Source organism: Lygodium microphyllum, chromosome 23 (assembly GCF_053477565.2).
Source record: "Lygodium microphyllum isolate KBCC chromosome 23, Lygodium_microphyllum_v1.1.10, whole genome shotgun sequence".
NCBI lineage: Eukaryota > Viridiplantae > Streptophyta > Polypodiopsida > Schizaeales > Lygodiaceae > Lygodium > Lygodium microphyllum.
Genome location: NC_141157.1, coordinates 85,977,996 through 86,050,084, shown reverse-complemented (window position 1 = coordinate 86,050,084; position 72,089 = coordinate 85,977,996). Strand labels below are relative to the sequence as shown.

Genomic DNA, 72,089 nt, shown 5'->3' with positions numbered 1-72,089 from the left:
TTCATCTTTTGTGTGTGGTAGGAAGGTGGCAGATACCTCCCTCGCACAACTTCCTTAAGCTTCTCCCAAGTGACTATCCCCTCCAAGATCACTTGGTCTATGCACCACTATTTCCACCAAAGTCTCGCTTTCCCTGTAAGCTTAAGTTTGGCAAGCATGGCTTGGTTAGTAGGTGCAGTTCTTGCTGCCTCAAAATAGTCCTCCATGGACTCCAGATCTTGGCATTAGCTTGAACAATCCTTCCCTTGCCATCAAACTCGGGTGGCTTAATTTGTTTGAGAAGGAACTTCTTCTCTTGAATCACAACTGTACTTAGTGCAGGAGTCGGACTTGGAACCTGTGCTTGGGGTTGCGTCTAGACAATAAGATTCTTTATGTTAACATCTTATCAAATGTTTTCCCATATTACATTAATATGACTAGCACAGCTTTTAGCCAAGTGGCTTAATCACTTAACACATTTGCTAACATTTACAATCAAGATAGACAATAGTAAAAAGTCTTATTTATTCATGAGGGCATAACCCTTTGTGTACATTTATTTTGGATAAGTAGGACAAGCTGATTGATACATCAGTTTGGGGAAAATAGAATTGTGTTGCAATCGGCTACAGGGATTGAGTAATAATATGGAGTGGGGTCATGGATTTTCAGGAAACGATAAGTCATAGGAAGCTTGGGGTATCCCTTCCTTTGATGCCTATTCTTCTCATAGTGCCCTAACACTTTGACCCTGTCGGCAGAGATCACCCGGGTCACTTCTTCATAGACATACTTGTTCTGCTTGACCTGTCGATCGCCAACATGCAAAGTTGCATTTGCGTGAGCTTCGACAAAGATGAACAACTTCACGATCTTTAAATCCTCCATCCACTTGATTCTCTTCAAGTTGGTTTGAAGGTACGCGAGTCGGTGGGCTGCTATGTAGTATATTCTTGATTCTCCCGTCCATCTCCGTTCCGCATACTGGGGTGAAGGATTATAGATGCGGTCCAGAATATTCATCATGCCTAGCCTCTCATGATAATCCGAAGCATGCATTGCAGTCATGAACGTGACCTGGAACACCAAGAACTTGCTCCATGCTCCGTGACTCTGCAACCCAACATCCATAAGTAAGTAAAGAAATGTTTTCAACAGAAAGCATTGCTCTATTCCACTCACCTTCCCCTGACTATCCCGTTATTCCCTTTATTAAGTTCCCTTGTAATCTTAGATCCCATTGGTTCTCGCTCTGATACCAACTGTAACGTGTCCACTCGTTCACTTGTTGGACATGTCTTAGCAACCCATCGGGAGGAGGGGAGGGTCTAGAAGGCTCCGCTTGGCACTCACAAGGAATGACACAGAGTTTGCAATCTAGGTCTTCCCAAGTCTACCCCAAGCGGAAGTGTCCGGCCATCCCCACTTAGGATCGACCTGAGGTCAGGGTTCCTTTCCTATCAGCAAAGTCTCTAGGAAGAAACTAGCATCGAGCTCCAGATGAACCACTTTGCGTAGAAACAATAGAGTCGAAGCACATTCATGCTGCACTTGGTTCATGGAGAATGGGAAACGAGAGGGACGCGAAGTTCAACCTCCCTGCCATAAGGCCTAGTCCCATTCCTTTCCCCTAAAACGGCATAAATCGGGACTCTAACCCTACTGATACTAGGTCTTCATAGTCTCATTATCTCGTCTTTTGAGAAAAGTTCCTAGCTAACTGGGACCACCCTTCCATAGGATGGACCTAAGTCACGTCCACCACACTTTCCTCAATTTGCTTTAGTTATCTAATTACCTACCACATTACATTTGACATGCAAAATCAGCTTCCTTAATTAATCAAATTAATCACGGGTTTCTTCACGTAACTTAGGCACTGACACAAAAACAATGTCAAGCAAGTTCCTTTATCTCCAATATCTGTTCTTTATTTATCATAATCCTAGAGTACATCCAATATCATGCCCGAAGGCTATCCCAGCAATCTACAGGATTGCTGCTCCAAGTTCCGCCCGTAGACTAGTACACATGCCTCGAGATCCCATCTCGAGTCACATTGGCCTCTTGTGCGAGATTCGGAGGCAAGGGATTTACAGCCAGAACCTCCCCTGGCACCCAAAACGTCCTCCCACTCCAAGTGGCACCCACAGAGAGACCTCTTGCAGTGGGTTAGGTCCATATACCCAGCGCGGCTAACAACCCCCTTGGATAAGGCCATGTAGACAGTCCGAGGTAACTGTTCATGCCTCTCTCTCTAGGATTTTAACCTGAAGCATTAAGTGTTTTTCCCTGAATTAGTTCCTTGAACAAAGAGATCAATTAATGTACCTAAGTGTACAATCACAAACACTTCGGAGGTCGTTTGTACGACCAACTGCTAAGGTGTGATTCTTTTATCCCGAATGCTCCCAACATCCGATCCTGGGTCTTTTTCCCGGGTGCTCCTAGCATTCAATCCTGGATTGTTTGCGACATCACATGGCGACATCCCAATAGTCCCTAACAAGATCATGCAAGCAACTGTTCTTGGTAAGCTAACTTATTTTGACTTGCTCTTTCCCTTAGTTTTATCTTATGGTTTCTTAACCCTAACTCAAGCATTAGCTGGTCAATCAAGGCAACGGATATGCCTTATTCACAACCCAACCAAGGGTCTTTTAATCTTCGAGTTCCAACCAAGTTCAGCTAACACACTTAGCAACACAGGACTCTTCATTTAGGCCTTCAAGATACAGCCTAGACGCATGCGTTCCTTCCATTTCTCTTAGTGCGGTTCTATGCAGAATTTTCCAATCAACCTTATCCATCATGCACATGGTGCATCTAGTATAGTTGTACATCCTAAACAACCTTTATCTCTCTTCATTCCTGGCAACGAATACTTATTCCTAATGCACCGGATCACATGTGACTTGCGTATATGAAAGTCTAGGTTTCTTTCCAACGGTTCAAATGTATCTTACGAACGAAAACTAACATTTCATGTGTTTCTTTTAATCTTGATTGCGAAACATGAATTCTAAATGACTATTCATGCACTGAACTAGTTTAAAAGCTATTATTTTATGTGAAATAATGTGAAAACCTTATCATTTTGTGTATAAAAGCTATCATTTCATGCATATAAACTTATGCGAACTCCATACTCTACCATTTCACGCATACAACCTAGCTCTTAGAGTAAACAAAAATCCTACGACTCGTCCTTGTTCCATGCACGTAGCTAACCCCTTCATTTCTTCCACGAGAAATAATACATAATTAATTATAAAGCTTAAAGAACCTAGGTTTGATTCGTGTTCATAGGGGCGTTTATTGCGTTGGTCACTCTGCTCGGCTCTCTTGCATTACCGGTACCAACATTAGCTTTGGCACCTACGCTTCCCGTGACTTTCTTCTTAGAAGCCATTTGCCACCCGGAGATTGGACAGTCTGGACCTCGACGGCTTTCAAGTCGTTAGATGGGGGTCCTTCGCCAAAAGGATGGCTTCACGAACGCGACTCCTCGAGGCTACACACCAACTCTCTCTCTCTCTCTCTCTCTCTCTCTCTCTCTCTCTCTCTCTCTCTCTCTCTCTCTCTCTCTCTCTCTCTCTCTCTCTCTCTCTCTCTCCCCTTTTCCTCTTCTTCTCTCTCTCTCTCTCCTCTTCCTCTTCTACTTCTTCCTCTCTTCTTCTCTTCTTCTTCTCCTTCTCTCTCACTTCTTCTCTTCTTCTTCTTTTCTCTTCTTCTCTTCCTCTACTCCCTTTGATTTTTAATTTAATTTTTTTAAAAATAAAAAATATTAAAATTGCTTATAGATTACTTTAAAATTGCTATTTTGAAAATTTGATAAAAGTTTTGATTGAATATTTATCAAGTTTGATATTTTTTTAATAAAATTATGCTATGCAAAGTTTGTTAAGTTTTTTTAAGACTTTTTTGATAAGGTTTATGATTTTTAAATTTAAAAAATCATCATTTTGAGTGAGAATAAAGGTTTTGATTGGTAGAAAATTATATATACCCATCAAAAAATTATGGTAATTTGCAAAGAAGTTAAGAATATCATGTTCAAATTTAGTAAATTTTTTGAGATTTTAGCAAAATGAAAATATATTTGAATTTATTTTCTTTAAAAAATATTTATATGAGAACATTTTGTTTCCAATCATATGTAAAATGAAATTTTATATGTTATGCCAATTTGTGACACATGGGAATAAGGGAAGTGCATGACAATTTCTTATTAGTATTAGAATTTATGATTTTTTTAATTATTCATGATAATAAATAATATGAATAAATAACAATTTTAAAATCAAATGCAAATATTTCACGAACAAAACCTGAGTTCATATTTAATCGATGTGATGGTATGAAAGGAAGCATTAGCATCAATTATGAATTTCCATATTTTATTTATATAAACATCAATGTGATTGATTGGGTAAGTGAAGGGAGGAGAGTCATGAGCATAATTTATTAATTAAGGGGGGAGGAGGTAAATTATAGGTTCTAAAATGAACTATGTATGTGTATGTGCAAGAGTGAGAAAGGAAATTGGTTTTATCTTGTTTGTTATTTAGTGCAAAGAAAGGCAAGAAGGATGTCTGTATAGAAAATGAAAATAAAACAATTATTTAAACATTAAAGAGCAACGAAGCAAAGTGCATTTTATCGAGAGGGGTTACATTATTTTAAAAAGAAAATTAAAATTTATGGATTTTTGGGACATTAGTTGATTTCTTTGAATGTTTGTTGTTTTAAAAAAATTAATTATATAAAATGTAGAGAAAGAAAATAATTGAAAATGAACTTAAACAAAAGTATACTGATAGGTTTACTAGATCTATATTTTGAAACCAACTTCTCAAAGTTGAATAAATAAATCATTGGATAAATTGCCACTAGTTTTTAGCAAGGAGTAGATTATGAGGAGCTGCCTCTACAAGATGGGGGGAAACCATAGCTAGCTTAGGATAGAATTCTAGTGCCTAATCTAGAGACCTAGTCGTGAGTCATTATAAAAAGGAAACAAAAAGAACTAAGTGGGCTTACTTAGTTCATGGACGTTGTGCGTTATTAGTTGGACTACGATAGCAAAAGAGTGTAATAAATATTTGGAAGACTTAGTCAAATTATAGAAATTAGCGATAGATCATACCAATCGAGTGCAGCAATTGATATGCGTTGGCTTGGAAACCTAGCTAAAAGTCGCTTGGTCTTTGGCCGGTTAATCCTTTTACTCTTGGCCATTATTGCCTCCTTCTCCTCTCTGTCATAGTTCATAATCATGCGGTCCCATGGCTCCAACCTCCACCTCATATGCTCGACCTTTATCCTCCCTCTTGCATTGCTTTTGCTCATGCTCTACCTCGCCTCCTCTATCTTCAACCTGCAACCCCCTCTCCTTATTCAAAAGCCTACTATGGCCCACACTCATGCATTCAATATCAAACCGCTAACTTCTAACCATGCCTACTATGATGCTCCATCATAACTTCATAGCCCCTATAGCCTTTTCCTCCAACACCTTGCAAATACATTGCCTAAAGACCACATGGTCATGGGTCTTGACTCTTGTAAATACAACCACCTTGTATAACACCTTACAACCCAAGGTTTGTACTCTCACCACACGTTATCTTCTTACTTTTGTAGTAGTTCAATAACCTATGTCTAGCAGTTCTTCTCACCATGGATGCCAACAAGGTAAAATGATCTATTAGTTGACATGGATAACAACTAGGTGAGCTTCTGACACCTGCAATATGCATTAGAAGTTTTAGTTCTCACCTATTTCTTTTGTATGGATGTAGTTACCAAGCTTCACCTTTGCTTATATTGCACTTTACTTTTTGGGTCTACAATTTGTAACATGCTAGAAAATGCTACCTTTTTATAACCAAAAATTTTTTAATAGAAGAAACTTCTCTTTGTTATGTTGAACATAGTACTGGCTCATTGTTTACAGATTCTTCAAATGTGATAAATTAGAATTTATGCAATGTTAGCTCTTTAAGTTTTTTAAAAGTATTTTCTATTTGGTAACACACACACACACACACACACACACATGGTTGTCTTCTTTGCAACTCAACCATCCATGAACCTTCTTGCCACATGAAATGCGCATTAGGACATGAAGTTCCCTAACTATTATTGACACCAATGCTTCGAATCCCAATGTGAAGCACCAAAAGAACACTGGTGCAAATGGAATTTGAGTGCAAAGGCCTAGTAAAAGCATTACAAAAGCACATTTAACTAGATCATGATTATAAAATAGGTTGACACATGCAACCAAGTTTAGATTCTGTGATTTTGTTTATTAGACAATTTGAGGTGGGTATTGGTAATTTGGCCTGCTTTTTTGCACGTCCTTATCAAAGAGAGAGAAATTAAGTAGCGTGATTGGGGATTTCGAAATGACAACCTCGCCAATGTATTTAGTAATCTCTTGCAAATATTTTTTCATAGGTATGTAAGTCACTATCTAGTTTTGTTTTTAATCCTCCGTATGGGCATCCACAATGACTTGTTGGCTCCTTCTCCATCTATCTACCCAAAGGTAGATGATGATACACATCATGAGAAAAAGGTAAGTATACCCTGTTACTTGGATAGACATAGGTGTGCAATAGTGCGACCTATGGCTCCTAAGAGACCCACTTAGGTGGAACCATACACCCTTGGGTAGCCCAATTTGGAGATGCACTTTGTAGTGAAGTGATAATAGTATATAAGGGGTCATTCTCTTATTCTGTGCTCATTCCATCTAAAATAGTAGGGATATGGCCTTCGCCTAACCTATTTTAAGTAGGATTTACTATTGGGTATGCTAATTGAGTGGTAGGAGTGAAATAGGGTTCCTCCTCTTGTTATATCCTCTCATTCATTTTAGGGAACCCTCTTCTACAATATTTGTTATAGAATGTTTAATTGGTTCATTTTTTAATTATTCATAGAGAACCCTCTTCTATAATGTTTGTTTTACATTTTTCTCTCGGGGGTAGCATCTCCTCACATTCAAAAGAGAGAGGCACCCCTCCTTGAGAACTCAATGTGTTTTTTAAAAATTAATTGATATTAATCCTATTGAATTGAATTTGTTTTTGCCCATATGTAAGCAAAATGAAACTTCTCTTTTAAAGTATGAAATAGATGAACAAGACTCACAAGTTTTTGAAGCTAATCGAATTTGACCAAAGACTTATCATATGACATGAGATGTCGTGTTGATAAAGCATACCTTGCAAAACATGAAACTAAAAATCAAAAAGATACTTGGTTAAATTCCAAGATGTGGTGCCTTTCACATTTGACTAAAATTATTAGTTAAGAATTAGCTTATTAATTTGTAAAAGCACAACATTAAAATGAAAAAACCACATAAACATGCTATACAAGCAGCATACCAAAAAGCTAGCATAGGTCTCTTTGTTATTTTATAATTATGGGTGAATGTGCAATTTCCTCATGTTTCAAGAAGATATGCACTTTTCTTTGCTTTTCTTTATTTCCCTTTATTATTGATCATGATAATAAGGGAAACGCGTAGATTCCAACCTTATAAATTATTGTTTATATCTAAATTACAATTGCTTTTGCTAAGGTCAACCTTGCAATGATGAGACATAATTGAATGAGGAAAGTACATACAAGTCTTAGTGCAAATACAATGTTGAATTAGTTATATTAATATACCAAGTGATTGCAACACAATACATGAACTAAGTAACTAAATATACTTAATTAATTAATACACTAATACAATCGATAAATAGTTAATACACTATAATACACTAACATTAATAATTAAGTTAGTAATATGTAATGAACTCAAAAAAACTTTAGCATTGAGATTAGGCTTGAAATAGACTTGACTCTAGTAGTAGTAGTAGTAGTAGTAGTAGTAGGAGAGAGAGAGAGAGAGAGAGAGAGAGAGAGAGAGAGAGAGAGAGAGAGAGAGAGAGAGAGAGAGAGAGAGAGACTACTCTCAATAGATGCCGTGAAGTGTCAAATCCTGAGAGTTGTGTATCGCCCTCTTGATATGACTATGTGCATGTGTCCCACAAAAGTAAATCCTACTTCTCTTCTTCTCTCTTCTCCTTCTTTTCTCCACATTATGATTCCTCCTTCCTCCCCTTTTTCTTTGCTTCTTCCTTCTCCTTCTCTTCCTTGTTGTGTCTAGCCCATAGGAGGCTCTAACCCTACTAACCTTTAAAAAGTTGGTGACCTTAAAATTTCCCCCCAAAAAATTACATGACTTAAAAAATAGTGTTCATTTTCATCTTTTCCAAATTTTATCAAAGAACTATAGTTTAGTTAATAATTGATAGCTATGGGTATATAGTGTACTAACAGTATTATAAAACTACATGTTTACTAATGGCATTATAGAATTATAGAACTATAGAGCTAAACTATGTAACTATATAGCTTATTAATGGCATCAATAAAACTATAATTTACTAATGCCATCGTGGAACACGAATAATAAACATGTGTGGCTTATGGCTTATTGAGCCAAATTACACAAGTGGAAGGTCATTGATGAAGGCTCATACTACTCACCGCTCTCCTACATTGTCTTGTCTTTGAACAACTCTCTCTCTCTCTCTCTCTCGCATATGCAATCCAATGTCTTTCTATCTCTCTCGTCATAATCTCTTGAACATCGTAAGTGTTGAAATATTAGAGTGACATCATGAGAAGGTGTGCTCAAGAGGGAGAGCAAGCTCAAGTACGATAAGAAGATCTTGCTTAATGAGTTGTTCACGACTACAATTGGCACACTCTCTCTACCTTTGAGAGTGACCCTCAGGCTGTTTATATAGCCTCATTGTGGGCTAGGGTTAGGGTTTTCCTTGCCCTACAACTCATTCACACCTTATCTTCCCTCGTACACCCTTGCTTACTCAAGGTTCCTATGCTACACTTCTAACACCCCCCCCCCCTCAATGTCAGGGTGGCATTGGATTACATAGCATGAAAAGGGTTCCCCCCCTCAATGAATAAATGGGATGCCTTCATAAAATAGGCTACAAGGATGTTTATGGAAAGATGGTACAATGGAAACTAGAAAAGTTGATTATCAAGTGTTTTGGAGACACAATTGGCCTCCAATTCTTTAGGAGCTTCAAAAGAGTTGGGACATTTACATGTGATATGCCTTGTTTATTTACATTTGTTACACTTCATCTTATTGGGATATTTTTTCCAGTAGTTGCTTACAATATGTCCATTTTTATTGCAAAAAGAACATTTAATAGTCATAGTATGGTGGACTAAGAGTTGGTTTGTCAAGGTAGATGCTCGGATGGTATTGCCTTTCATTTGGTTTCTTTTCTCCTCATCCAAAACAAGACTGAATGACACTTTCAAGTGTAGGATTTGGTACATTTGTCAGGGTAATGACAAAAGTTGAAAAGACTTTCCTTACGACTTTCAAAAGTATTGCAATGGCATCTTCTTCAGCAACAACAATCAGAGCTTGGACTAAAGCTAATTGAGAAATTAGACCTTTTATGTAGGAAATAAACTTTCCCATGTCTTCTCCTCGCTTGTATTCCAAGCCGAAGAATTCTATTTTGAGGAAGATTTTGGAAATCTTCCCTCTTGCACCATATAGTTTCTCAAGCTCATCCCATTTCTCTTTTGCAGTTGCAAGTTGGTCAATATGGTGAATTAAAGATTCATCTAGGTGCAACATTATTATGGCTTGGGCTCTTTCATCATCTTTAACATCCATAGGATTGGATGGATCAATGGATTTTGTCCCTTTGACGAATGGCTAGTAGGCCTGCTCCATCATTTTGTACTTTACTAATACTTGCCATGGATGAAAGTCTTTTCCATCAAACTTATGGATTTGAGGTCTAACATCAGCATAGTCCATGGCCATGGTAGGAAGGTCTTACCGATTGCACCAAGCAATGGTAGTGTCTAATCCTTCACACAATTGTCAATGACTATAGAAGAAAATGAAATGATACTTACATTAATAAGTAGCATGCTCAAATATGATGTTCTAGAAGATGAGATAAGAGATGATGGCAATGGTTTATGTGCTTATAACTAACACGTATCCTTACAATGGTCAATGGGATGATGGTATTTTAGCACTTATTGAATCATGCTTAAGGTCTAAAACTTTTCAAAATTGTGGAAATGATCTATAGGAAGTGATAGACAAATTTATTATTAGTGTTAAGAAGCATTCATTGCCAAGCATATGTGATGAAGCTCTTAACATTAACCCAATTGTAATCAGCTTGAGGAGTCACCTTTGGTTGAAGATGCTTCGAGTTTAGAGCTTTCAAGTCTACAATAAAATCCATATAATCTTAATTAGTGATTAAAATCATTGTTAGTGACATTAGTGAGTAGAAAACTTAAATTATTTATAATTAAAAAAAGTTTTGAAGCCTTGCCTATGGGTGCCATAAATAGCACAGTTAGGGTTTTGCTTGGTATGAGCAATAGAGAAGGAATTTCTTTAAATCCCTTTAGGTGTAGATGGCCCTCTTAGGGGGCTATGAAAGCCCCATGAAAACTCAAGGGATAGCATCCTATGTTGCCTGCACTGCAGGTCAAAGTGGGTTGCTATTCTCCAGACTATGCCAAATTTGGGAAAAACACAATGCTGAGCTACTGTGACCCCAATGCCGAGTTGCAACATGATGAGATTCTGTGCCTTGACTTGATGAACAAGTCTCTAGAAGGAATCAGGAGTAGATATGGTCTCCTTTGCTCACACCAGCTCCTCCAATGGAGATAGGTTTGAGCTGGCTATGGTGGAAAGAAGGAAAGGTTGAAGAAATGGAAGTCTCTTGTGCACTTAAGCCAGCTCAATGGAGATAGAAATCAGGAGTAGATATGGTCTCCTTTGCTCACACTAGCTCCTCCAATGGAGATAGGTTTGAGCTGGCTATGGTGGAAAGAAGGATAGGTTGAAGAAATGGAAATCTCTTGTGCACTTAAGCCAAGATGTGATTGTGGGAAGCTCAACGGATTAGAGATGGCTCTGATACCATGTTGCAATATCAGAGTGACAACATGAGAAGGTGTGCATAAGAGGGAAAGAGAGCTCAAGTATAAGAAGAAGATCTTAATTAATGAGTTGTTCACAAGTACAACTTGTACACTCTCTTTACCTTTGAGAGTGACCCTCAAGTTGTTTATATAGCCTCATTGTGGGCTAGGGTTAGGGTTTCCCTTGCCCTATAGCTCATTCACATCTTACCTTCTCTCATACAACCTTGCTTACTCAAGGTTCCGACGCTACAACTCTAATAGTAAGAAGGCAAAATAAAAACATAGACACGACACATGTCAAAATAAAAAAGTTTAAAGAGTAGCAATGCTTTGTCACCCCGATAGAAGGTTTAAAATTTTATATATTTAAAAAAATCAAAGTAAGAAAAAAACATAATGGAAGAAGAATAATATAAATTAAAAATGATCTCCTTTTGCTACACATGTAAATCTATACTATCTATTGTTTTGTGATACACCAAACTTGACATGGTCCTATGTGGCACCCATTCAAATCTTAGAGCAAAAAAGAGATTTCATTAAAAAAAATTTGTCTCTCTACTTAACGTTTCACTTTCTCTCTTCGGAGTGCTCCAAATAAAGTCTATTGTTAAAACATCGAATCCACTGATCGCCACACTTATCATCAATTTCCCTTGACATGGCAAGGTGATTGATAATGGTGTTTTGAGTTAGTGCTAACCTCTCCTCTCCACTTTCTCCAAATATGTTTTTCTCTTTTCCTTGAAGCACTTGATCTTTTTGTATGTGTGTGTATCAACATGTTATTGTGTGTTGGGAGTTAAGAAGTATGGCCTTACCATGCATATGTTGTATAGATGGGTTGTGTTTAGGCTTTTGCAATAAGGGAGAAGATAGAGGGATGAAAGGTGAGTGCCAAATATAAGACCATGTGCTATTGCTATTGGTGCTTTGATGGCTCGTGGTGCTTTTAGCAAGAGAGATATAGCAACGATCTTTGTGTGTGTTGGCATGTGTTTTTGAATTACTTCATGTTTTGTGGTAGTTAATGGTGCTTTGGTCAAAATAGCTCAACAAGAGTGCTTTCACACACAACATCAAAGTATATTTCTTTAGAGCAAGTGGCATGTAATGCAAATGCATAATTACAAGTTTTTTGTATATAAGCTTATGGTACAGGTTAAATACGTCTACTATGAAGGATTACACCAATGCCATATGAGTCAGACACAAGTGTGTGAGTTATGTATATCATGATGAAGGCATACATGTGTATGTCAATACGTGATAATCATTCTAACAAGCATATGAAAGAGACACACACATGTATGTACACATTTATACAATTATTTGTCTAATTGATGAACTTTGAATGACCACATTCATTTATATGCAAGACACGCTTGCAGATTTATTTGACTTTATGAGTATATGCGAGAGAGAGAGAGAGAGAGAGAGAGAGAGAGAGAGAGAGAGAGAGAGAGAGAGAGAGAGAGAGAGAGAGAGAGAGAGAGAGAGAGAGAGAGAGAGAGAGAGAGAGAGATCACAAACTACATTGGATTTGAATACACATTTTAACACCCACACTTGGCATGGGAGTGCTATCCACCCTATATAGGCACAAATGTCGCTTGCGCTTGAAGAGGTCTAGCACGTGTGCTTACTATAAGAAGTAAGTTGCAAAATTGGATCAACATTGTAAGATAAAGTTAATGGAGAATATATTGAGAGAGAGATTTGGGGGGAGTTACAAGAGGTCTAGCATGTGTACTTACTATAAGAAGTAAGTTGCAAAATTGGATCAAAATTGTAAGATAAAGTTAGTAGAGAATATATTGAGAGAGAGAGATTTTGGGGAAGCTACATATCCTCGATAGACAAGGAAGGTGACACCTGTGCTTGTGCAAGTCTTGCATGGATGTAGGAATCTTAATATGAAACTAGCGTTCCGTGCGTGTTTCGCGTGCACGGAATGCTAGGCCGCTTCACGGCAGCTTCGCTGTCTCAAAGCGGCAAGCGAAGTTTTGCTCAACAATCCATTTCTTATCTTTCTCTCAAAAAATATTTAAATTTTAAAAAGAATTTTCTATTTTCTATTTTTTCCCATCTCTCTTCCTCTTTTTCTCTTTATTATTATTATTATTATTCTCTCTCTCTCTCTCCCCTCCCCTCTCATTTTCTTCTCTCTCCTCTTTTTTCCTTTTTTATTCTCTCTTTAAATTTTTTTCTTTTCTATTTCTTTTAAATTTTATCTTTACTCTCTTTATAATTCTCTATGTGTTCAAATTCTCTCTCTTCTTCTTCTTATTTTCTTTCTCTCATTTTCTTCTCTCTGTCTCTATCCCCCCTCTCTCTTCTCTTTTCCTTTTTTCTTTTTTTCTCTCTCTTTCTCTTTTAAATTTTATATTTTCTCTCTATAATTCTCTTTTTCTTTGTTCCCTCTCTCTTTCTCTCTCTCTCCCTCCCTTTTCTCTTTTTTTTTGCAATTTGTATATTTCTCTCTCTCTCTCTCTCTCTCCTTATTTTAATTAAAAAGAAAGTTTCTTCTTTTCTCTTTCTTTTAAATTTTATATTTTCTTTCTCTATATTTCTTCTTCTTATTTTCTCTCTCTGTCTCTCTCCTCTCTTTTCCTTTTTTCTTTTATTCTCTCTCGCTCTTAAATTTTATATTTACTCTCTCTATTTCTTTTAAATTTTATCTTTCTACTCTCTATAATTCTCTCACTGTGTTCAAATTCTTTCTCTTCTTATTTTCTCTCTCTCATTTTATTCTCTCTGTCTCTCTCTCTCCTCTCTTTTTCTTTTTTCTTTTCCTCTCTCTCTCTCTCTTAAAATTTATATTTTCTCTCTCTATAATTCTCTTTCTCTCAGTTCCCCCTCTCCCTCTCCTCTTTTTTTTTGCTCTTTATCTCTCCTTATTTTAATTAAACAAAACATTTACATTAAAAAGTTTAATCACAGAGAGAGAGAGAGAGAGAGAGAGAGAGAGAGAGAGAGAGAGAGAGAGAGAGAGAGAGAGAGAGAGAGAGAGAGAGAGCCTAAGCCCTATGCATGAGAGAGAGGGGGGAGGGGGAGAAAAAAAATGTTTAATTAAAAAAGACCATTCTCTTTTCTCTTTCTCCCCCTTCTCTCGTCGTCTTCTTCTTTTTATCCTTCTTTTTCTTCTTCTTCTTCTTCTTCTTCTTCTTCTCTCTCTCTCTCTCTCTCTCTCTCTCTCTCTCTCTTCTCTTTTATTCTATCTCCTTCTCAAAGTGTGTGAAAAACTATGTTTGAATTTTTTTAAATTAAAAAATATTTAATTAAAAAATTTTAAATTAAAAAGTTTAATCTAACACAGAGAGAGAGAGAGAGAGAGAGAGAGAGAGAGAGAGGGGGAGAGGGAAGAATTTAATTAAAAAGGAGATGGGGGAAAGAAAGAGAGAGATTATAAGTGAGAGAGAGGGAAATGGGTTTTAATTAAAAAAAGGGAGGTGAAGGGGGGGGGGGGGAAGGCTTTAATGAAAAAAAGGAAAGGAAAGAGAAAATGAGATATTGCAAGTGAGAAAGAGAGGAGGGGAGAGGGTTTTAATTATAAAAGGAAAAAAAGGGGTAGGTTCGGGAAACCCTCTCGAGGTTCAGGGCTTTTCGAACCTATAGCTACAATTATTTGTCTAATTGATGAACTTTGAATGACCACATTCATTTAAATGCAAGACATGCTTGTAGATTTATTTGACTTTATGAGTATATGAGAGAGAGAGAGAGAGAGAGAGAGAGAGAGAGAGAGAGAGAGAGAGAGAGAGAGAGAGAGAGAGAGAGAGAGCTCACAAACTACATTAAAGTTGAATACACATTTTAACACCCACACTTGGCATGGGAGTGCTATCCACCCTATGTAGGCACAAATGTTGCTTGCGCTTTAATTGAAGAGGTCTAGCACGTGTGCTTACTATAAGAAGTAAGTTGTGAAATTGGATCAACATTGTAAGATAAAGTTAGTGGAGAATATATTGAGAGAGAGATTTGGGGGGAGTTACAAGAGTCTAGCATGTGTACTTACTATAAGAAGTAAGTTGCAAAATTGGATCAAAATTGTAAGATAAAATTAGTAGAGAATATATTGAGAGAGAGATTTTGGGGAAGCTACATATCCTTGATAGACAAGGAGGGTGACACATGTGCTTGTGCAAGTCTTGCATGGATGTAGGAATCTTAATATGAAACTAGCGTTCCGTGCGCATGGAACGCTAGGCCGCTTCACGGCAACTTCGCTATCTCGAAGCGGCAAGCGAAGTTTCGCTCAACAATCCATTTCTTATCTTTCTCTCAAAAAATATTTTAATTTTAAAAAGAATTTTATTTTTTCTCTTTTTTTCCATGTCTCTTTCTCTTTTTCTCTTTAATAATAATAATAATATTATTCTCTCTCTCTCTCTCTCTCCCCTCTCCTTTCCTTCTCTCTCCACTTTTTTCATTTTTTATTCTCTTTAAATTTCTTTTTTTTTCTATTTTTAAAATTTTATATTTACCCTCTCTATAATTCTCTTTGTGTTCAAATTCTCTCTCTTCTTCTTCTTATTTTCTTTCTCTCATTTTCTTCTCTCTGTCTTTGTCCCCCTCTCTCTTGTCTTTTCCTTTTTTCTTTTTCTCTCTCTCTGTCTCTCTCAAATTTTATATTTCCTCTCTCTATAATTATCTTTTTCTCTGTTTCCTCTCTCTCTTTCTCTCCCTCCCTCTTTTTTTTTTTTTTGCTCTTTGTGTGTGTGTGTGTGTGTGTGTGTATCCTTATTTTAATTAAAAAGAAAGTTTCTTTTTTTCTCTTTCTTTTAAATTTTATCTTTCCTTTCTCTATGATTCTCTCTCTATGTTTAAATTCTTTCTCTATAATTCTCTCTCTCTATTTCTTTTCTTATTTTCTCTCTCTCATTTTGTTCTCTCTGTCTCTCTCCTTTATTTTCCTTTTTTTCTTTTCTTCTCTCTCTCACTCTTAAATTTTATATTTCCTCTCTCTATAATTCTCTTTCTTTCTTTTACATTTTGTCTTTCTACTCTATAATTCTCTCACTGTGTTCAAATTCTTTCTCTTCTTCTTATTTTCTCTCTCATTTTATTCTCTCTGTCTCTCTCCCTCCCTCTCCTTTCTTTTCCTTTCTCTTTCTCTCTCTTAAATTTTATATTTCCTCTCTTTGTAATACTCTTTCTCTGTTTCCCCTCTCCCTCTCCTCTTTTTTTTTGCTCTTTCTCTCTTCTTATTTTAATTAAACAAAACGTTTACATTAAAAAGTTTAATGAGAGAGAGAGAGAGAGAGAGACTAAGCCCTACGTATGAGAGAGGGGGGAGGGGGAGAAGAAAAATGTTTAATTAAAAAAGACTATTCTCTTTCCTCTTTCTCCCCCTTCTCTCTCCGTCTTATTCTTTTTATCATTCTTCTTTTTCTTCTTCTTCTTCTTCTTCTTCTCTCTCTCTCTCTCTCTCTCTTTCTCTTTCTTTTATTCTATCTCATTCTCAAAGTGTGTGAAAAACTATGTTTGAAAAATTTTAAATTTAAAAAATCTTTTAAAATTTTTAATTAAAGAAAAGTTAAATTAAAAAGTTTAATCTGAGAGAGAGAGAGAGAGAGAGAGAGAGAGAGAGAGAGAGAGAGAGAGAGAGAGAGAGAACCTAGGTCCTACACATGAGAGAGAGAGAGGGGAGAGGGAAGAATTTAATTAAAAAGGAGATGGGGAAAAGAAAGAGAGAGATTATAAGTGTGAGAGAGAGAAATGGGTTTTAATTTAAAAAAGGGAGGTGAAGGGGGAGAAGGCTTTAATGGAAAAAAAGGAAGGGGAAGAGAAAATGAGATATTGCAAGTGAGAAAAAGAGGAGGGGAGAGGGTTTTGATTGAAAAATGGAAGTTTGAAAAAGAGGTAGGTTCAGGAAACCCTCTGGAGGTTCGGGGCTTTCCGAACCTATAGCTAAAATAATATGGTACTCTCTCTATAATTCTCTTTCTCTTTGTTCTCCCTCTCCCTCTCCTCTTTTTTTTTTTGCTCTTTCTCTCTCCTTATTTTAATTAAACAAAATGTTTACATTAAAAAGTTTAGAGAGAGAGAGAGAGAGCCTAAGCTGTACGCATGAGAGAGAGGGGAGGGGGAGAATAAAAATGTTTAATTAAAAAAGACTATTCTCTTTCTTCTTTCTCCCCCTTTCTCTCTGTCTTCTTCTTTTATCATTTTTCTTCTTCTTCTTCTCCCTCTCTCTTTTTTCCATCTCCTTTTTAATTAAATTCTTCATTTTCCCCTCTCTCTGAGCCCTCTCTCTTTTTTCCATCTCCTTTTTAATTAAATTCTTCATTTTCCCCTCTCTCTCAGAGAGAGGGGAAAATGAAGAATTTAATTAAAAAGGAGATGGAAAAAAGAGAGAGGGAGACTGAGAGAGAGGGGAAAATGAAGAATTTAATTAAAAAGGAGATGGAAAAAAGAGAGAGGGAGATTATAAGTGAGAAAGAGAGAAATGGGTTTTAATTTAAAAAATGGAGGTGAAGGGGGAGAAGGTTTTAATGAAAAAAAAAGAGAAAGAACAAATGAGATATTGCAAGTGAAAAAGAGAGGAAGGGAGAGGGTTTTGATTGAAAAAGGGAAGTTTGAAAAAAGGGTAGGTTCAAAAAACCCTCTAGAAGTTTGGGACTTTTCAAACCTATAGCTAAAATAATATAATAATAAGATAAGATTTCAATGTTTTACCTATTCTCTTGTAAATATAGATTATTTGTAGTGATAACGAGAGAGCGTGGAAGAATTACGTAAGTTTTAGATTTGGGGTATAGTTAATGGGGAAACGTATTTACAGAGCGAGAGCCAGCGAGCGAGAGGGAGGTAAACACAAAGAGGGGAGGTATAACACATGGCTTTACCAGGGCTCTAATGACTATTATTCACATTCCTCCTCCTCCTCCTGCTTGTTTTCCGTCACCAATGACGGGTACTTAGGCAAGGCGTGACGATGCAGGGCAGCCGTGGAGAACAGGCCACCGGGAAAGAATGGCAGGAGGCTGAAGGTGATCAGAGCAAGAAGAGGTCCTATGTATGGCCTCTGGTGGCCACTTTCATGACTGCGCTTGCGGTGAGTGGCTCAATCTCTTAATTCAGTTTTCCAAATCAAACACCCTATGGTTTTCTGACAGTGGAATGCCTAATACACGCTTTTTCCCTCGCAATGGAAGATTAAGCCAGAAAGGAGAAACTCTACTGGTTCCCTTGGATGCCGGTCTCCTCTTGGCAGCCAAACACCGTTCAGTACATTTGCTGCTTCAGTTTAGTTTTCTTTTCATAAGGAATTGTTGCCAACAAACGGAGTGCGTGTGAACAAAAAGGCATGCAATGTCTTCATTGCTTATTTTCAAGATTCCTGCGTGATCGTATGGATGTGCATATGTACACATGTATGTGTATATGTATGCGCACATGTATGTGTATACCTGTACGGGTGCACATTTGTAATGCATGTGTGTGCGTGTTGTTTATTTAGCACCCAAACAACTCAAGGCTGTTTTCAGCTGTCTTTGCTAAGGACTTGTCTCAAAGTACCTTTTCTTCTCAATGTGCCTCGAGGTAGTTCTTCCTTAACGTGGTTAGCATAGGTCTTTCGCTTGGACATAGTCTCAAAATTTTGCTGATGCCATTATGCCAGAAAACAGAGGAATGGTTTGGATTGGGATTTTTGACTTGTAAAGCATAGTATTATGTTTTCTGATTGCTTTGTCAACTTTAATGAGCTTAAGAGCCTATGCTTTACTCATTGTTGGGGTGGAGGCTTAAGTAACAAATCATAATGCTGATATTTTTAAGAAATGTTTTGGTAATGATCAGATTGGACATATTATGTCCCTTCGAAGGCGCCTTTTGGATTTCGAAAAATTAGGTCGACAGGTATTCACTTATATCATGTCTTATCTTTGTCATGTACATTGAGCATGGGTGTAGGTAGGCTTGAAACAGGTTTCAAGGAAGGGGCAACATGCAGTTGAGTCTATCGTATGACCATTTAGACAGTTCTTGTTACATTCATTTAAGTATAGTACACACAACCTTAATAAATAAGCAACAACGTGCTCATGCGTATAGGTGCTTAGAAAGATATTAGTTTTTCTATGTGAAACATCAAGAGTGTAATTTTGACAATTTGCAAAGCTTGAGCACATAGAAACAAGTACAAAATTTACTAGTTTAGGTGTGAGGGGAAACTCTTAAGTTTGATGGAGAAATTGACAAAATTGAATGTAAGAAAATAGGATGCAATGGAGTATAAGAAAATTTTAAGCAAGTGATGAAGAGAGAATATGGAGAACAAATACTTTGATTATTGTGGACGAGCACGACAAATAGCTAATGCTTTCTTGTCATGTGCTTTTGTTAGGAAGCTTTGATAGCACATAGGAAATAGAGAAGAGCAAAGGTCGTGTATATAGAAAAGTGTGCCTATAGCAACAAAACAAGCCACAAATTGATATGCTAAATAGAGCATTGCATGCATGCTTTTTCAAGCATGCCACTAAAATTGACCATTGAATATATATTTTGTAAGTCCATGAATTACGCATGGTAGTTAGAGTAGTGGCCTTGAGGTTGGGGGGACCCCCTCTCCATGTCTCCCCTAAGAAAGCTGGTGGAAAGAGTGCTGCTATGATAGGCCCTTCAGATAAGGGCCTAGTGTAGTGAGGACTCTACACATGCATGTAGCTAGGCTTGCAATGTGCCAACCCTCTCAGCGGTGTGTTTGTAGTTATCTAGCTACACTCGGCTACCATCCGGTGTTGAAATCGGGGCCTACTAGGTAAATATGCTGCTCATAAATGCCTTCTCCTCATATGGGTTGCACACAAAGATAAGAGTCAACAATTACTTAGTTACATGAGGGGTGGAGCTCTCCAACATTAGAGCCTTGGGAAAGTTGTCTTTGAAGAGGAAGAGGCTTTTGAAAGAGATGATGGGTCTTAGGAGGATGAGATCAAAGACAATAGGAGTGAGATAGAACAGAATCCCCCCCAAGGAGAGGAATGGTTTGATTTCAACAATCCTAAAGAAGATGAATAGTTTGAGTTAGATAATCTTGAAGAAGAGAAATGGTTTGGTTTTAAGAGCTGAATGGACTAATCTTTTCCCTTCCAAATAGCTTGAAGCAAGTGCTTTTGCAACCAACCTTCCTCCTTGGAGAGGGTGGTAATGATCCGATTTAACAATAGTTATAGTAAGTAAAGAAATTAGATAAATTAAAATGCACACTTTATTGCTCTAATCTTGGACAATGGACAATCTGTTTGGCCCCAAAACTGGTGCCCCTTGAAGTGCACATTTTATCTTTGCATAGGTTGCATCCAAGTTTTCCATATAACAATTAGCCTTAAAGATCTTATCCTTAGTCTGCAAGATAGATGGTACCTTTTTGCCATCTTTAACCACTTGAAATGCAACTTTGCTTGTGAAACTATGCACTTTATTGTTATATGCAAACTCAACCAATAGCAAATACTGCTCCCACTATATCTTGTGGTCTGAAACATAGAACCTGAAAAGATCCAACACTACAGAATTTGCTTTCTCAGACTGACCATCTGTTTGTGGATGGAAGGATGATGAAAATTTCAGCGTGGTACCCATATTCTCAAACAACCCCTTTCAAAATAAACTGGTTATCCGAGGGTTTGGATCATTGAAGATCAACTTTGACATATTATTATACTTAAGGATATGTTGCAAAAACAATTGTGTCATATGATTAGCCTTTATTTTCTTCCTCCAGGGAATGAAATGGTCTTATTTGTTAAACCTGCAAATGATAGTTCATATCCCACTATTCCTTGTAGGTGTCCTAGGAAGCTAAAAAATAAAATTCATTGCAATGCTTTGCTAAGGCTTATCTCAAATAGGCAAGGGCTGCAGCAAGGCTGGCATTTTTTGCCTATCATACTTTACCTTCTAATATATAATGCATATCTTTACAAACTACTCTACGTCATGTCTCAAAGTTGGTCCATAAAAGAAATGCTCCACGGCCTTGACTATGGCATCAATACCTTTGTGTCTTGTATATGGAGAAGCACGACTTTTAGTGATGACTCTAGACCTCAATTGCTTTGTGACACAGTCATCCATGTATCATTAGAAATCCATCTCCAAGCACATAGTGCTCATGCCTCTAGCCATTGCAAAGTTGATCATATACATTAGCGAAGCCCAAATCAGTAGTATATTGCTATTTCATGGCATCCAACTCAGTGTGATAAACCATGCTGGTAGTTGAAATTTGTGGCTTATATGACAATGCATCAGCCATTATTTTCTTTTTACCGTCAATATGTACAATTTGAAAATGAAACATAGAGAGAAATTTTACCCATCTCATTTGTTTCTTTGACAACTTTGTCTATGTTAGAAAGTACCTTAAAGCATGATGATTTGTATGTACTATGAAATCAATCCCCAATAAATACTATTTCCACGTAGACATTGCATGAATCACGACCTAGAGCTCCTTCTCACAAACACGCAAATTCTTCTATGCATTGTGGAGAATTCGGCTTTCATTAGCCACAACTCGGCCATCTCGCATAAGAACATGCCCAACGCTGTTGCTACATGTATTACATTAAACCTGAATGACTTTCTTAGATTGGGCAAGACATGTGCTGTCACGAGGACGTGAAAATTTGATGCTTTGCTTATGTTTAATTGACATTTGATTAAAGGATTAATCAAATGTGCAATTAAAAGATGCACGTGTTGCACATGTGAGGTGCAAGCTACTTTCTCAGAGTTGAAGACCGAAGGACCCTGTGAAAAAGATGGGTGTCAAAGGCAAAAGTTGTAACAAGTTACACTTGTGAGATTCTAGGTGAATTTTGGTGTTAGTGTGCCCCTAGGACCATTAATTGGCCATTAAGTGTTAGTGGTGACACTAGGGACTAGTTATTAATTAATGGATTAATGCTTGTCTAAGGGTCAATTAATGCAAGGGACCACTTTGGGTTGCAAATGGCCTAGCCAATTAATTTTTGGATGGGCAAGGTCAATTTTTTGGGCATGGATTAAGGGCTAAATTAATTTTCAGAATTAATTAATTATGAAAATTAATTAAATGGCTGGAAATTGCTGAAAATCGATTAAGAAAGCTACCACTTGGCAAAACTTTCCCATGCAAGTGGGGGAAATGCTAAATAGGGCTGAAGGGAGAGGGAAATCTCGTTTTTTCATTTTGGAGCTGTTGGACTGTTGCTGCCAGCTTTTGGAGCCAATTCCTAGCCATTGGAGACCATTTTGGTGATGGAGATTGCATATTCTTGACCTTGGAAAGCTGACAATTGCTGCTGATGCACTTTCTCCTGAAGATCACAGTCTCTGATGCTCCTATTGTTGTTGGTGCATCCGTTTGGGGTTGGTACAGCAGGGCAGCAGCTGATTTTGATCAGTTCTTCGCGACAAATCTTAGAATTTTCTCTCTTTACAGCATTCTCTCATCTCCTTCAGTCTATGCTTAGCCATTCTTAGCAATTCTCAGCCATTTGGAGGAGATCTCAGTCATTTTTGGTGGACTGATTTGTAATTTCTGCAGTAAACCCTAATTTACAGCAGAAATTAGGGTTTAGCAGCCACCTTGGGATCCGTGCCAGAGATTGAAGGCTCAAGGGACTGAAATCAGCAGCTGATAATTGAAGATTATCAATGGATTTCAGGAGCCAGCCCATCCCGAATTGATTTGTGACAGCATTTGGCCAGCCAAGGGTCAAATTGGAGAAGAAGTCTTGGGTGAATCAAGAGGCAAATGACCCAAAAGGCTTGCTGGTCATTTATGACAGCAAGAGCAATTGGTTAGCAGGAGGAGGTTGAAGAATTTCAAGTTATACTCCTTCCAATTGAATGAAAGCTAAAGAAATACCGCAAGGGGCGTCAATTTTGGGGCCAACAGGGTGTCTATTGTCCAAGAATGTTATGGTAAAGTGTGTATTTCATTTTATGTGCATTTATTTATTGCTGTAATTAACTCTTAAATTAGGTTATCACCACCCATTTCAAGAAGGAAGGCCGGTTTCATGTGCAGGATTTGAAGTCATCTTTTCCTTTAACTTTTCAAACGTTGAAATTTTCATTTCTGTCTATCTAAATGGCACATTTTTCTTGTGCAAAGCATGCAATGGAGATGCAATTTCAGCAAACCTGCATACATACTTCATGTCGTAAGAACATAAATCCAAGAAGTTGTGGATCTCATGCACATTTTTCAAAGATGGCCATGATCGTATTGCCTCAACCTTTGTAGGCTCCATGCGAATGTCATCAGTTGATATAATATGCCCCAAAAAGTGGATTTCATGCAACAAAATTTCACTTTTCTTGTCATTGATAATCAACCTATGCTAACGTAGTTCATTGAACACAATGTCCAAGTACTTTCTATGCTCTGTCTTATTCTTTGAGTAGACAATCATGTCATCAAAAAAGTGCCTACCGATGCTCTATGTGGCTTGAAGATGCGATCCATCATCCAAAAGATGTCCTGAAAGTTGACTTAAGCACATCCTCTAGCCTAATGTGTATTTGATGATGCCCACTTTTCAATTCTATATGGCCGAATATGGCTGCCCTTTGCAATCTATCCATCACATTAGCAATTTGAGAGATTGAAAATATATTTTTTATCATGATCTTATTCGGAGCTCCATAATCAATGCACATATGCCATGAACCGTCTTTTTTTTGCACCAAAAGCATTGGAGAACAAAAAGGAGATGAGTTGGGCTGAATCAGCCCTTTTTCTAACAGCTCATTCACTTGAGTGACAAGTCATAATCTCCTCCTATTGGGTTACACACTGACTATGTGGGGTGGCTTATTAGGTGGCCTACTTCCAAGCTAAGATCTACGCCATGATTTTCAAGCTATTCCGGTGGTGGCTGTCTTAGAAGTGACAGAGAGAAGAAATGAGCATACATTTTTAGAAATGACATGTGATCCTTCTCTAACTTAGAGATGTTTCCAACATTCTCACTATCATGTTCATTCTTAGTAAAAACCAAGTATGCCGCACGATGATTTTTCATTACTTTAGAAATGGTAGCTACAAATACAACAAGGATAGATTTCCCTTTCAACTTTACATCAAGTGTGAGTGTCTTTTTCTTATGCTAAATAGTGAATTTTGCACGAGAATCAATCACTTCATGCATAGGGTGATACCATGGCATTCCAAGCAATACATCACAACCCTCAAGCGGAGCAATGAAGTACTCTTCATTGTCCATATATCCCTATCCCTATATATACAATTGAAGCTTTCCAATAAGTGGTGCGACAGGCTTTGCGTAGACTTTGCATGCCATTCCAATTTTCCCCATGGGTCCCATCTCATCCTCTTTGATTTGCCATGTCTATAGAGATGAAATTGTCTCGTGCACCATTATCAAAGAAAACAATGTATGCTGATCTCTAATTTTGCCCCATGCTTTGCACAACTCGGGAGCATCATCATGGGGCTGATCACTAACAACATTAGGCATCGATCCCACTGATGTTCTGGGCTTCTTTTCCTTAGGATCTCCTTGATTTTCCAGATTTTCTAGCTTGCTTCCTGTTGGGACAGTCCCTTGCAATGTGACCCTCCTATTCACAAATAAAACATTTATTTGCAACTATCAATTCCCTACATTGTGCTTATGTTTTCAAGCCCTTTTGTTGCTGTTTTGGCCTCTCTCTAGTCTGATTTTCAGATCTATCTTGTGTACCATTGAATGACTCAAACTTCAGTGCTTTTCCACTCTCATCATAGTCTTTTGCTACCCCTTGGGGTGTCAAGTTATTCTACATTGGCTGCTACAAAAAGGGTGCATTTGTTGACTTTACATCAAGACCAACACCAAACGGAGCATTTGCATGACCAGCACTCCTTCCTTGATCCCCATAAACATTCGGGGGCATAGATTCATTACTAAACATGCTACATTGTGTCCTAGGCATCAAGCCAATGCTGCCATATATAGGTTTTTGCACATTTCCAGCCATACCTGAATGCATTGGGCCTTGCACACCAAGCATTGGCTGCTGCATACCATAGGGAGTTGTGTCATACATTCCCTTATGCAGTCCTTGTTGTTGGATGTAAAGTCCCTTTGTCTCCATATAAAGTTATACAAGTGTGAACACACCCTTATTCGTACCCTAACATATAAATACATTCTTTATTCTTTGTGTACCATCACAATCTGGTATACCCATCTGTGCATTCTCTCTCTCTCACTCTCAACATTCTTGTTCGCACTTCTGTCTCACACTCCCATTTCCACTCTTCCCTTCAAACTAATATTAGAGCTGTGGCTAAGGTGTTCGCGCTTCCTGAAGTCCGTGTGTGTTAGCTTTAGCTCGTGTGGGCGAAGAAATGTTAGGTTAGGTCAATGTGAGTTCATGCGGCAGTCTTTGAGGCAGTTGACAGATTAGGCGTAGTCAGTGGCATGTCATGGAGGTCAAGGCAGGTCTCAGTTGTAGGCAGCACATGTCATGCGCAAGCAGAGTCAGTGCAGACAAATTAGGTGGTAGGTCAATGGCTGCTCATGTCACGTTTTTTAGGGCAGATTCGTCAAATTTTTTAATATGTTTGCAAGCAGACCCCTTGCTCGCTGACGAGGGTTTGCGCATATAAGCACAGTTTAGAGATTTGTGCCTAAAATTTGGGGTTTTCCCCAAATTAAATGCTATTCATTCATAACAGTGACATTTGACCTAGAAATTACAAACATTGTGCACATTGGCTTTGGAAAATTTGGGTTTTTTCATGTATTAGAGGAATTTTGCTCAATTGAGCCGAACTACTAACATTGGTGCACATTTGAACTTAAGAAATTTGGGGCTTTTGCAAAATTTTGTGAAATTTTGCTTAATTTGCTTGTTTTATGCTCTCAGGAACATGTATTAATGCAATTGGGGTAGATTGGTCAATTGAAATTTTGGGGCTTTTGCTGAGATTTGTGGATCATGGCAAAATTGATGTGTGAAATGCACTTTGGGGATATTGCTGAAGCAATCTTGGTGTTGTAAGTGTTAGATATGATCAATGCCCCCACCCTCATTAGGTGCTACCAATGATCCATGGTGCTCAAAGTTGTAAGGCCCCCATTATGAGGAGAAGCCAAATGTGAGCCCGGACATTGGTTGAGTCCTGACTTGTATATCAGATGAGGTCTATGTGACCGGATGGCAAAAAGGTGACTGTTGTGGGTCTAATCTTTGGGTTAGACGGAGTGGTTAAGCTGGTAGCAACTCGAGGCACATTGCATTGAGTTGCGTGGTAAGGGAGTTAAAAGGGGCCCCTATTGTGGGGTCCGGGGGCCGCGGAAGCGGCCCCTGGCTGGGGGGTCCCAGGGGGGCCAGCGGCCCCCCTGGCGGGGGTCCGGGGGCAGCGCCCCCGGCCCGATGGTAAAGGGAATATTCCCTGGAATATTCCCTGGCCGACTAGTGGAGGCTCATATGGTAGGTCGGTCAGCAAGCCGACCTAACGACCTTCGCGGGCTATAAAAGCTAAACCCCTTCGCGGCCATCATTCACTCATCTTTCACCCAGTCAGAGTTGTTGTTCCAGCTAGCCTTAAGCTCTTCGCCTATCTTCTGTCTAGATCGCCATCTAAGCTTCACTCAGTGGAAGCGCACGGGTGGACAGAGCCATCTTTGTATCAGTTGTTTGGAGTTAAAGAATTTTACTGATTCTCCTCTTATCTGTTGTGTACTCTCTATCTCTTTCTCAGATTCTGTTCGCTGCGCCGTGTAATATTTTACATGGTATCAGAGCCCAGGGGGCTCTAGAGATCGGAGAGCGTGCAAGAGGCAAAGGCTTCAACAGCAAAGAGAAACGATGTCGACTCCGGGAAGCAGTTCTGGCGCATCAGGAAGCGGTGCAGGAGGTGGTGCTGCTGTACCGGCTATTCAAACACTGAGGATTCGTCCACCAACCTTCAGCGAAGGCAAGTTAGATGGTACAAACTACACCTTGTGGAAGTTCAAAATTACAACTATCCTTGATTCTTATGAGCTTCTGGAGACTGTGCTGGGGACTGACGCAGAACCACAGCCTATCCCCGACCCATCAAATCCTAGTGTGATGATTCCTCCGAATGCAGATCTTCTACGAGCTTGGAAACGAAGGAATGCAGATGCATTGTGTGCCTTAGTTACAAGCTGTTCTGACAGTGTTTTGACTCTGATTCAGCATACAACCAAAGCGTCAGAGGCTTGGAATGTACTAAGGAGTCAGTATGAAACACGAAACCAAACAAGGATTCAAAACTTGGAGAATCAACTAGCAGCGGAGAAGTTTGCTGAAGGAGAGACGGTTGAAGCATTCATCACTCGGATTAAGAATCTGCGCGACCAGATGGCTGGCGCTGGGATACAAAAGACTAGCGAAGAGCTAGCTCGGAGGTGTCTTCGGATTTGTCCACAAAAGTTTGATGGACTAGTAACTGCCCTTAATACTCAGGTGAGACCTCAAGCTTTGACTTTTGAGGAGTTTTGTGCATTATTAATGGAGGAGGAGTTGAGGCTGAAAGCCCGAGAAGGAAGCAACAATGGAGATGCTGCATTCTCTGCCAATGCAAAAGGCAAAGGTGTTTCCTCCACCAAAAATGATGGTGACAAAAAGAAAAAGGGCGGCAAGAAGAGGTTTCAAGGAGAGTGCTTCTACTGTAAGAAGAAAGGACATGCAATTGCAGATTGTCGTGTCAAGAAGGCAGATGAAAAGAATGGTACCCTTAAAACTAAAGGGAAAGAGACAGCCAATACGGCTGAAGCAGAGTTGGAATTATTCATGGCGACCATTGAGGAAGTGTGCTCCTCAGCGCAAGAAGAATCTACCACTGACTCTTGGGTGTTGGATAGTGGGGCCTCCCGTCACATGACCAACAAGAAAGGTCTATACAGTTCTATGCAGCCTCTACAAGAATCCATCACTGTGACGGTTGGAAATGATGCTAAATGCCCTGCTGCGGGCACAGGTACTATTTCTTTTGTTGCTGCAAATGGTGAAGTCAAAAAGCTTTCAAATGTGTTGTATGTTCCCGAAATCAGGAGAAATCTCTTATCAGTTGCTGCCATAACTGATCTTGGTCATGAAGTGAGGTTCAAGAAGACAGGTGCAGAAATTATTGATAGTGCTGGCACAATTGTTGGCAAAGGAGAAAGAAGGAACAACCTGTATGAGCTAAGTGCTCTTACAGCCACCGCTGGAGTGGGCACAAGTAAGCTTTGGCATGAAAGGTTTGGACACATCGGATTTGCAGTATTGAAGGAGATGCAAAAGCAAGGTATGGTTGCTCACCTACCTACAATAACTGAATTGAAGGAACCATGTGAAGCTTGTATGATGGGCAAGCAACAGAGAAAGGCATTTCCACAAGAAAGCAAGAATAGAGCACATGCTCCTCTAGAGTTGGTGCATGCTGACTTGTGTGGTAAGATGCCTACACAGGCCTTGGGGGGATCTTCTTATTTTATGTTGATTGTCGACGACTACAGTAGGAAGATGTGGGTGTACTTCCTTCGTGATAAGGCTCAAGCTTTTGGTAAGTTTAAAGAATGGCTAATACTTGTTGAGAATGAAACAGGGAAAAGTGTGAAGAAATTTAGAACAGATGGTGGTGGTGAGTTCAACTCAAAGGAGTTTGAAGGCTTTTGCAAGAGCAAAGGGATCAAGCGTCAATTGACGACGCCTCACACACCTCAGCAGAATGGTGTTGTGGAACGCAGGAATCGTACCATTGTGGAGATGGCAAGATGCATGCTAAAGGGCAAGGGATTGCCTAACCATTTTTGGGCTGAAGCTGTTAATACTGCAGTCTACATTCTAAATCGGAGCTACACAAAGGCTCTCAAGGGAAAAACACCTCATGAGGCTTACACTGGTAAGAAACCATCTGTTTCACATTTCAGAATTTTTGGATGTGAATGTTATGCACATGTTCCAGATGAGAAGAGAAACAAGTTACAACCAAAAAGCAGAAAATGTATCTTCTTGGGTTATAGTGATGAGCAGAAGGCTTACAAGTTATATGACCAAGAGGCAAAGAAGATCATTGCGAGCCGTGATGTGGTGTTCAAGGAGGAGCCGCATACAGTGGAGGAAGAGAAGGCAAGGTCTTCCACTTTATCATCAAGCGAAGAAGTAGTCCACTATGAACCTGTCCCGAGAGCTATCCCTATCCTTAAGGAGGAGGAAGCATCATCTTCAGATGATGAGGAAAAAGTTCACCAACCTGACATCACCCCACCGGAAAAGCCATTGCCGCGCTGGGTGAAGCAGCTCTATGACCACAATAATCCTATGCCTGCATCTGTTGAGGAGAAGGCAGACGGACCAAGGAGGTCTCAGAGAATAGAGGAGCAAAGGAGGGCTTCTGCTCACATAGTCAACATGGCCTTGATGGTTGAGATTATGAGAGAAGTAAAGGAGCCAACTGACCTAGAAGAAGCACTTGCAGATCCATCATGGAAGGATGCTATGCACGCGGAGTATGACAGCATAATGAAGAATGACACTTGGGTGCTAGTGGATCGACCAGCAAAGCGGAAGGTTATTGGCACCAAGTGGATCTGGAAGGTAAAGTACAAGGCTGATGGTACCTTAGAAAAGTACAAAGCTAGACTGGTTGCCCAAGGATTTTCACAAGTTGAAGGGTTTGATTTTCAAGAGTCATTTGCCCCAACTGCCAGAATGACCACTATTCGCACGGTACTTGCAGTGGCTGCCCACAAGAAGTGGCCAGTGTACCAAATGGATGTTAAGTCAGCGTTCTTAAATGGTGACCTCAAGGAGGAGGTGTACGTGGCTCAGCCACCAGGGTTTGAGGCCCCCCATTCTGAGAACAAAGTGTGTAAACTGAAGAAGGCATTGTATGGGCTGAAACAAGCCCCCAGAGCATGGTACCAGCGGATAGATAGGTTCTTTTTAAACCTAAACTTCAACAGATGTGCCTCAGATGCTAACTTGTATGTTTACAGGGATGGTAAAAAGTCTGTAGTGATTGTCCTATATGTGGACGACCTTCTTATTACAGGTGACTATGAAGATATGATCAACCAAACTCGAAAGGCTTTGAGTTCTGAGTTTGAAATGACAGACTTGGGCTTGCTGCACTATTGTTTGGGGATTGAAGTCTGGCAAGAGCCAGGAAAGATCTTCATCTCTCAGAAGAAGTATGCATGGGAGATCTTGAAGGCATTTGGCATGACCGAGTGCAAGGAGATAGCTACACCTATGGAGGTGAATGCAAAGTTATCCGTCGAGGATACATCAGCATTAGCAGACATTGGGAGGTATAGGAGGTTGGTCGGCAGTCTGATCTACTTGTGTAACACCAGACCAGATATCAGTTTTGCTGTTGGTGTTTTGAGCAGGTTCTCAAACAAACCTCATGAGAGTCATTGGAAGGCTGGGATGCGGGTGCTCAGATACTTGAAGAAAACTCTTGACTATGGTATCACATACAGTTTCGGAACTTCTCTTGTGGGGAACTGTGACTCAGATTGGGCAGGAGACATTGATTCCAGGAAGTCAGTTTCTGGTTATTGTTTCTCTTTGGGTTCAGGAATTTTCTCTTGGATTAGTAAGAAGCAACCAACAGTGGCATTGTCTTCTACCGAAGCAGAGTACAAGGCAGCTTGTTTTGCTGCATGTGAGGCCGTATGGTTGAGAAGGATTCTATGGCATATGGGAGTGCAGGATGAAGAACCAACTGTGCTGAGATGTGACAATCAGAGTTGCATCGCCATTGCCAAAAATCCAGTGTTTCATGCACGCACCAAACATATAGAGATCCAGTATCACTATGTGCGTGATTTGATGGAGGATGGGATAGTGGAACTGGTCTACTGTCCAACAGAGGAGAATGGAGCAGATATCTTCACCAAAGCACTTACGAAGGATCTGCTTCAAGTTCATCTTCAGAGACTCGGCATTGGGCCGAGGAGATAGTTCACCTATGGGTGGACATTGAGGGGGGGTGTTAGATATGATCAATGCCCCCACCCTCATTAGGTGCTACCAATGATCCATGGTGCTCAAAGTTGTAAGGCCCCCATTCAGAGGAGAAGCCAAATGTGAGCCCGGACATTGGTTGAGTCCTGACTTGTATATCAGATGAGGTCTATGTGACCGGATGGCAAAAAGGTGACTGTTGTGGGTCTAATCTTTGGGTTAGACGGAGTGGTTAAGCTGGTAGCAACTCGAGGCACATTGCATTGAGTTGCGTGGTAAGGGAGTTAAAAGGGGCCCCTATTGTGGGGTCCGGGGGCCGCGGAAGCGGCCCCTGGCTGGGGGGTCCCAGGGGGGCCAGCGGCCCCCCTGGCGGGGGTCCGGGGGCAGCGCCCCCGGCCCGATGGTAAAGGGAATATTCCCTGGAATATTCCCTGGCCGACTAGTGGAGGCTCATATGGTAGGTCGGTCAGCAAGCCGACCTAACGACCTTCGCGGGCTATAAAAGCTAAACCCCTTCGCGGCCATCATTCACTCATCTTTCACCCAGTCAGAGTTGTTGTTCCAGCTAGCCTTAAGCTCTTCGCCTATCTTCTGTCTAGATCGCCATCTAAGCTTCACTCAGTGGAAGCGCACGGGTGGACAGAGCCATCTTTGTATCAGTTGTTTGGAGTTAAAGAATTTTACTGATTCTCCTCTTATCTGTTGTGTACTCTCTATCTCTTTCTCAGATTCTGTTCGCTGCGCCGTGTAATATTTTACAGTAAGTAGTGTAATTTGAGTCTTTTATCTCCACTTGTGAGATTCTGGAGAAATTGCAGAGAATTTTTGATAGTTTTGTGTATCAGAAGTTGATTAGGGCAACAAATGTATGCAATATACATGTAAGGCAGCTCCTATTGAGTTGATGTATTGTTGAATATTCATGGTGCAGCAGTCTTAGAGATCATTTGCAGATCTGGGATTGTTGCAGATGCAAAATTTTGGTGATATTGCTGAAGTGGGAGTCATTTGGCAGTGATCTATGCATGTAATATATGCTGAAATTTTACTTATATTGCTGAAAGTCATCCTTTCTACTGCTGTACTTGTATTTGGGCATTGTTAGTAACATAGTGACTAAATCTTGCTCTTATTTCCTAAAAATTTGGGCTGAAATTAGCTGAGTATTCAGCTTGTTGTTTGCTATCATAAATTACAGCATTGGTTTTTGGTGCATCATTGACAAATGGCCACTAATGCTTCCAGCAGCAGTGACACTAAATCCCTCCTTGAAATCAAAGAGGTTTGATGGCACTGGCTTTGATCTGTGGAAGGACAAGAGGCAAGGCATTTTGTTTCTCAAAGACTGTGATGATGCTCTCTTGAAAACTAAGCCTGTAGCTATGGCAGATGAGGATTGGGCTATACTCAACAAGAAGGCCATTGCATACATTAAAATGGTTGTATCTGATGTACTTACAAACATTAAGCGTCTTGATACAACTTATGTTGTATGGAAAAAGTTAATGGATACTTATGAAAATGGCTCTAGTGAATCAAGTGCATCTCATGTGCAAGCTTATGAACATAGTTGGATGAGTCTAAGCCAGCATCTGAGCATTTGAGTGCTTTCACATGGATTTTGAGTTAGTTGCAGGACTTTAGTTTATAGCTCTTCAGTGATATGCTTTAACCTTTGATGGTGTTGGGGGCTCTATCCTCAATGAGGAGATCGGAAGGAAGGAAGAAAGTCTAGTGGAGAAAGCAATGGTTCAATCTATCATCTTAGAGGTAGGTTAGAGAAGAGGGGTAATGTAGCAAATAAGGGCAATAGTAGAAGTAAAAGCAAGGGCGAACGACAGGATGTTACTTGCTATCAATATGGGCATGAAGGGCATAAAAAGCTTGATTGCCGGCATTACAAGAAAGAGAAAGAAAGAAAGAAACAACAGAGAAAGAAAAAGAAGGATTACAAGAAAGATGATGACAACTCTCCCTCAAAAGAAGTTGCAAAGGAAAATGTTGCTCCTAGTGTAGCCATTGAAGAGCTTCCTGACATTAGAGAGATACTTGTTGTAGCCTCATGCAATGATGTAGACATTATGGCAGTAGCAGTGATATGCACATCATAAAAAATGAGGTAATTGATGCTTTACTTTAAGCTCATGATGGATTGTCCCAATCATAGATAGTGGACAGCGGTGCCTCTTTTCATGTTACTTTCTCTTTGGAGTCATTTTTTGAATACATTGGAGGTTGCCTAGGCAAGGTTTACTTGGGCAACAACTATGCATATGCGATAGAGGGTGTAGGTACCATTCATTTGGTCCTTGAAAATGGCCAAGAACTGATTTTAGAGGATGTCATATATTCTTGGCATAAAGAAAAATCTACTGTCAATTGGGCAGCTTGTTGCTAGAGGGTATTTTACTACCTTTGATGGTAGATCTTGGAAGGTCTACAAGGGCTCTATGCTGATTGTTAAAGGCAACAAAAAGGGAACTTTGTATTATTTGCATTGTAAAGCATTACTTGGCAAGTGAAGTTCATTCACAGATGGAACTTTAGCACAAAAGACTTCGCCATATATGGTATAAAGAGTTTGATACCTTCATGCTCAGCCATGGATTAAAGCACAGTCATGCAGATTACTGCTTATATACTAAAAAGGCTGATGATGGAAGTCTTATTGTGTTGGTCTATATGTGGATGACATGTTGATTGTAGGAAAGCATAAGACATGCACATTAAAAGAGAGACGGCAGCACTTGTTGTTTCTTTCACAAGACAAGTACATTAGCAAAGTAATTGAGAGGTTTAATATGGCTGATGCTAAGCCTCTTGGTTTGCCTTTACTGTCATATACAAAGCTTAGCAAAGCTGATTGCCCAAAGGAGATATAGCTGCTAGTGTTATGAAGGGCATACCTTATGTATTAGCTTGTGGATCTTTGATGTATGCTATGGTTGTAGCTCGCTCTAACATTGCTCATGTAGTGCGAGTTGTTAGTAGATTCATGTCTAACCTTGGCAAGCCACATTGATTAAGCAGTGAAATGTATTTTTGGATACTTAAAAGGTACACAAGAGAGGTATGTATGCTATGGAAAGGGTACACTGGAGTTGCAGGGATTCTATGATTCGGACATGGTAGGAGATCTTGACACTAGCAAATCTACCAGTGGGTATGTCTTTACATTGGCTGGTGGAGCTCTCTCTTGATGTTCAAGGTTGCAGAAAGTTGTGGCATTGAGTACTATAGAGGTTGAATATATTTCCGCCATAGAAGCTTCTAAGGAAGCTATTTGGCTTGGCTGTTTGGTCAAGGATTTTTGGTCTTTTTTCATGTACTCTAGTGCTTTGGATGTGATAGCGTAAGTGCAATATGTCTTGCTAAGAATGCCATGTTCCAAGCGTGTACTAAACACATAGATGTTCGATACCACTTCATTCGACAAGTCTTGCACTGGCATATATGGTAACATTGGTATACAGCTAGGTATGCAAACTGGAGTGTTTGGTTACTTGGGAGGCACTACTGGACATATGCCATTATACTAGGTAGGTCGTTGTGCTAGTAGTAATATTAATTTATGTTTATTCTATGTGTTCTTTCTCCTAGTTGTGAGACTAGATTGAGTCAAACGAGGCACATTTGGAGTTCTAGCTTTGTTTTTTTTTACTCTAGTTTGTTTGTCTTTGTCCAACCAGTCCTAGCACTTGTAATCCCTGACCTTATGGAGGTGTCGAATTATTTTTGCCCATGTGCTTAGTGTAGATTTTGTAGGCTAGTTTTTTTGTAGTAGTCCGAGTTGCATTTATGGTCGGATTGGATTTGCATTCTTCTTAAAGATATGGCGAGTATGGCATTTTCCTCAAATATATGGTCGGATTGACCTAAAAATTTAAGGATCTTCCAAAATATAGGGTCTCCCTAATATGGGTATCATGTGAAAGCTTTTTCTGTGTACATTATAGAAATAGTCCTAGAATCCTTATATGAGTTTTCTATGCAGATATATGTGCATTTTAAACTTTCAGCCTACACACACACACGCGCGCGTGCGCTCGCACACACACACACACATTATATAAACTTGTCATGATCATGCCACATAATGCACTGCATGGGTATAAAGAAGTGCTGGAGTACAGATGGTGAAACATAAAGTGTACGACAAACATAGAGTGTAATTTATAAGTCAAGATTTAGAAGATGAATGAAGAATGGATGCTCTATGCTAAATATGCTACAAAGAAGCCTTAAACCTTCGTGTTCTCAAGGACCGTGGATTCGAGAGTGAGTTGAGAGTAGTGTCGGAGATGTTGGGAAACACTTTGAGTGTGTATTGTAGTCAAGATAGATCTTGAAATGCAACAGTAATAATGCACTAGAGTGGAGACATGACTAACTCATTGTCTCGGGTATAGTCCTTTTGAGACATGAGAGGGAGTGCTGTGCTACTAATGTTAGGGTTTGCATTAAGGCTTAAGTACAACGCATTGATTCTTGATTGGTTCTCCTTAAAACAGCCCAAAAAGCACTTATGCTACTTTGGAGGCTTATCATTGTTACTCTTTACCGTGTTTATAGGCTGCCTTGCTATCTGTAAGCCATCTTCACTCAGGCGACCTGCTTTGGATCTGTTCATGCAGCAGCCACACTAGGGTTGAGCTGTTGCACAGGCTGCTTCATATCCTTGCTCCCAGTGTAGTCGATTTTACACCAGCAGTTCGTATTTGGTGTTTAGAGGATATCTATTGCTGGGGAAGTTGCATATTTAGGATAGGCAAGCTGCCTTGTTGTTCACGAGTATGCTAGCTTTGACATGGAGAGCTTATATCACCCTTGTGTTAGCAAGATATGCATTTTATTGCTCTTGGATTGTGTACAATGTTGTTGCTTTCATCTACCTATAAAAAAATGCTTCTCTACAAATATTTCATAGTAACAAACCAAGGACCTTGAAGATGCGGTGGGTGTCAAAGGCAAAAGTTGTAATAAGTTATTCTTGGTAGATACCACATGGTACCGGCGTCAAATTTGGGCCTAGACCAATTTATTGGCCACTAATGTCGGCGGTGATATTAGAGACTAGGCATTAATTTTGGTCTAAGGGTCAATAATTGCTCAAGTATACTTGGAAGACAAATTGGCCTAGCCAATTTAATTATTGGTTGGTGAAATTGGTTTGGATTGAAGAACTACAGGAGGCCTATTTTTTAGATGAGGAATTCAGCCAAATCTTTCAGAAATTACAGCAAGGTCTTATGGAAGAAAACTTGCATTACCAGCTTAAAAATGGTCTTATTTGGTGGAAAGGCAAGATTGTTATTCCCTCTACTTATTCTTTCAAGCGGAACTACCTTTTTATTGATTTTTGTATTACATATTTTATTTGGTTTTTCTTTTTGGAAGGATCCCTCTTGAAATCTAAACGCCTGAGTTGCATGGCCAGTTTGTGAAACGGACAGGAATGTCTAGTGAGTCAAGACTGGACAGTTAAGGTCCAGTATAAGTCTGGAAGAGACTGATGGCACTGTAGATTGACAAGCATGGAAGAGACTTGTGAAAGTGTATATGGACAAGTGTGTTGAAGAACTAGCCTGGAAGAGACTAGTTCAAAGTGAAGATGGACAAATCTTCAAGAGATTAGTCCATGTGGGGTCATCAGTGGAAATTCACTTTCAGTTGAGCTACATTACAGATTTGGATGTAGCCATAGTTTGCAAAGATGGTCAGAAGACTAGTGGGGATGCAATGGAAGCAACTCCTAAAATTTAGGGAGTTACTATTTTTGGACCTCAGAATCTGTTTGCGTCATTATCTTTGTTTTTGCACGAGGATTAATCCTCTGGTCTGTGCTGAGGTCAAATTCTGCACTGAGGATAGAGAATTTTAGACCGAAAGGTTTAAACAGGGAAATTGCTACATGTATGCCATGTGTCACAATTTGGGGATAAATTCCCAAAAGAGAGAGAGAGAGCAGCACAAAAACGAGTTTCAATGCATGAGGGGCAGAAAAGGGGCTCATTTGTGAAAAACAGCTGCAGATGGAGAACTCTTGAGAGCTGGCCTACCTTGTCAATGATGCACAGAGGCTTGAGCTTGCTTTCTACTCTCTCTTTCTCTCCCTGACAGTATGGCTATGGTGCAGAGTCGAGGGCTTTTCTTCTGATTCAGGTACAGCTGTGTGGAATATGCTGTTTTTGCATGAGGCAAGAGCCTCCTTTCTCCAGGAACAGGAGCAGTTGTATGTTGTCCCAGCAGGGACAGGTGAGGGTGGTAACCTCACCAAGTGAGTGACTGAAACAGCATTGAATCAGTACTGTTTTTGGACTGTTCAAAGGTTAATTCAGAGCCCGATTGATGTCAAAGTCAAGGGGCACTTGGCCCAGATGATGCAGGGCAGTGCAGGGAGCAGTATGAACTGAAAACAGGTTTCAGAACAGGTCTGAACCAGTAATTACAGTGGAATTGCAGGTCTGAACCAGTAATTACAGCAGAATTGCAGGTCTGTACCAGTAATCACAGCAGAATTGCAGGTCTGAATCAGTAATTTCAGCAGACTGAAATGGTCAATTCTGCACTCTAACCAGAAGTTTCAGACTTGGGCAGAGTTTTCCCTCCTGGTCAACTTGATTTGGGTCAGTAATTGTACTGTTATGCTGCCAAATTTCACTGAGAATAGGTGAAAGACAGCCCATTGTACTCTCTCCTTTTTAAAAATAAAGAAATACCGCAAGGTGTCAGAGTGCAGCGGTGCGGAAGCGTAGGACTGAGAGAGAGAGAACGCAGAGAGAGAAGGGAGAGAAAGAGACAGTGTACACTGAAGATCTGCTGTATAAAGAATGCTGAATACAAAGATATACACGGGCGCAGTGCGCTGGACTGCGTGTCTCCACCTCGACGATGCGACCTGCTGTCCACCTCGAAGTCTGCTGCAGTCTGCACTGTCTGCTGTCTGAAATCTGCGAACAGAGACAGAGATCTGCACGGCACTGGTCTGTAATCTGCGACAGAGAATGATAGGCAGACTGCTGAAAAACGTCAGCAATAAATAGGCGAAAAACTGCCTGGAATGGGGCGCCAAAATAGGGCGCAGCCTGATAAAAATCGGCTGCAGGCAGTCGGACTGCCACGTGGCAGTCCGACTGCACAGTCCGACTGTGCAGCTGGACTGTGCAGCTGCTGCCTGAAAACAGGCTATGATCTCTGACACCCCCTCTCAGAGCCTGGACAGGGCAGAAGCCTGAGGGATCTGGAATGTTGCTGAAGTAGAGCCTGCGGAAGCGCCTTCGTAAACAAATCCGCAAGATTATCCTCCGTCTTGCAATACTCCACAGTGATGGTCTCATCCAGAAGCTTTTCTCGGCTGAAGTGGTACTGGATCTCAATGTGCTTCGTCCGGGCATGAAAAACAGGGTTCCTTGCCAAGGCAATGCAACTCTCATTGTCACATCGCAGCAATGTAGGACGAGTCTGGGGGCACCCAAGCTCCTCCAACAATCTCCGAAGCCACACAACCTCGCATGTGGTGGAAGATGCGGCCCGATACTCCGCCTCAGTAGACGAAAGGGCTACCGTGGGCTGCTTCTTGCTACTTCATGAAATAACACCTGCACCCAAAGTAAAGCAGTAACTTGTTGTAGACCGCCTGTGGTCCACGTCACCGGCCCAATCCGAGTCGCTCCAACCTGCAAGTACAAGATCTGACCCATCTATCCCTGCGGGGTAATGAATCCCCAAATCAGACGTCCCCCTCAGATACCGAAGTATCCTCTGAGCAGCCTGCCAATGCACCGTCTTAGGTTCACTCATGAACCCTGCCAAGAGCCCAACAACAAAACATAGATCAACCCTGGTGTTGAGAAGCCAAATCAAAGACCCTATCAACTGTCGATAGCGGGAAGCATCCGCCAAAGGAGAAGCTGAGTGGGAAGTGGCCTTCCAGTTCGGATCCATAGGAGTAGAGAGGGCCCGACAATCTTCCATCTCAAAAGACACCAAGAGCTCCTGTACATATCTCTGTTGGGAGAGAAAGATCCCCCTCTGAGACTGAAAAATCTCATGTCCTAAAAAGAAATGGAGTAGCCCCAAATCCGTCATCTCGAACGTCTGATGTAAAGCTGACTTTGTCTCCTGGACCTGCTGTGCATCATCACCTGTGACAATCAAATCATCAACATATAATACAAACAGCACACAACCATCCTCGGAAGTGTGAACATACAGCTGCGGATCGGCCTTGGACCGCCGATATTCCAACTGAGATTGGAGGAACGAATCAATCTTCTCGTTCCAAACTCGCGGGGCCTGCTTGAGACCATACAGGGCCTTCTTCAACCTGTAGACTTTCCCATCTGAAGAACCAAAGCCAGGAGGCTGTTCAACGTAGATCTCCTCCTTCAAATCACCATTCAGGAAGGCCGACTTCACATCCAGCTGATAAACAGGCCATCTCCTATGGCCAGCCAAAGCAAGAACAGCTCTAATGGTTGCCATACGAGCTGTAGGGGCAAAGGTGTCATGACAGTCAATCCCTGGGCGCTGGGCAAAACCCTTAGCAACAAGGCGAGCCTTGTGCTTATCCAAAGTACCATCACTGAGATATTTGGTCTTGAAGACCCACTTGACTCCAATCACCTTCTTCTTCGGGGGGCGTGGCACAAGTGACCAAGTGCCATTCCTCTCAATAGCCTCCAACTCAGCTTCCATAGCTTTCTTCCATGGGGCGGACTGTAAAGCCTCCTTCACGGAGGTGGGCTCTCGATCCTGCATAACTCGGGACATCAAACAATAATTGGAGCACACAAGCTCCGAAGAATGCGCCTGGTGCCTCCGTGACCGCCGCGGACCATCCTGCGGTCCCCACTCCTCAGGAACCCCCTCGATCCCTGAATCACGGAGTGTGTCACGGGCCCAGCGAGGAGGAGGCCGAACCTCCCCTCGTCGTTCTCCATCAGTAGAAGACTCTGGAATGTCCACCAGTGGTAACTCCTCAGAAGGATCCGGTGGAACAGTAGACTCTGTGTCAGAAACAGAATCATAATCAAACGGCACAGGCTCCAGTGGAACTGTAGAAGGAGCCAAACTCTCCCCTGGATCTCCAAGAACGGGATGCTTCTCACCCGTTGAAGAAGCCGGAACCTCCACAAACCGCACATCACGGCTAGTATATACATCCCGCTTGACGGGATCATAGAGTCGGTAGCCTTGGGACTGGGAGCTGTAGCCAACAAATACCTGTTTGCGGGAAGCCGCTTCGAATTTGTCACGGTGAGCTTTGGGAATGTGAACATAGGCATCACACCCAAAGACCCAAAAGTAAGAAACATCTGGCTTCGACCCAAAATACGCCTCAAATGGAGTCATCCCTTCCACAGCCGAAGAAGGAGATCGATTAAGAATGTGGACTGCAGTAGCCACAGCCTCGGCCCACAGAACCTGGGGGGTCTGTCGGTGCTCCATCATGGTGCGCGCCATCTCGATCACACTGCGGTTCTTCCGTTCGAGAATACCATTTTCTTGTGGAGTATTCGTATTGGCAAACTCCTGGTGAATTTCTCTATCTGCACAAAATCGAGCAAATTCATTAGAGACAAATTCACCTCCCTTGTCGGATCGCAAGGTCTTCAACTTCCGGCCTAATCGGTTCTCCTCAAAGAGAAGCCAATCCTTGAAGTGCGAGAAAGCTTCTGATTTTAGTGCCAAAAAGTAGGCCCATGTCATCCTGCTATAGTCATCCACGATCAGCATGAAGTACGAGCTCCCACGCAGGGACTCATTCCTCATAGGGCCACATAGATCCGTAGATACTAACTCCATCGGTGAAGTAGACCGCCGCGAAGCGGTGTGGGGAATGGCATCCCTATGCTGCTTCCCCCTTATGCAGGAGACACATGGCTGCTGGCTTACCACTATATCCGGCAACCCTCGAACAAGCTGTCCCCATGACGCCTTCCGAAGATAGTCATAGTTCAGGTGACCAAACCTAGCATGCCATAATTCAGACTGTGACTGTGAGGTAAGAAGAAGAGTGGAGAGGGCAGTGGAAGACTTCAGTTTGTAAATGCCGTTCTCCTCATATCCAGATGATAGAACCTTCCTCGATTCACGATCAAGGACTCGCACTGTAGAACTGTCAAACTCCACCAGAAGACCAAGGGAACAAATCTTATGGACTGAAAGGAGATGGTACCCCAAGCCTGGTACATGCAAAACCTCTGAAGTATGGGTGCCACCTCGTCCATCCGGAATAAGCTGCATCTTACCCCGACCTGCAATAGAAACTGAAGAGCTGTCTCCAATGAGAACCTGCCCACGCGAAGGTCGCAGCTGGGCAACACCATCTGATGAAGGAGTCATGTGCCGTGAGGCACCACTATCAATAATCCACTCTCGAGATTGGGAAGCCGCCATCGCAGCATCAGAAGCATTCGGTGAAGCGTCCTCAATGACAACTAAGTGTAGAAATGCAGCTGATGAGGGTGCAGCCACCGCTCCAGAATCCTTGGTTTCCTTCTTCTTGGTGTCCTTCGAGTCTTTGTCAGGGCAATCCTTCTTCCAATGGCCAGTCTTTCCACAAATATGGCATGTGGAGTCTTTGTCCTTGTCCTTCTCCTTGTCCTTCTTGGACTTGTTATCCCCCTTCTTCTTCTTTTGGTCCTTTCCCTTCTTCTGAGAGGCTTGACCTGTCAACGCCTCCGTCTTGGAAGCATTCTGTCCCTTTAACTGCTCCTCTTGGTCCAAGACCATAGGAACCAACTCCTCCCACCGAAGAGTAGACTCTCGCCCCGAAGCAATAAGGGCAGAGTAAAATGTACCGAATCGTGGCGGCAAATGGGACAAAAGTGTAATCGCCATGTCTTCGGAGGAGATTGGCTTCCCCGCATTTTGAACCTGCATCTGTAGCTGCCTTAGCTTGTTAATGTGTTCCCTTAGCGAAGAAGACTTATTGACGGACAAGGTCCGCATCTGTACCTCCAAAGAAACCCTCTTCATCAGGGTCATCCGATTGTACATTTGATCAAGCTCCAGCCATATCTCACGAGCCACCGTCAAGTGCTCGATGTGAGCGATCACGGCTGTAGTGCATGATAGAAAGAGAAAGGATCGAATCCTGGCATTCAGTTTGTCCCAATGAGACTGGGCCCTGGCCAACTCCGCACGAGCATCGGAAGAGAGTTTGGACTCATCTCTTACCGAAGGCCGGTCAATATCTTCCTGTACCAACTCCGCCAAATCATAGGACTCCAAAATGGCCAACATCATAACGCGCCATATGCGGTAGTTGTCGCCGTCGAGCTTTTGATCTGTAGGAAGAGCCGGTAGGACAGGCACCTTCCGGTCCATAATCGCCTGGAACTCCAAGTCCATCTCTGTAGACATCTTCACCTGCAATGCCTTCTCAAACGCAAAAGCAGCCCCCTCTGACTGAGTAAACTCAGCCTGCTAAGGCTCTTCAGCGTCCCGAAGCTCCTTCACCCGCCGGAGGCGATGAAAAAGCAAAACCTGCACTTTTAGGTTGAAAACTCAAACTTTCTCCGCGTAAAACAGCAGTAAACAGCAGCAAATCCACCACCTGTACTCCTTTCCTGTGCGCCCACACTCGTTTCAGCCTTGTTCCAAGGCGCAGCCCTCCTGTCTGCCCTTAAACGCAAAAAACACAAATTTGTGTCGCGATGGAAACTCCTCTTCAGGTTGATTCTGCGCTCAGTCAGCCCTCAAACACTGCTCTGATACCATGTCAGAGTGCAGCGGTGCGGAAGCGTAGGACTGAGAGAGAGAGAACGCAGAGAGAGAAGGGAGAGAAAGAGACAGTGTACACTGAAGATCTGCTGTATAAAGAATGCTGAATACAAAGATATACACGGGCGCAGTGCGCTGGACTGCGTGTCTCCACCTCGACGATGCGACCTGCTGTCCACCTCGAAGTCTGCTGCAGTCTGCACTGTCTGCTGTCTGAAATCTGCGAACAGAGACAGAGATCTGCACGGCACCAGTCTGTAATCTGCGACAGAGAATGATAGGCAGACTGCTGAAAAACGTCAGCAATAAATAGGCGAAAAACTGCCTGGAATGGGGCGCCAAAATAGGGCGCAGCCTGATAAAAATCGGCTGCAGGCAGTCGGACTGCCACGTGGCAGTCCGACTGCACAGTCCGACTGTGCAGTTGGACTGTGCAGCTGCTGCCTGAAAACAGGCTATGATCTCTGACACAAGGGGCGCCTAACTTAGGGGCCAACAGGGTGTCTGTGTGGCAACAGGAGCATTTTAGCTTCCTGTTTTTCTTCTTGATTCTGTGTCTTTAAGTTCAGGTAAAGTGGGCGACTATTAAATTGGGTGAAAGCATTTATTTATTTTGGTTGTACACTACTGCCCTTCCCAGTGAACAGGCCGGTTACATGGTTCCGTTGCCGGGATCGAATCACTTTTTCCCTAAAGAGTGAGCCAGGGTTTGTTTGGGTGTAAGACACATAATTCTGCATTATGGCTGATAGAAAGGAAGACACCAGAGAGGAAGCGTTTGCATCACAGGAGATCCGTGTTGTTCATGAGGTGGGAGAGTCTTCTAGACCTCCACAGTTTGTTACTCCTCCTGTTATGGTTGAGCCACAAGTTCTTACGGCTTCTTCTATGGATGAAGACACTTTCAAGACTCAGTTAGTTGCTGCTGTGAGTATGTTTACTCAAGTGATGCAGAATCCAAGGTTTTTGGTATTTTTGCAGCCCTCCCTTCCTTTACAGCAAGTGGGGCAATCTACAAAGACTTCGGATCCAGTAGAGGTCCAGGATAAGGGTAAGCATGCTGCAGATTCAGTGGAAACATCAAGGCAGCTTGCAGAGTCAATGGAGACTCCAAGATTGGTTCCGACTGTTCAGGAACAGGTGGCAGAAACGCTAGTTACACAGGCATTGCCAGTTCAGCTCGCCACTTTACAGCAGCCAAATGTTGGTTTAAATGGACAGGGAAACAGTTTTCAAGCTTTACCACAGGTTTTCCCACCGACCTCTGTACATCCTGGGTACTTTGGAGGTGGATCTGTATTTCAGAGTATGGCTGGTTATGGGCCTGGAAACCAAATTTATGTACCAGGAACAATGTTTGGGGGTACACAGGGTTTTATGCCAAACCCCATGTATGGCAATATAGGCATGCAGCCTGGATTTCAAGGAGTTCAGGGCAGTTTTGGCATGCCACAGGGCACTTTTGGTATGGCTGGTTATCAAAATCAGCAAGCAAGTATTGCGTCTACAAGCTCTGTAGTCAGTGGTCTGGCAATTCCCATGCCACCTGTTAGTGTTCCTATGTTACAGGCATATCCTATGGATCCTTTGATGGCTCATGAGGAGCCAAAGCCATACAAGGAAGGTGGTGCAGCTGTACAGTTTGACATCTTTCGAGGATTTGAAGATAGGACTAAGGCTCTTTCTTTCTTAGAGCAGTTTGATGCCGCATTTGTAGGAGGAACTTTACAGAGCCTTCTAAGGTCCGGAAAGCTGCCACTTTTCTCAAAGACTATGCTAGTCAATGGTGGAGTACACTGTTGATGCAAGGACATGCTCCTGCCACTTGGACTTACTTTAAGCAAGTATTTGCTTCTGCTTGGTTGACCAATGAATTTGAGATTGATGTTATGTCAGCTTGGCACAATTTGGATGCATCTAAATGCAAGGATCTGGAAGACTATAACAAGAAGTTTTGGGAGGATTTGCTTCCAGTCACTTCTTATAGGGTTGTGCCATTGACCGAGCAGATAGAGAAATATTGTTGTGGGCTGCCCAAGGAACTTCGGAATTATTGTACAAAGACAAAGGTCACCACTTTGACTCAGTTAATTGAGAGTGCTACCACAAGAAATGCATTATTGTTGGGACAGTCAAGTGGTTTTGGGGGCAGCATTAACCATGACAAATCTGAAAAATTTTCAGCAAAGAAGCCATTTGGTAAACAAGTTTCTCAGATTTCTCAAAGCACAGGTAAATCTTGGCAGTTCAAGAAGAAGCCAGCCAAGTTCTTTAGACAGCAGACAAAGGACCAGAAGAAACCTTTTGTGCGCAAGTCTCTTGAAGAGAGAAAGGCTTTAATGGCTGAGAGGAAATGCTTTATCTGTGAGTAGACTGGTCATATTGCGTCTAACTGTCCGGACAAGAATAAGAGACCAGCTGATGATGATAAAGAGGACAGTAAAGGAAATAAGCCCAAACCTTCAGCAGGTTTAGTGCCTGATATGTTGGGAGACAAGCCACACTCGGATGCTAATGAGCTTTGCAGAGCTTGGGGTAAAGTTAGGGATCGACATGTACTCATTTTCTTTGATCCTGGAGCTAAGGCAAACTTTATCTCACCAGAGTTGGCTTCTACTTTGGGCATTAGAGCAGATGAGATGGGCTACACAGCAGAGGCAGGGTTAGCGTGTCCTGGCCATTCAGAGTCTGTGACACCCATTCTTGGAAAGCTACGTTGTCGAAGCCGCCAAGGATAGACAGAAGGCATATGCGGATTTGAAGCGTCAAGATAGAGTCTTCAAAGAAGGAGACATGGTCTTCATTCGCGTACGCCCTAAGAAGAGTTCCCTATCCTTAGGAGATTTCAAGATGCTAAGTCCAAGGTATTGTGGACCATACAAGATCCTCAAGTGCCTAGGACCTAATGCTTATAGATTGCATTTCCCTGAGAAGCTAAAAGTTCATAATGTATTCCATATCCTCCTATTGAAGAAGTATTTACCTAATCCTAACCATGTACTTGATGACCAACAAGTTGTAATGCCTAGTCAAGGAGTCCTTGAACTAAGGCCTGACAGGATCTTAGATGTTAGGGAGAGACAACTAAGATCCAGAACCTTGAGAGAATGCCTCGTCCAGTGGAAAGATTACCTCGAAGAGGATGCCACTTGGATAGATGAAGGCACTCTCAACCATCAATATCCCCAGCTTATCTTGAGAAGAGGACATCTCAATTTCTCCAAGGGGGAGAGAATGTAACAAATCCGAAATAATAAGAAGCATTTTGCATATGAATGCCCTCTTACGATAGGATAATTATTAGGGATAATATTTTTGAATTGGGCAATTTTTTTTAAATTATTCCCTCCTTCCCCGAGCCGACTGTCGTGCTGGGGGAGAGGGAGGGAAGGGTGGATGACTAAGCATCCTTGTTGGACGCTCTCGAGGGGACGTAGCCATGCTAAACGCCGCATGGGGGAGGGAGGATCCCCTTCCCTCTCCCTATAAGAACCATACTCAAGGAAGCTGGAGAGGAGGGAAAAATTGTGACTCCACCAAGAAGCCGAGTCGCCACGCTGCCGTTGCAACGCCGTGAGCTGCTGCATCATTGGCCGCTGCCAGAAAGCTCGAGGAGGGAGTGAAGAGTAGTTTGATGCTGTTGAGTGTGTCGTGAAGGGAGAGACCCTGTCGCTGTCGTGTGGAGGGAGGAGTCGTCATCTACTGTTGCAGTCCATCCAGTGGGGTTGTCGTGAGAGGAAGAGATGTCGTTGCAGTCTCCGCTTGCCACAACCATTCGCCATGAAGCCGCCAGCTGACCACAAAGTCGCCCTTTCTCCTTCCACATGGGCTTCTTTCATATCTAGAGAAGCCTTGGAAGCTTCTTGGTTCTAAGGTTTGGCCTCCTAGGAAGCCCCCCTTCCTATAGCTCCTTAAGACTAACCCCACAAATTTTCTCTCTAAGGCCCCTTTTATACCCTTTTGCTTATTTCCCCCACAAAACCTTCTTTCGGGCCCCCTCCTAGACCTAGTTCTTGTGGACTTGCTAAAACACCCTCCTGCCCCCAGAAAATCCAAAGCCTTTCATGTGCTCTTGCATATAACACCCCCCATACACGAAATTTCCTCCCTAGGGGCCCTTTCATATCTTTGTTTTCCCCCCTTACAAAAAGAAAAGAGGGTTTTAAGGGTCTTTTGACACCTTCTTTCTGTCCAGCATGTCCAGAACATCACTAAATCAGAGCTGAAAAACCCTGTTCCTGTGTGGCATGGTCATTACTTCCTTTAGTTCCTGCATTGGAGAAGCCAACAGCTGCTCCTGAACCTGGACAGTGAGGCTCTTGCCTTAGCAAAAGTGCAAAGAAAACACAAAACTATACCTTCGATGGAATCGGCCCATCATGCAGAGCATTTCCTCTGAGAATAGAGAGAGAGTTGACCAGAGGGAGCAAGCTCTACCTCCGTACATGAGTCAGAGACGAATAAGTACTCTCCATAGCTGATGAAATTGCAGCAATTTGCCCTCAGCTCCACAAAACTTTCTTCTCAGATTTGCTCCTGATGCCCATTACGTGTTTTTAAAAATGCTCTCTCTCTCTCTCTCTCTCTCTCTTTTGGGAATTTGTGCCACATGGCATACATGTAACAATTTTTTTGTTCAAACCTTTCGGTCTAAAATTCTCCATGATCAGTGCAAAATTTAACCTCGGTACAGACCAGAGAATTAATTATCGTGCAAAAACGAAGATAATGATCCGAATAGATTCTAGGTTCCAAAAATAGTAACTCCCTAAATTTTAGGGATGGTGATCCCTGCATTCCTCGAGTTGTTCTGAGCAACTTTTATGATTGCAACAACATCAAAAAGTGTAATGTGGCTCAGTTATAGTGACTTTTATTCCGTGAGCATTCTCACATGTGTATCTTCTGTCGTGGCCGGATTCACTGTCTTGCACCATCTCCAGTGGCTAAGCACACAATCCCAAACCATTGGTGTTCTATTCTTCAGTGCCATTCAATATGGAAATGGCCCTAAGGCTCAGACAAACCATTAGTCCAATTTGTCCCAATGGTTGCCTCTTCTGGCCATGCAAAGATCCGAGCTTATTCCAAGAGAACTTTGGGGATAAAAAGTAACAACAACTAAAGAAAAGAAAAATAAAATATTTATATAAGTAAATAAGGAAAGCAACTGCAAAAAGTATCACCACCTGGTGATAGCAACACACGCCCTAACATTTTGTATGTAGTATCTGAGGTGAGCAGGTATATGCGTAGCCTACGAACCATACATTGGCAAGCTGTTAAGCGGATCTTTAGATATTTGCAAGGTACTCAGTCACATACATTATTAATTCCTAGGAGGGGAGACTTGCACTTACAGGCTTACAATGATTCAGATTGGGCTGGTGATGCAGACACTAGGCAGTCTACTAGTGGACACTTTCTTTCTAGGCCGTTCATGCATTTCATGGCTAAGCAAGTAATAGCCTACAATGGCTATCTCGTCTTGTGAGGCTGAGTACAAGGCAGCCTTCACGGCAACAGTGGAATGTGTATGGTTGCGCAAATTGTTGGCTGATCTACATTTACCATTGGAGGGTCTTGCACCCATTTTTTTTGATAGTCAGAGTGCTGTTGCAGTAGTACGAAATCCTATGTTTCATGCTCGCACGAAACACATAGAGGTGCATTACCATTATGTTAGAGAGAGATGCTAAGCAGGAGAGATCAACTTGATGTATGTACCCACACAAAAAAATGTTGCAAACATTTTCACCAAGGCACTACTACGCGAGAAGTTTGAGGCTTTTCAAAAGTCCTTAAACTTGTTACCCTTTGGTGATTGATCATCCTTGTACTTTATCACATTGGCATTGCAGGGGGGTGTTAGAATTTACCGATTCTATGGGCAGTACTATCCAATGTAATTTGTGTGGTGTGGACACTTTTTAAAGTGTCAATGTAAGGTGTTTACACCTAGTGTCTTAGAAAAAGTAGTGATACTAGGCTCTAGAGTAAAATAAACCTAACTCTTGTTAGTTGGTGGAAGACTGGTTAGGTCAACCCTTGACCTAAACATAAGTTGTACTTTCACTCTATCTTTTATTCTAGCAAGTACACTCCTCTTTTTTCTTTAACTCACTCTCTTGTTGTCATTGTCTCTCCTCTCTCTCTCTCTATAGTTGGCTGCCATTTTTCAACATTTTCTTTGTTGTAAACCTTAATTTACAATAAAAATTAGGGTTTAGTAGTTGCCTCGGGAAGCATGCCAAACATTGAAGACTCCAATGCCTAGATTATTCAGGGCTGAAGGTGATTTTTAGTTGAAATTAGGTGGAGGATCAGCCAACCATCAAATTTGGGACATTTTCACTCTTCTCGAAGTGTGTAAAGGCCAATTGATTGCTCAATCAAGTGGCAAATCAGATAGAAGGCTAGTTGGTCACTTTGGATAGCAAGGGGAGTTTGCATTGTGAAGGGGATTGGGAGAATCCCATTGTAAATCAACTTCTACTTCAATAAAGCTAAAGAAATATGGAAAGGTGTGCTAGTTTTGGGGCGAATCGGGTGTCCATTGACCAAAGATTAGTAGGTAAATTTGTATTATTAGTTTTCCAACAACTGCTTGGTGCTGTAATTAAGTTTTAATAAGGGAATCACCACCCATCCACGTAAGGAAGGCTGGTTTCATGGTTCCATTGCTAGGATACCCTCAAATCCTTTGAATTGGTGGGTTGATGGCACTTGATTGCAACTTGGGATCATTGCAATCTTGCTGAAATTGTTCTCAGCAGTGAATTACAGCAAGCGTGTCTTCACACAGTGATACATGATCAAATGGAGAGGATGCATCACACCTTGGTCATTCATGTGGTGAAGGGGGAAATGCAATGACTAATGTTGGACATGGTTCTCAGCATGGTCAACAAGCTGATAATGTGGGAAATGACCCAAATGTTGGCACTTCTATGCATCAAGAGGCTGATGACCAGCAAGAGGTTGAAGAATTCGATGATAGCTTCAAGGATTGGATGCGAAATAAAGGCTGAACATCAGGGCAGATTTGAAAATAGGGCTAGAAAGAGAAACAAATGGCAGAGAAAGAGTGGGAAAGAAAATGCACGACATAAAGAATCGATGGCTGCAAACAAATGCTTTATTTATGAGTAGGAAGGGCACATAACAAGGAGCTATCCTAATGGGTAGCAAGCTGGAAAAGATAATAATAGGGAAAAGAAAGGCAAAACTACTGTTGGTTTAGTGTCTCATATATAGCTAGATCAGCCTAGTGATGATAGTATTAACTTTTATAGGACATGGGCCAAAATTAGAGATCACCATGCATTGATTTTCTTGATCCAGGGGCACAATCAAATTTCATCTCTCTTGGTACGGTAACCCTTTTATGCATTGGAGAGAATGAGATGGGGCCTATGGGTGAGATTAGTATGGCATGCAAGGGACACACAGAGCCGGTCACTCCTATTATTGAAAGCTTTATTTATACATTTAGAGTTATGTGGACAACAAAGAGTTCTTTATTTCTCCTTTAGAAGGATGTGATATCTTGCTTGGTATGCCTTGGTGCCATCGTGTGCGTGGAGTGATTAATGCTTATGATAAGATTGTGACTCTCTTTCACATAGGCAAAGTTTATAGTTTTGGGTGTAAAGTTGAAAGGGGAATTTGTCCTTGTTGTAACTGCTTTTGCTATTTTCAAAGTAATGAAAAATTATCATTCAACTTGGTTTTCACTAAGGATAAGAGTGATAATGAAAATATTGGGAATGTGACTCGTTTGGATAAAGATCGCATGTCATTTTTGCAAATGTATGTTTGAAAGGCTTGAGGATCATAGCATAGATTTGATCCTTGGTAGTAGCCCTCCTAATAAGCCACCTTACAAAGTTGGTGCAGCTTAGCAAGAGGAGATAACAAGCCAGGTTAATGAGCTGTTAAGGGTTGATTCAGCCGAGTTTATCTCCGTTTTGTTCGCCAGTGCTAGTGCAAAAGAAGGATGGGTCATGACACATGTGCATTGAGTATTATGCTTTGAACAAAATCATGATAAAGAATATATTTCCAATCCCTAGGATCAATGATATCTTGGACACAAATTGCAAGGGCAAGCCATTTTCAGCCACAGAGATTTAAAAATGGTGACCATCAGATTCATACTAGGCTTGAGGATGTATCCAAGATGACCTTCCGAACATCTTTTGGTTTGCATGAGTTTCTTGCCATGCCATTTGGGCTTACAAATGTTCCTGCCATGTTCAATAGAATGATGGATCACATCTTTCAATAGCGCAGGGAATTTGTGGGCACTTTCTTTGATGACATGATTGTCTTTTTGAAGAATGAGACTGAGCATTGCAAGCATTTGGGGATAGTATTCAATGAGGCGTGCAGACATCAATTGTTGATTAATGACAAGAAAAGTGAATTCTTTTTGCATGAGATTCATTTTTTTGGCCACATTGTATTGGCTAATGGCATTTGTATAGATCTTGCTAAGGTTGATGCAATTTGTTCATGGCCATATCTTCACATTGTTTAAGTACCATGGTATGCTAGAGTCCATCATTAGTGATTGTGACCCATGGATGACAAGTTTGTTTTGGAAAGGATTATTTGAGAATTTGTGCACAATATTGAAATTCTCTTCATCCTTCCATCCACAAACTGAGTGTCAGTTTGAGAAGGCTAACTCCATAGTTTTAGATATTTTAAAGTGCCATGTATTAGATCACGAAGTACAGTGGGAACAATATTTCCCGTTGGTTGAGTTTGCATATAACAATACGATAGGTCCACTAGTAAGGCTCCTTTTGTAGAGGGTGGTAAGAAAGTACCCCCCATTTTGCACACAAAAGATAAGATCTTTGAGGCTGATCGCTATGTGGAGAGGATGGATGTAGCTAAATAGAAGGTTAAGTATACTCTTTAAAAATCACAAGATAAGCAAAAGAGAGCAGCTAATCGTCATAGGTGTGCTTTGCACTTTGTAGAGGGCGATTATGTGTTGTTGCATTTTGAAAAGGCATGGTTGAAAAAGATGAAGGGCAAAGAGAGATTGTATCCAAAGCTGAGTATGCAATACTATGGGCCATTTCAAATGTTGGAGAGGATTAGTGATGCATGTTATGGGCTGAAATTGTCTCTACATTGGCGGATACACAATGCCTTTCATGTGAGCATGCTTAGGCATTTTCATGGTGATGTGCTAGAGGATGTATTTGCTAAAATTTAGCGTGAGGTTGAAGACTCAATGAGATATTGGTACTATAGCAGATTTTGGCACACAAAGAGTGGAAGATTAGAGGCAAGGTTTCTAGATGGTACTTGGTGAATTTTCAGAATCATTCACCAATGGATGTGAAATGGATGGAGGAGGATGACTTGGAAGACTATCCTTAGTTGTTGCAGCTTTATCTTGATGCTCTCCAATTAGAGCCGACTTTAGATTGGGCTCAATTAGGTTCAGTAGAGTAGGGGTCCAGAGTATTATTTGATGCTTGTGAGGGAGCTAGCACCTCCGCTTCTCAGTGATGGACAACTCTAGATGTAGTGGATCTTGGATGTATTCAGCACACATTCAAGGTATTGTAGCTGATAGTATGTTTGCCAAGAGATCACTATTTAGTGTCCTAGGCACTATGTTTGGTATGCATATGCTATGGCTTATTATTTGTAGCTTTGAAATTGTACATTTGCATGAGTTAATGATTGTCAGGGGTTGATTATTGTATGCTGGTTTTTAGTGTACAATCATTAATTTTTAGTGGTATTCAGCTGATTTTATGGACAACATCATATGTTATGATGCCATTGGTGTTTCAGCCATGGTTTATGCTATACTATGGTTTAGTTTTGTCAAATATGATTAATAAATCCATTGCATTATAATTTGGCAATGTTTTTGAGATTCTTATGTTATGTTATGTTATATTGGTTAGTGATTTTCAGCATGTGTTAGGCATGTAGAATGGTTGATCAACAATGCACAATGTTGTATTGACTATGATGCCTTGTGGAAATTCTCGCATAATACTTTGCTTTTGATGCATCTGGTAGTGCAATCGGGAACGATTACAAGGATTTTAAGGGGGAGGGTTATCATGAGGACATGTATTTTTGCAAGCCTCACTTAACATGTGAATTAATATTTTAATTACATGTACATGTGAGGTGCAATTGTAGTTAGTGCAAATTAATGAGCCTGAGACTCAAGTGAATCAACAAATGTCAAAGGCAAAAGTGCCAATTAGTTATGTCGCATAGATACTAGGTGGCATCTGGTGCCAGTTATTGACCTAAGTCATTTATTTGGCTATATGTGTCAGTTTGGTGACACTAGAGATGTGGCATTTGATGGTACTTAACACCTATCTGATGGTCAAAAATGACATAGGGACACTTGGAAGATGAATGGCATAGCCAATTGAATTATTGATTAGCAAGACTAATTTTTTGGGTACCAAAATAATTATTATATTAATATAATAATGTGGATAATGCTAAAAATTCATTTTGAAAGGTTGCTACTTGTTAAATTTTCCAAAGGGAGGTTGGTAAAAACGTGAGGAAGGTTGGAAGAGCAAAAATGAAGGCTTAGAGAGAGAGGATCATTCATTCTTGTTGAAAACACATCGTGAGGAGTTGGAGTAGCCATCGTGAGCTAAGTTTCAGCCATTACCAATAGGCGTCTCTTGATTTGGAGTAGCCGATAGCTACACAAGATCTTAGGTAGTCAGGTGACTCTCCCAAGCAAAATGTTGGATCTAAGGGTGTTGAAAAATGGCAGCCAGCTATGGAGAGAGAGAGGAGAGACAATGACAGCAAGAGAGTGAGCTGAAACAAAAAGAGTAGAGTGTGCTTGAATGAAAGATAGAGTGAAAGTGCAACTTATGTTTAGGCCAAGGGTTGACCTAACCAACCTTCCACTAACTAACTAGAGTTAGGTTTATTTTACTCTAGGACCTAGTGTCACTACTTTAAGTTTCTAAGACATTAGATGTACACACCTTACATTGACACTTTAATAAGTGTCCACACCACACAAATTACATTGGGTGCTCCCCATAGAATCGGCAAATTCTAACACCCCCCTGCAGTGTCAATGTGATGAAGTACAAGGATGATTAATCACCAAAGGGTAACAAGTTTAAGGACTTTTGAAAAGCCTCAAACTTCTCGCATGATAGTGCCTTGGTGAAAATGTTTGCAACATTTTTCTGTGTGGGTACATATATCAAGTTGATCTTTTCTGCATAGCATCTCTCTCTGACATAATGGTAATGTACCTCTATTGTGTTTCGTGCGAGCATGAAACACAGGATTTTGTGCTACTGTAATAGCACTCGGACTTTCAAAAAGAATGGGTGTGGGACCCTCCAATGGTAAATGTAGATCAGCCAACAATCTGTGCAACCATACACATTAAACTGTTGCCGTGAAGGTTGCCTTGTACTTAGTCTCGCAAGACGAGGTAGCCACTGTAGGCTGTTTCTTGCTTAGCCATGAAATTCATGAACGGTCTAGAAAGAAATAGTGTTTACTAGTAGACTGCCTAGTTTCTGTATCACCAGCCCAATCTGAATCACTGTAAGCTTGTAAGTGCAAGTCTCCCTCCTTAGGAATTAATAATGCATGTGACTGAGTACCTTGCAAATATTTGAAGATCCGTTTAATAGCTTGCCAATGTATGGTCCATGGTGTATGCATATACCTGCTCACCTGAGATATTGTATAACTGAATGTCAGGGCATGTTTTGCAAAGATAAATAAGACAGCCAACAGCCTGGCTGTAAATTGTAACATCAGACATCTCTTCACCATCATGCATAGACAGCTTTAAGCCTGGCTCCATAGGAGTGCACATAGTTTTGCAATCTTGCATACTAAACCTATGTAATAGCTTATCCACATATTGTGACTGTGACATGATGATACCATGCTGATTAGAAAGTGCCTGTGTATCTTTTGAGTCCCATTTTCTCCGATCCTCGATAGGAGGAAGAGGAGGGGCAGTAGCAGTAGCAACACCAATACCACCAGCAGCAGCACCGGCAACTTGTCCTTGAGCGTTACGTTGAGGTGACTGAGGTGTAAGACCTCCTGGTCGTTGCAAATCACCTATAACATAGTTCCACAAGTCCTTTGCCACAAGAAGGTTATGGACCATAAAACTCCACAGTGGTTAGTTTGAGCCATCAAGTTTGTCCTCCTAAGTGAGGACATCAAGTATGTTGCTTTGATCATTATTTCCTTGAAGTGCCATGTTGTCAATGATAAACAAAAATCTGCAGCCAAATACTTCAATGCGGAAGTATAGGGTATACTCCTTAGAGTACCAAAATCGCCCACGGGATTAAGAAACAAGTACCAAATTGTCACTCAAATGCCAAAGTGTGCACAATGCCACCCAAATCAACAGTCAGCCAGTAAATTACAGCACTATACTGCTGTACCACACCCGTCTCAAAATGTGTGCCCACAAAAGTACAAAATACAGCAACTTAATGTTGATTCTTACCAAAATTTACTGCATTTTTTCAAAATTCTTTGCCCAATCTGATTGTAACAGCAATTAAATGTTGCTGTACTGCTAGTTGCTTGCCTTGGAGTGCCTGTCGGGCAAAAGCCCCAAATTTCTTTCTAAAATTTCAAAGAAATTGAAGAAATTTGTACATTACAGTTGGAATTTCTGTAGAAATGTCGCCTGGGGATGTGTGTCAATAGTGAATAGTAGTTGAAATCTGCCTCGTGATGCATGCCAGATCCAAAAAACTGAAAAGCTCCAAATTTGTGGAGCCAATGTGAAAGAAATTGTGCAATGTCTATTAGTTTGGTAACAATTTGTGCAAAGGACCTCCAATCGGGCAAAACCCCCAAATTTTTGGTGGGAATGTCCAAGAAATTGAGAGATTTCTTTGAATTGGTTGTCAATTCGAACTCCGGAAGCAAAAATGAGCAAAAGCCCTAAATTTTTGGGCAGCATGAGCTGAGATTTGAGAAGAGATGGCTGAAATAGACTGGAAATTCCAGAAATTTTGAGAAAACCCCAAATCTGAAAATTACGGTTTTTGCACTTTTTAGGGTTTGCAGAAATTGGTGGGCAAGACTGAGAAAATGGCGGGTAGAGCTGAGAAAATGTCGGGCAAAGCTGAAAACAGCAGCAGCTCTTTCAAAACAGCAGCTCCTCGGGCTGCATGTAGGGCTGCGTGTGGGATTGCGTGTTGGACTGCGTGCAGGGTTACGCGCAGGCTGAAAACAACAGATTTGGAGTAGACGATTGAGCTGGACAGATCTAGAGCAAATGGACAGATTTGGAGCTAATGGCCGAATTGGACAGATCTGGAGTAAACAAGAGACGGCTCAGCTACAACTCCTCCACTTTAGCAGCACCTCACAGTAGCTGAAAACTCTTCCTCGAGCTGAGAACCAAGCTGGCAACAGTAGGACCTTGGGTAGGATGGCATTGGCTGACGGTAACTGAACATGATCCGCGTGTACGAGCTGCCCTGATACCAAATGTTGGAAAATGGCAGCCAGCTATGGAGAGAGAGAGGAGAGACAATGACAGCAAGAGAGTGAGTTGAAACAAAAAGAGTAGAGTGTACTTGCTTGAATGAAAGATAGAGTGAAAGTACAACTTATGTTTAGGTCAAGAGTTGACCTAACCAGCCTTCCACCAGCTAACTAGAGTTAGGTTTATTTTACTCTAGAGCCTAGTGTCACTACTTTTAGTTTCTAAGACACTAGGTGTACACACCTTACATTGACACTTTAATAAGTGTCCACACCTCACAAATTACATTGGGTGTTGCCCATAGAATCGGTAAATTCTAATAGAGAGTGGAATTTGGGCATAAGACCTTGCATCAACTCGACTGTGGCTATGGCATTTCTGCTCTTCTAGGGGCAAACTATATCATATGAAAACCAGTGGGGGTGAGATTGGGGTTCTTGCCCTTGGAGAAGTTCTTGCAAGCCTTGGGAATTCAAGACATGCCTCATCAAATTTGACCAAGTGGTAAAGTTAGACCCATTGGAACAAGTCTTATCTGCAGATGCATACTTGGCTAATGCAGATGGATGGATGGCTTGAGGAGAGGAATAGATGGGTGGCATAAGATAGAAGGATAGCTAGGTGCTACATGAGGCATGGTAGTGCTTGGCATGGTGACTCTAGAGGTATGTCCCAAAGGAGTCGACTTTACTCGTGGATTATCCACATGTCGAAAAGGTATAGGATGACCCACTAGATATTGTCATGTCGGAAAATTGTGGGACCATGGAGGAGATGGGAGAATAGGGTGGGGCTTGAGATGTGCCAGTGGGATACCCTTGTGTATAGGTTCCCATGAATGGTTGGGATGGGGGGTAAATGCCCGCCATTGACGCATCTCCACCATTGGCGCATATCCACCACCCAGATGTGCAAAAGCAAAGGACCTAAAGGGATAGGATATACCTATATTTGAAGATCCTTTAAGTGTGGTGTGTGGTTGAATAGGTGAGATGGTGAATGGTGGTGTCAATGTAAATGTGGGTGTAGTGGAGAAGGTGGATCGGTGGTATAGATGTAATAGAAGTAAATGGAATTTATTTTTAGTAAATTGAAAATTAGATGATGTTTGAAATCATGATGTACTAACTTCATTATTCGAACTTTGAGACACAAAATTTGAAGGAAAACTTGAAGAAGGAAAATTTGAGTTTTCCTTATAAGATTAGTATTCACCCTCTTCAAGCTTAGATTTGTGTGAATTGAGTGAAGAGTACCTTTTTCTTGAATATTACCAACATCTTGCATGGAAATAGAAACATTAAAAGCATGAACAAAAGTAAACACTTTTGTATGTGACGCTAGGGTGAAAGGAGGTGAAGAATATTAAGGTATATAGTCCGTATCTACTTCTCCAATAGGATGGCTAGTCCCATATAGAGATTTTTTCCTTCTTGCAAAATCATTAGATCTGTGTAGAATCTAAGGGTGATCTGTAAAATGTCTCTCCACCAGTATTGAAACCTCGTTGGTGGGCAAGTTGTGAAGCCCAGTCGTGCTCGGTTCTTGGCATTAGGATGTTTTGGAGATTGAAGTGGTGAAGTAGTGTTTGAAATCATCTTTCCTTTGTGAATTTGTTTTTGATGAGGAGCTCTCCAATCAAAAGCCTAGGTTTCTTTAGCGAATACCTAGCTTTGATACCATGTAAAGGAATGCTCATCTATAGATAACAAACACAATTGTACGACAAAGAACACGATGATAAAGAATAGAGTTAGGATTAGGGTAACCCAAAGACAATGAACATTGAAGAAGATAATGAATGAATATATGTACGATGCTGAATGCAGCAAACACACTATGCAAAGGTAAAATATTGATCCTTGAACTCCGTGTCTCAAGGATTGAGGCATAGAGTATGAATTGGAGAGAGTGTCATACTCTAATGGTTCTTGAAACGGAGTATATAGCCTCTGGATAAGTCTAGCAGAAGAAAATGCAGCAATGTGGAGGTGAATTAGTGATAGACGGTACAGGCAGTAGTGTAGTTCAGCAAAACACAGCTAGATGGTGATGTGGCAGTTGGGCAACAGGCTGGAACAGCAAAACAAATAGTCATCACCAAATTAAGACTCATCCAACCATATTGCGTTTTGCCTTGTGCCTGGGGTAATTCTAAAACTTGAGCAAATAGTGGAGTTTCTTCCTTAGTAATCTTGTACTTGTGAAGTACTCACATCTCCTTGCTGTGAAGAAGAGGAAAACTCCTCAAGCTCTTGCATATACACCATCATAGCATGCCCACCCTTGTGAAATATGGGCTTCACTTGGAGATGAGAAATAAAGGGTGGTACAGGGCAGGGCGGGGCGCAGGCTAGTGAGGAGGTTACCAGGTGCCTGATTACAGTGCCTTACATTAATTATTAATGTAATCAACAGCCCCCCTAAATAAAGGGATGTGTCGGGTGAGACAGCAATGGCGCCAAGAGATACAGGATGGCCTGAATGTGAGTTGGGAGGTTGGTGGAACTGCGTGAACCTGATGACCTTCATGTTAGAGGCGTGTGCAGGGCAGAGAGAGAGAGAGAGAGAGAGAGAGAGAGAAGGGGGGGGGTTGTGAAAAAAAAAGAGAGAGGATATGGGGCTGAAAATGCACGGACTGTTAGTGGGCGACAACTGAGAGCAGGCTGGACTGTTATGGACTGGTGAGCAGACAGAAACTGTGATATGGGTGCACAGAGAGAGAGAGAGGGGGGGTGGGTGCGTGGGTGTGGGGGTGTTTGTGTGTGCAGATACAGGGTGATAACACTGACTGTCCCAGTAATGCTTACAGAGAGATGGCTGGTTCACACACAGATGGGTGCGTGCGTGTGCGCGTGTGCACAGAGAGAGAGAGAGAGAGAGAGAGAGATCTTCATGTATCTTTATGGTGGAAGGCAAGCAGGAACATGGGTGAAAGCAGTAGTAGAAGCAATGGCAGCAGGACTACGTATCACTATACTTGGACCTTCCATGATGGGTCTAAGTTCTATAAAGAACAGGGTTTTTCTCAAAAAGGAGAGGATGAATTTTGGTCAAGAATATGGAATGAAGGCTTTTTTCACAACGAGGAAGACTTGCGTCGGGTGGTTAGTTTCCTCTACTCTCAAGCTAGTCCTTTGTTATTTCTAGCTAGCTACCTTTCTTGACAGGCAATGATTTACTGCTGTTACTTTCCAGGAAGAATTTATCCGAATGCAGAAGGCTTTCATGAAGGAAAGAGCAAAGTTCACCCGGGGCCATGAAAGTGGCGGGGCAAGTGCTTATGGTAATCAGCAGGGTAGGGGACAAGAGTGGTATTGGGGTGGGTACCAAACTCCAGGAAATGCTCGGCCATTTTCGCAAGCGAACCATTATCGGGTTTTGGGCCTTGATCCGTAAGATAATTTGTTTCTCATTAGCTTTCTGTCAATTTGACCAAAGGGCCTTGTTTTTTGTGGGTCCATAAGCTCTAAATTGTGTTGCAATTTGGCACAGGTTGAAAGCAGGCACATATACCCAAGCTGATATAAAGGTACCTTTGCTTTATATCACTACATGTTGACTGGTGTGGTTCTCGTGTATTTGTCTTGTTGGGTCATAATATGATGCATATGATTCTTGACAACATTGAAAAGGAAACAATATGATCATTTTGGGTTGATTTCTGCGTGGCTGAGGATGTGCATTAATGAACACAATGCGATGACTGTTAAGAACATTAACTATTGCACATGACTCTCAGACCTAAAATACCTGGTCAGGCTAGCACAGGCAAGTACCAGCCTCATGCTTTATGCAAGCCTTCATCTTTGCATCTGTGCGTATGCAGATATGTTGTCTTTTAATGGTACTCTACTTGAGGCATAGAATTTTTGTGGAGCTTCCCAGAGTTGTTTCTAAGATTCTTTCAGCATTTGCTTATCATTTGCTGTGCAAGCCTTCTGCAGAAACTGAAGTCTGATTAAAATACCCTTCTTTTGAACTCTTGTATGGAGGATATGGCTTGTACATTTCATTTGGACTTCGGGTGGTTTATCTGCTGTTTGTTCAATGCCTTAGTATAATACTCTATCAACTTGGCCTCATTCCATTTTACCTACTACTTGTTCACTGCCTCAGTATGATACTCTTATCAGCTGCTTTACGTTTACAGGAATTATTTCGAAATACACTATCTGACATATCTATTTGTTATTACAGGCTGCTTATAGAGCCAAGGCTATGGAATATCATCCTGATAGAAATCAACACAGAAAAGGTATGATTGCTCTTCGTTTGAGTAATATAGCCAGTGGCTGTGGTTTGCACTTGTGGTAAGGTGACTTTTCACTGCCTGCAGAGTTTGCGGAGGCAAAATTCAGAGATGTGGTTGCAGCCTATGAAGCTCTAAAGAACTAAACTGTTGAATATTTTCCGAAGAAGAGGACTGTCATGCTATTGAAAAGTATTTGGTGGATGGGCGGTTTCTGTAGAGCATGCAGTTGGAAGGTATGCTGGTGGCGGTTCATTTATTTTGTATTTCTTTCATTCGGGCCTCCATGAGAACAGAGGGAACACTTTGCTATGCGTGCTGTTGCATTGTCTTCCTTACTAGAGACGCTGGTGGTTTGGGTGAATTGCGAGTTTTGAACAGTACCTTCTCACCTTCTCAAATGTAGGTAACCCAAGAGAGGGCTTGACATTTGTATATTGGAAGAAACTAAAAAATGATAGCTGGATAGTGGCTGCTTTTGGACAATTTCCCGTTAAGCTACATTCTTGGGAAGCATGTTAGGCAAAGCAGTATATGAATGCCAATGTCTCCAGCTTGTGCAATTGGTGCAGGGGTCCTTTTGGCTTTTGCTCGTATGGTAATGGCTGCCAAAAGATCAAGATAATATGAAGTCAGACCACACATAATTCCATGATATACCTTGTTAAAGTATTGTGGATGTTAACAACAAACTTGCTTTTGTCAGGACACTGAAGGGAGGCGATTCTTTCAATTTCTGTTGAAATAACTTGATTGTCATCAAATCATTAAAATCTAGAATATGCAATGCCTACTTTACCTATAATCAAGAACTTTACATTGTGAAAAAACATTACCTTCAATGTTTACGTGCATCTAAATATGCCTGTTTACATGAGCATATGGTCAAGTTCTTTGTGATTCTTCCATGGGTGAGTGATGTGATTATATTGTGATAAGATGAAATTGTGAAAATTGAATTAGGGACGTTAAATGATTCAATAGTTGCATAAGGGAAGCTATCAAAGATTGAAGTTCATATATTAGACATTTTGAAAACATTTATGTGAAAATGAATTCTCTAGGCTCTAGCTTGGTGAATGAATTCTAGACGAAATGTTTGATGCCATGAGGAGCCTAGAGAATTCATTGGAGACGAAACGGTTGATTCTCTAGGCTCCTCGTAGAATAAAAGGAGGGTGTCAATTTTGCAACTGGTATTGAGGAGCAATTATATTGGGTTTCATTTTATGGTGTTGACTTTTGTTTTCTTGGTATGTATGATTTTTTGTGCGCGTCATAGTGCTAGCTTCCATATCATACAAGATAATACAAACTATCATGATTGAGAAAAATTTTAATTTTCCCTCTTATACTTGCCATTTTTGCAATATAAAAAAAGTGTAAGGCAATGTTGCGCACTCATTTTTCTTGTTCATTTATTTCATGGTCCTCAATTTCTTGGCATTTTATCTTTCCAAATGGAACTATAGCATCTTTGTCTTTGAATGATTAACATCTATACTTTATTTTTGTGCAATAGAAAAAAAGTGTAAGGCAATGCTCTTGTTCACATAGTTTTCTTGGTCATTCATTTCATGGTCCTCATTTTCTTGGCATTTTATCTTTCCAAATGGAACTATAGTATATTTCTCTTGGAATGATAAGCTTTTATGTTTTATTTTCTTTATTCTTTCTTGGGACTTGTGCATGAGTAGTAGACAATTGGCTTTAATTATGTTCACCCATGTAATTTAATGTCATTATAGGCACAAACATTTCATTAGTGATGTTGAAGTTTATACAATATTGAGTAGATAATTATAATTGTCAACATGACCTTAAACAAGTACATTATCATCACATTTGTTGTGAAATTGCACAAATAATGCACCAATAACTAGGTTGCTTCTACTATGGGCAGATTTATTTTGTATAAATATATTACGCTTTGATGTGGGGCCACTTCTCATTTTTATAAATGGTTCCTTTCAAAAAAGCCATAGGTAGTGGTTAATTTAGTGCTAAGAGTTAGAATTGAGTTTAAATTATAGGGTTTTAAATGTTTAAAAACTCCCATTTTAAATGTGCATAAATAACACGTTAAGATACACATCACTATGTTTCAAAGAGGTTAGATGCATGGGGGGTCAACATGATCTATTAGCTTGATAGGTGAAGATGTAGGTCATATGTTCATGATTTGTTGCTCACACTTGACATGTGCTTCATATATTCACCAAAATACCAACTCAAGTGAGGTTTATAGATTTTTGCAAAGCTTTGAACCCATTTTGTTCATCAATGATTGACAACATTCCTTGTACATCACAAGTATGGGATTTGACAATACATGAGTGCTAGAATTAATACGTATTAATGGAGAAAGTAGTCAATGTATGGTTAGCCAATTAGGTTAGGGGCACTCTTCATCCTTATTGAAGGTCCTTTTCTCCTAAGCACTATTAGTGTTTAAGTATGCAAGTTTGCACTCTAATGCTAGTTAAGGTTGGGTTATGGCTTTGGGGGTTTGTCATCTTGACAAAACCCTTGCTCTTGTATTCATTCTTTACCTTGAAACTTGTAGAAGATGATTTTAGCTAGCTTCCTTCTTGCTTCCACTTCTTCAAACTAAGGTATTTTGATCAAGCATCTTAGTTCTATAGTTTATAGTTAATCCTTGATTGAGCTTCTACATTAAAGAAAAAATTAACTCTCCTTAGAGATATGAGGAATTTGCTTCATAATGACTTAAAGATTCAAAGCAAGATTTTTAAGGGAATAGACTTTACACCATGACTTCTCTTGAAGAATCAAAGCAAGTCCTCAAGGGAATTGACTTCAAGATGATTGCTTTGAAGAGTCAAATCCTGAGCATGTTAATAGTGTTGCGGTAACTTGCTAAAAGCTCGTTGAGCTTTAAGGAAAGTTCACCAAGCTCTTTTAAAAGCTCTATTTATGCAACAAAAATAGTTTACTTTTTTTCTTAATCGTATGTTATCAAGCATGAAGTCAAATTATTAGAAAAATTGATTATTTAAAATTGTGACAACAAACAAGAATCAACAAACTATTTTTCATTTATCTTATAGCATGATGTATTAAATGTAAATATATTTTCAAAAAATCACGTACATATTGATAGCATATCAATGCACATATGATACACTTAAAGACATATTTTTGAATAATCATGTACTTGTTGATCATAGTATTTATACACTTTGCAGACATGTAAACTATATTTAGTAAAACTAAAATCTAAGAATCCCTTGAGTTAACTTGTGAAAAAAAAAAACCTCGAAAAAGGATCTAAGGGGAAATATGTATGTCTCCTTAAGGGCATGTACTACCCAACATATGGCACAATGTTCAAAAGTACACATTAAAAAGATAGATCACAAACTTGAAACCAAACCAAGTGGACTCTTTCATGGATTAATTTTGCCCAGTTTAGGACAACTAACTCAAGAATAATCCATTAACCACAAAATGTGAATCCTACACCCCACATGCAAAGGCTAATCCTACCCACAAAGAGAATGAATAGCCCAAGCTACACCACAAATAACACAGAATAGTAGAATGTCATATGTGTGCCTAGATATTAGGGCTACTTGCCCAAAGCAAGACAAATAGCCCAAATACCTAGATACAAATTTCACAATCCATTAAGTGGAGGGTCAAACCTATATCATGTATTAATAACTAGTCTTACCCATTGAAAGAAAATAGCTCAATCCACACAATATCCAATGCATCAATGACTACTCTTAGCTTATGAAGGACAAAAACTTAATCCAATCAATATCATGCATCAATAGCTACTCAACCTTAAAGGAAAAATAGTTCAGTGCACACAACATACAATGTATCATTTAGTGGGATTGATGTCTATATCAAGGGCTAGCATTGCCCAATACTATGTCAAATGGCCCCATCAATAGACAATTTCCTAAATAATCTATTGCTAAGTTTGGTAGATATATTGGTTTATAAAAACTAATGTCACAATGACCACCATGGGAGAGACTCTCAGAAGTGTCGTTCTCAATCATGTCAACCGTCTCATAGTAAGTCGTCTTGAGTCCGCGTTGACTTGTCATTATTGTGGGAAGCAAGGTCATATTCGACCATAGTGTCATAAAATGTGTGATGACAAGCACAAAGAAAAGGGAAATGATAAAGTATAGGAAAATAATGATGATTGCAACATTGTCTCTAGCAAGTCCAATATCAAGATTGAAGAGATTAATATCGTGAAGACTAAATACTTGTAGCTTCTTCTCTTGGTGTTTTGCAGTTGACTGATGCCTCCTCTACCTATGCTCAGTGTTGGCTACTTGATTCTTCAGGGGCTTCACTTCATGTCACCCCTCATTGAGAGTGGTTGCACTCCTACCACAACATGACAAGATCTATCAGATTGGGTTAAATTTCCATCTATTTATTTCATAAGACCTTTTTGGTGCTAAATGATAGAGTAAGGAGATTTAAGGAACAATGAAATATTGAACGGGACCATATTGAAACTTTTGTTGCACAATAAGATCCATACTTTTTGAATGAGGCAAATGAATTTAACCTTTTTATTTGGAATGGAAGGTACTTAGTTTACTTTTTTGGTTTACTAGAAAAATTCGTCTTGTACTACATTAGGTTATACTTAAGATACTTCATCAAAATAATAGGACTCAATAGTTTTGTTCAGCTTGACCATATAAGTACCACACAAAGACACAAATGAATCACAAGTTAATATTTCAAAATGATATTTGAAACTAGGTGAAAGTACATGGAAAGAAACAACTAAACCACTTCCTTTGATTCTTAAAGATCCTAGATAGAGTTTTGGAAGTTATGGTTCTTGAGATAGAATACATATTTTGTGAGGCCCAAGTCCTTTCCTAGATTCGCACGAATATAAAGATAATTGAGCTCAAGGTTTGTGGGAACTACACATGGAACACCAACAAAATTGCAGACTTCTAAAAACCTTTGAAATGAGTTACTTCATAGTTCCTAAAGCTTCTATTCTAGAATGTATCATAAATGTCAAAAGGCATTGTTCATTGGAAAGATTACATTGTAACAAGTATTAACAAACAAGAATTTGTAAAATGATCTTTAAAGAGAAGGTTCCAAGAAAACTTGAGGTGTGCTTTTTCCTTTTATCCACACACTTGGTCTTGTGTCTTTCCAAAAGTAGCACTCTTTACTACTACCATTTCCAACTCATTTGACATTTTTAGCCTTAACAAAAGCTAAACGATACAAGTATTAAAAATAAGAATTTGTAAAATGATATTTAAAGAAAAGATTCCAAGAAATATTCAGGTGTGCATTTTTCTTTTATCCACAACACTCAATCTTGTGTCTTTCCAAAAGTAGTAGTCTTTACTACTATCACTTCCAACTCATTTGACATTTTTTGGCCTTAACAAAAGCTAAAACATGGATCAAAGGCTTTAATTTTCTATTCAAGAAAGAAAATATGTCGTAAAGAACTCCATAAGACTTGGAGACTTGGTTCCCAAATATGTTATGAACAACTTCCAATATTGGAGACCTTAAAGAATATCTAAGAGAGAAATATATTGCTTATTTGCAAAAGGCCTAAATACTTTAGTTAATTGCATTCTTTTTATAACTACAAAGTCACAAACAAGATGCTTGGATGCCATTTCTTTTGTCCTTCTTACAATAGCTTGACTAGCTTGTTTCTTCCTAAAAGTCTTAAAATGTAGCGATCTCATTCTACAAATTCATCAAGTGAGAGAGCACTCTTATTTTTTAGGTTGCTACTCATGGCCAATTGAGGTAGCATTGTCATTTTAAACATGTGGAGTGTTAATTGAAGGAACATTGCTATCTAAATCATTATTTGAGGGAAAATATATTAAAAATTATTTGAACATTCATAGTGTGATAATAGATGGTGAATTAGGAAGGTTTAGTATGATGTTGACCATGCATATCATAGTCATGAAAGTAGCTCAACATAATCAATTTTTGTAAAAGCACACTCCTTGGTATCATGTTTACTTTTGATTTATTTAGATGGAAATTCATTTGAATAAGTAGAACATTGTAGTATCTTGTGCTATTTTCAAGAGCTTGTAGTTTTCATATTTATATTGTTGATATGATGCTAGTTTTTGTTTATAGAAATACGTATAGTCTTTCCAAAAGATGGCCTCATTTGAGCTAAGCCCTTGGTGATAGAGTTCAATAATGCTTAAAAAATGGATTTTTAAAAGATCCCAAGTCGATGGTGCAAAACCTAACCCACAAAGCATTCATGATTACTTGGCAACACCAACCCAAGTGAACATGAAGAATCAACAATGCTACAATTGCGATGAATGAATCACATTGGGATAGAGTATCCTACCAATATAAGGCACCAACCATACAAGAGATGCAAAGATGAATGGTCTTGAAGTTTCTCATGGAAGAGAAAACCCAACTAATAGAGATGGTCATGCAAATAATGGGTGTGATAGAAGCCATGTAGTTGGAGCATGAAATTATACCATGATTAAAAACCAAAGTTTGACATGAATTTGGAAGAAGAATTTGAAGATGGATTTTGATTTTTAGCTTGCTTAAGCCTTTTCCCAAACCATAGTCATATCATTCACAATGAGAAAATTGTAATGCCCAACCAAAGGCCAATATGATAAGTATTCTAGGCACTATAGAGAGATCCTTAGAAATTGTGTACTACTCTAATAACAAGATGCAAGGTCATGGGTAAAAGAGTACCCTTAATTCTTTTTAAGATCAGGATATCTCAATTCTAATTGCATATCTATCAATTTCTTTAAGGAGAGAACATTACATTTCAATTTTCTATGATTGCATAAGACATCTCAATTTTCTAATTGCATATCTATCATGTTTGGAGCCAAAGGTTTTAAACGTTATATAATTTTTTTAAAAGAAAGCACGCATGTATCTAGCACACACACACACACACACACACACACACACACACACACACACACACACACACACACACACACACACACACACACACACACACACACACACACACACACACACACACACACACACACACACACACACACACACACACACACACACACACACACACACACACACACACACACACACACACACACACACACACACACACACACACACACACACATGTGATATGCTCTCTTACCTCTCTCTTTCTTTGTACACTTATTTTGGTTTTATTGAAAAGAGTGAGCACTATCGTAATTTGATATTATGCTATCTACATACAAATATAAGCCTAGCCTTAGATATTGCTTATATCGTCATCTACATGTTGTTTTTTACTTGGACAAGCTAGACTAAATAGACTAGGAAGAAGTAGTCCTAGGGAGAAGTACACACTCAGCTACATTGTCATCCCCATATAGCTCTATATCTCTCACTACATTCCTAAACACATGTCCCATACATGTGCACACACTATATACATATATTGCTCTCTCTTGCCCTCTTTTTACTTGGATTCACATGATATTATTATGATCCTTGTTCTTCCTTCACACACACACACACACACACACAAATTTTCCTTGCTCTTTCCACCTATCTTGGTTTTAATTATTTAATCCAATGCTATAGTCATTGACAAAGTATTAAGTTAACTCAATACTATAGTCAAAGCCTACATCATATTATTTAGGTGCATTATTAATTAACTCTATTATCTATACACCTATATATAATATTTTACAAATTACCATAACATCATATAAACTCTTGATATTCTGTTAACTCCAGGGCAAAATAGAGAAAAAGAAAGCAAATAAAATTCAATAAAACTAAAAAATGTGGAGCAAGGCGGCTTGACAGAAGGATAAGAGAGAAAAAGGAAAAAAGTGCAAAGGCAGCCTTAAAAGTGGAGGCAAAGGCAAAGACACATTTTAAAATGTAAAAGCGCCCCCCCATTTTGTAAAAGAGTGCCATGCTCCCTCTTATGCAAGTTGTAAAGAGTCGATAGACATAGGTGAAGGCATAATGTAAATAGAAGGGAGTAGGAAAAGAGAACCTTGGCAAGATGGTTGGTCATGTAAAAAAGAGGATAGATGCCCAAAGGGATAAGGGCATGTATAAAAGACAAAAATTGAATAGAGAAGCTCATTCTTGTGTGTGGCAAAAACTAGCTCTCCTCTTCTGTTCTTCTTCTTGTTCTTGCTTGCTTGAGTATGTGCTTGAGAGAGGGAGTATGAGAGAGTGAGGAAGTGAGTGTGTGAAGGTGAGGGACTGTGGTGGAGAAGCTCTCAATCTTCTCCTCTCTTCTTCTTCTTCTTCTATTATCTTCTCTTGACTCGTGCGCGGCAATGGAGCAAGGAACTTGGAGCTTGAGGATCAAGCTTGCTTGAGCTTGCACCTTGGATCATGGAGCAATTGGAGTGCTTGTGGAATGACATAACTCAATCGAGCATGGAGGTAAGCTCACTACACTCATAGACTTGAGAGCACGTATGGCTATGTGAGAGGTAGCCATTAGTATTTGGCTTGAAATGCTCGAGCAAAAGGTGGTCCGTGGGTCTTGGCGGTTGAGCAAAAGCTCCCACATAGTCCAAAAAGTCCCTCACACATGCAATGCTATGGTTGTGCATATAATCTAACTTAGGGCCCTCTTTGAAATAAATATTTAATATGTATCTATTCTTATATGAGAGAATATAGGATACTTTGACTATCATTAAGGGAGTTTTGAGGTTTTGAAGATGCCTTTTAGGATGTAGAGAGGTAATTCATTCCAAATAGATGGAAGTTGGATTTCTACTATCATTAGCAAAGCTAGCTAGAATACTGTGCATCAATCAAAACATAAGAAAAGATAGAGATGTGAGAGCTCTTTCATCTCTACTTGGAAGGGTAAAATAAAAGATTTTAGGGTTGGGGCAAACAAGAATAGCATAAAAGAGATTCTAGTACTACATGTGTTTATGCACAGAGAGTTACATTTGGAACGTGGACTTGTAAGTATTTTACTCTCAATGCTTTTCTTCTCATAAAATTGGTATTATGTTTTTTAATGATAAATTTTTATTTTATTTGTAGATGTCTATCCTTCTAATCTTGAGAAATGGTAACTAGTTGAGTCTATTATTGATGCTATTTTGATACTATACATGGTTTGATTGGAGAATAAATGTACAAAGGTAGGAGAAAAACAGAGTTTATAGAGAATGGAATAATTTTTAATGACCATGCTTATATTGTCCCCATGCAATATGGTCAATGGAGAGTAGCATTCCTTCTTCCTTTGCCTAATTTTACAAGCTTCGAGTGGCCCAAGTCCCAGCCACCACTAGTGAGAGCTACAAATGTAAACTGTTTTCAGAGATACAGAGAGTATTAAAACCTAATCTCTCAAGTAGCTAAGTAATATTACTTTGTTTATTCTTAGTAATGTATTTTTTGATTTTTTTTCTAATGCTAAGATAAGAAGATCAAAGGCCATGCTATCGATCAAGAGATTGACATATGATCATGTCTTACAATTTGTTGATAAGGGATGGAATACTGGGATAGAAGGAAAGATAAATTGTAAGATAGATCATGACTTTGTTGTTTATAAATACACGATTTCAATTCAAAATTTCATCCTCAACTTTTATTACAATAGATGGCATTATTTTGGTGGTAGTCTAGTTGGTTTGGACCAGAATCTTGATGACTTTAGTAAAGATCCTATAATGGATCTTGATCTTTGATTCAATGACTCAGAGGATATGATTATGATCCTAAATGTTAGATCATAATGTACACTCCATCAAGTGAGGATGGATTTACAAAATGAATATATTGAACTACCATGTTTATTTGTATTCCAACTTAATAACAAATGGGTAAGCTCCTACATCAACTTATATACACTCAAGTGTATATTTGATTTCATTTCTTGGATAAAAACATTTATGCTAAATTTTTTGCAGATATCAAAGAGGACAAAGAAGAATATATACTACAAGGAAATTGAAGAAAATATCCCTTTGCTATCAATATAAATAGAAGTATGGATATTGCAACAAATTCTAATTGCTTTCTTCATGATTTACATACACAAGATCTTATAAGGCAATATAGAAAAGCTATTTCTTTTTGCGAGGACTTTCCTTAGGAGAAGAGACATTCTTTTTAGGGGTCCTTTTGCATTTGTTTGATACTTTGGTTGCCTTAGGTGTTGAGGGCATATCTTCACTTGCTACAATTGTAGTGGGTAACTCTCCTTCCTTGTCCAATTCCACACTCTCTATGGCCTAGTTGTCTCCTTGACATTCTTGTATGCAATTGACAATCATGTATTTCAAAAGCTTTGCTTTTACATATCAAATGTGTAAAAGTCCTTGGAAAATTGTTACACATTAAAAAAAATAATTTGGTTCACTAGTATTTCTTAATGGACTATCTTTTGAGTGAAACTCTATCTTAAAGTTAAGCATATTTCATAATATCTTTATATGTATGTCATCGTTATGATAAATGAACATAACAAATCTTGTAACATTTACAATTGCTCTCCAACCATAAGAATGACTATCATCTTGATGAGGACTCTACAACTAATAACACACAATAAAATTATGCAACTTGTTTATAGTACTTTATGAAATCAACTATCTCAATATATTTTGATCAAGACCTCACTCAACATGTTTGTACTCCATTTGTACAAGTAGATATTAGAAGGCAATTAGAGGCATTTTTTGTAGCACTTCAATCAATCTTTTTACAACTGTATATCAAAAAGCAATAAAATCTAGAATACTTGCAACAAATAAAAGTTCAAATGATCAAGGAGACCTTGGATTATTTAACTTACCTCTTAGTATTTCCATGGTTTCCTTTCAAAGCATTGATGAAAAAACATTACTTCTCAATGGATTCTATTGCAATCAAGCTTCAATGAGAATTGAAACCAATCACATGCCAATAATTTAGTTAAAAAAATCTTTTAAAATTAGATAGAACATCAAACTATTTAATTTTCATGGTGCAGAATTTAAAGAAGCTCTAAAGTGGCAAAGTCAATTTGATTGAATTAATTTTCAAATCCACATGTATTTACATGTCAATTGAAGGATCAAGCATCTCAATTTTTTGTTGTATATTGAAAGGAAAATCATGAATTAGACACCTAGAAAAATAAGTAAGATAGTGAGCATATATAAAAAAAATTGTTGCCAAAAGAATATCACTTGAATAAAAAAATTTGAGCATGCTATACCTCAACCTAGCAAGAAGAATAACATTGTTTACCTCCCTTCTTTTATCATTGAGGATCTCAATACATTTGAAGTCCACAATAATAATATTGGCTCTCTTATCTATGTCACCACATAAAAAGCAACACATTTTGAAGCCTTCTAGATTAACCCTTTCAAGCACTTCTTTTTCTTCTGCTTTCTTCCTCTAGTGCTCCCTCCATTGCTCTACCTATTCTTTTGTAGCATTTTCCTCCTTCTTTGCAATCTTGTTTCTCTTTTATGTGTGATATCCTTGATATCAGGACATGTATCTACATTGTTCTTCCTATGTGAGGGCACATTTAGAATATTGTATGTCTTTTCATTAGTAAGAGGAACTCATTCTAGAATGTTAGAGAATTTATATCTCAACCTTTTGAGGTTGATTATG

At 40.1% G+C, this 72,089-nt stretch overlaps 1 protein-coding gene across 3 annotated transcripts; it reads left to right on the top strand.

Moving 5' to 3' along the window:
* Nucleotides 1–17,761: 17,761 nt before the first annotated feature.
* LOC148016423 (uncharacterized) lies at nucleotides 17,762–61,261 on the top strand. 3 transcript variants are annotated; one of them, XM_087663814.1, is made up of 8 exons: nucleotides 17,762–17,842; nucleotides 17,957–18,070; nucleotides 18,817–18,876; nucleotides 59,116–59,307; nucleotides 59,399–59,595; nucleotides 59,696–59,732; nucleotides 60,401–60,458; nucleotides 60,540–61,257. In XM_087663814.1, the coding sequence occupies exons 2-8, from the start codon at nucleotides 18,056–18,058 to the stop codon at nucleotides 60,596–60,598; spliced, it is 618 nt and encodes a 205-aa protein (XP_087519940.1). In that variant the 5' UTR covers nucleotides 17,762–17,842; nucleotides 17,957–18,055; the 3' UTR covers nucleotides 60,599–61,257. The 3 variants fall into 3 exon arrangements, with proteins under 3 accessions (XP_087519940.1, XP_087519939.1, XP_087519938.1); XM_087663812.1 differs by having other exon boundaries at nucleotides 17,766–18,070; XM_087663813.1 differs by lacking the exon at nucleotides 18,817–18,876 and having other exon boundaries at nucleotides 17,764–18,070; nucleotides 60,540–61,261.
* The last annotated feature ends 10,828 nt before the right edge of the window (nucleotides 61,262–72,089 follow it).

Coding starts and splice junctions, on each gene's coding strand:
- LOC148016423 (XM_087663812.1), top strand. CDS start 17,951: ATGCAGGGCAGCCGTGGAGAACAGGCCACCGGGAAAGAATGGCAGGAG. Junction 59,308..59,398: donor AGGAAGACTTGCGTCGGGTG/GTTAGTTTCCTC, acceptor GTTACTTTCCAG/GAAGAATTTATCCGAATGCA. Junction 60,459..60,539: donor TAGAAATCAACACAGAAAAG/GTATGATTGCTC, acceptor CACTGCCTGCAG/AGTTTGCGGAGGCAAAATTC.